Source organism: Budorcas taxicolor, chromosome 5, assembly GCF_023091745.1.
Source record: "Budorcas taxicolor isolate Tak-1 chromosome 5, Takin1.1, whole genome shotgun sequence".
Taxonomy (NCBI): Eukaryota; Metazoa; Chordata; class Mammalia; order Artiodactyla; family Bovidae; genus Budorcas; species Budorcas taxicolor.
This window is the reverse complement of record NC_068914.1, coordinates 88915922-88988010: the sequence shown is the minus strand read 5'-3', so window position 1 is coordinate 88988010 and position 72089 is coordinate 88915922. Positions and strand designations below refer to the sequence as shown.

Sequence of the window (72089 nt, the reverse complement as noted above, 5' to 3'; positions counted from 1 at the left end):
AGGTGAACACTGACAGATTAGGACCACCTCATCATCAGATCTATGCAGTTTTATCAATTGCCACACAACTTTTTCTTAACTAAAATGTCTAATTCAGAATCATGTGTGAAAATTGGTTGTTATGTTTTTCAGTTTCCTTCAATCTAGACCATTTCTTCACTTTTCCTTAACTTTTATGACTTTAACCCTTTTAAAAACCTCAACCAGTTGTGCTATAAATGGCCTAAGGTTTTTCTGATATTCTCTGGAGTAGATTAGGTTATGCATCTCTGGCAGGAATGCCACAGGCGTGATATTGTGCTTTTCCTGTTGCTTCCTTTCAGGTGACATGCAATTTTGGAATGTTCTATTACTGATGATGTTCTCATTGATCATTTGATTAAGATGATGTCTGCAAGTCACCTACATTGTGAAGTATATGGGAAAGGATGAGTTACTTTGAGAAATCTTCCTCATCAAAATGTCAATTTATGCTTTTATTTCTTGTGTCAGTATGGACCCTGGCTTTCTACTTTATTCCAATTATAATGAGTCATGAAAGTGAAGCCATTCAGTCGTGTCTGACTCTTTGCAACTCCATGGACTGTCGCCTACCAGGATCCTCAAGTGACAGTCCATGGGATTTTTCAGGCAAGAGTACTGGAGTGGGTTGCCATTTCCTTCTCCAGGGGATCTTCTCGACCTAGAGATGGAACCTGGGTCTCCTGCATCGCAGGCAGATGCTTTACCATCTGAGCCACAGGGAAGCTTCATTATCATTTACTTCGATGTTCACAATGTCCCTGATTTGGCCACAAGAGCCTCTGCAAGCTATCTTCTGTGTCATTTTGACACGTCCCTGTCATTCTCTGGGCACTTTTTTGTTTGCTGGCATAAAATGTTCTAATGCTTACTTTGTTCTTTTCTTGCTTCAGCCTGGAATTAGCCATTTCTCCAAAGAGCCCTTATTTTAAAAAACCAGCTCTGGGAAGTAAAGTCACTGTTCCCAGGCCCCATCAATGGTCAGAGCTGAAGGATGTAGTATTTAAGTAATTTTTCTCTACTTAAGTTGAATTCATTTATCTTCAACTCCAATCTCACATCACAAGGTTAATTCTAGCTTTTTCCTTTTTCATGTTGGCAACTCCCTTGTATGACAGTGAGAAACTGGGCACATATTGTCTTTAACATCCTTAAGATATATCCTGAGCACATGCATATATTTAATCAATTTGCCTGTTTGTAACCAATTTTGTGATCTCCCAACACTGCCACATCATGGAATAGAAGGTCTCCACTCAGGCTTTGATACCTCTCATCCGATCACTCCTTCTTCCACTCCTGGACACCTCCTTTACTGTGTTCCATCTCTGATACTATATGCAGGGCCTGTGTCCTTGCAGGAAAGAGGGCAGAAATCCTTCACTCTTCTTTACACACATGTTCCAAATATATAGAATAGTGTCAGTAGCATTGTACATGCAGTAGCAGTAGTATTGTACACGATCAATAAATATTGGTTGATTTAATGAATATCTCGATAATTTGGCACATTCCCCCACACTGGGCATTCTGAGTTTTCTTACTCTCTGATTGCACATGACGCCAGGACAGCAGCTTCTGGGGCTCCACGGGTCAGGTCTCAAGTCGATGTGACCAGACATGAGAAGACAGCTGGGGGTTCAAGATTCTGGTACCATTTTAATATGAATAAATGCCAAAGAATATGGGTTTATTCATATCAGGATATCCAGAGGTGTATGGAGAATGAGTCAAGATAGGGGAGAGAGACTTGAAGAGTGACAGCTCAGAGGCAGAGACAGGATATATCTAAGAAGCCCCAGAACTGATCCACGATAATGGCTGACTGACGAAACAACCAGAGATTAGCAAAAGTTGGCCTAAGAGAGATAGTGATTCTTGTTGAAGATTTTGCTTAGTGTTTTTGATAAATGTCATATCTTACTTATACCTGTTATTTTAATACCTTCAAGTTCCCAAACCAAATTTTGATCCTTGTTTTGAGACAGAAATAAAAATCAATATGAAAGTTTCATCATTTTTAAAAGACACTCAATTCTGATGTTGCTCAGTTTCACCTCAGGATATTATTTGAAATGCAGAGTGATATTCCAGATGATTACTGGGCTCTTCCTGTAGCACTAGTTATAACTGAGCCTTGAGCACATCTCTTAGCAGACTTATTTAAAGAATATTTTCTTAGAAGTTGCTAAAAGAGAATTACTAAAAATGCCTAAGCATGTGTGACTAATTAGATATGATGCTTTTATATACTTGTCTATTATGCAAAGCATACTTTAAATCATTTACAAATTTTTGTTGTTGCTGTTCAGTCACTAAGTCGTGTCAGACTCTGTCTCCTGCACAGTGTTAGGAATCTCCACCCATAGTTCTTTAGACACTGTCTACAAGATCTAATCCCTTGAATTTATTTGTCACCTCCACTGTATAACCATAAGGAATTTTATTTAGGTCATATCTGAATGGCCCAATGGTTATCCCTAATTCTACAATTTGAACCTAATTTTGCAATAAGGAGCTCATGATCTAAGCAACATTCATCTCCAGGTCTTGTTTTTTTGACTGTATTGAGCTTCTCCATCTTTTGCTGCAAAGAATATCGGTCTGATTTCAGTATTGACCATTTGGTGATGTCCATGGGTAGAGTCACTTCTTGTGTTGTTGGGAAAAGGTGTATGCTATGATCAGTGTATTCTCCTGAATACACTGTTAGCCTTCCCCCTGCTTCATTTTGTACTCCACGGCCAAATCTGCTTGTTACTCCAGGTATCTCTTGACTTCCTACTTTTGCATTCCAATCCTCTATGATGAAAAGGATGACATCTTTTGTTGGTGTTAGTTCTAGAAGATCTTCTAGGTCTTCATAGAATCAGTCAACTTCAGCTTCTTCAGCATTAGTTTTTGGGGACATACCTGAATTACTGTGATGTTGAATGGTTTGCTTTGGAAACAAACCAAGATCATTCTGTTGTTTTTGAGACTGCACCAAAGTACTATATTTTGGACATTTTTGTTGACTATCAGGGGTACTCCATTCCTTCTAAGGGATTCATGCCTGCAGTAGTAGATACAATGGTCATCTGAATTAAATTTGTCATTCTGATCCCTTTTAGTTCACTAATTTCTAAAATGTCAATGTTCACTCTTGCCATCTTCTGCTGATCATGTCCAATTTACCATGATTCATGGATCTAACATTCCGGGTTCCTATGTAATATTCTTCTTACAGCATTGGACTTTACTTTCACCACCAGACAAATCTACAACAGAACGTCATTTCCACTTTGGCCCAGCTCCTTCATTCCTTCTTGAGCCATTAGTAATTGCCTTCCACTCTTCCTCAGTATCATATTTGGACCCCTGTAACTTGGGGGGACTCATCTTCTGGTGTCATATCTTTTTGCCTTTTCATACTGTTCAAGAGATCCTCACAACAAGGATACTGGTGTGGTTTGCAATTTCCTCCTCCGGTGGACTACATTTTGTCAGAACTCTTCAAGGGGACCTGTCTAGATAAACCTCTAGTAGGCTAACTAAGTAAAAGAGAAGGCACAAATTACTAAATTCTGATACATGTGCTGATTAGTACAAGAACTGATACAGGATGAACTTTGAAAAATTATGCTAAGTGAAAGAAGTCAGTCACAAAGGACCACCTATAATATGATTCCATTCATATAAAATACCCAGCCCGGGGAAGTACATAGAGATAGAAAGTAGATTAGTGATTGCCTAGTGCTGAAATTAGGGGTCAGTGGGTGAAAGCCGAAGGATACCTAGTTTCTTTTTTTAACGTGGTTTCTTTTTGGTGTAATGAAAATGATCTGAAATCAACTTAGTTAATATCTATACCTATCTGTGAACAATTTTAATATATTCTTATATCCAGCAAACTTGCTGAACTTAGTTATTAGTTCTAACAGGTTTTTTTAATGGGTTCCTTAGGATATTCTATCAGGTTGGCCAAAAGGTTCCATAACATTTTATGGAAAAACCTGAACAACATTTTTGGCCAACCCAGTTCATGAAAGATCATGTCATCTGTGAAGAGAGACAGTGTTCCTTCTCCTTTCCAACCTGAGTGGCTTTTATTCCTTTTCAGTGTTGAACTGAGGTGGTGAGAGTGGGCTTCTTTGTTTTGTTCCTGGTCATAGAAGAAAAGTATCCTGTCTTTCTTCATCAAGTATAATCTTATCTGCAGGTTTTTTAATAGATGTCTTTTATCAGACTGAAAATGTTCCCTTCTAGTCCTAGTTTGCTGAGTAGTTTCATCATGAAACTGTGTTGGATTTTTTCAATGCTGTTTTCTATGTCTGCTGAGATGATCATTTTGTTTCTGTTTTTTTTTTCTTTTTATCCTATTGATGTGATGTGTTACACTGATTTTCAGGTGCTGAACCAACTAGTATTCCTGGGAAAAATCCATTAGGTTATAGGATATAATTCTTTTTATATGTTGCTACATTCAGTTTCATAGTATTTTGTCAAGGATTTTTACATCCATATTCATAAGAAATATTGATCTGTTAGCTTTCTGTCCTTGGGATGTCTTTCTTTAATTTTGGTATCAGGGTGATATTTGCCTCATAAAATGGGTTGGGTACCTTTTCTGGTTTTTGGTAGAGTTTATGAAGAATTGGTATTCATTCTTCTCTTATCCATTTACATTTAATATTATTATTGATATAGTTGGATTTATATCTGTGATTTTATATTTTATTTGTACATATCTCATGTCTCTTTTGTTCCGCTTTTCCTCCCTTACTGTGTTTTTTCATTAAACAAAATTTTCTAATGTAGTATTTCAATTTCTTAAATGATTTTTCACTACTTTTAGGGATTTTTTCACTTGTTCAAGGAAATGTGGATAGTTTACAGGTGTTGGCTATTTAAGAATAAAGTTGCTATGAATACTCATATAGAAGTTCTTAGGAGGAAAGAAGACATTTCTCTGGGGTAAATACCCAAGAGTGGATTGCTGGGTTGTATAATAAGTCCATTTTCAATTTTGACAGGAACTACCAAGTTATTTTCATACTTAATAGAGAAATGAAATCAGAATACTCTTCTGGAAAGAGAAAACTAAAATGGGAACATTTCCATCACTTTGTAAACAAGATTATGCTTTATGACGTGTTTGAAAAATAATTTCTCAGTGATGATAGCCCAATTGTTATGTAAATTTAGAAAGAATTTTTGTAACTTGATCTATGTGGAAAGGGAAATATTTGTTAATAAAGTGAAAAGAAGTAAGATCCAGCCTAAGTTCTAACTGTATTGACTGTGGACGTTTAAAGATAACAGAAATAATAGTACAAAGAAAGTATGCACAAAGAAATCCAAAGCTTTCCACAATTATCAGTTGTGCACATTAAGAATATTGATATTTAAATAGTCTCTAATTGTTCCTTGGCATTCCTGGTGTTAGATCAACCTCTTAGAGAAAACTCACACCTTAAACATAAATACATAAAATGGGTTTGCACAACTATATTGGGATCCAAAATCAGACACGTGATAGACAAAGAAGTTATAGCCTGTTGAGGGATGAGGATTACATTGCAACAGAATTCCTTCCCTTTCACTTCAACTTCAAGATAATGTGGTAAACATTAATAAATGTGAGAAGGCCATGGAATTGACCTGAATCTTAAATCCTAGCTCTCCCGCTCACTAGCTATATGTCTTTGGAAAGATGATTTATCTTCTCTAGGACACATTTTTTTCATCTGTAAGATGGACATAATTCCTACCTGTAAGACCCCTGTACAATTATGCTGTTGTTGTTGTTCAGTTGCTAAGCCGTGTTTCACTCCTTGCAACACTATACACTACAGCATGCCAGACTCCTCTGTCCTCCACAGTCTCTGAGAGTTTTCTCAGATTAATGCCATTAAGTGATAATGCTTTCTAACCATCTCATCATCTGCCACTCCCTTCTCCTTTTGCCCTCAGTCTTTCCCAGTATTATGGTCTTCTCCAATGAGTCGGCTCTTTACATCACATGGCCAAAGTATTGGAACTTCAGCTTCAGCATCAGTTCTTCCAATGAATATTCAGGGCTAATTTCCTTTAGGATTGATTGGTTTGATCTGATTCCAGTCCACGGGACTCTCAAGAGTCTTCTCCAGCATCACAGTTCGAAAGGATCAGTTCTTCAATGCTTATCCTTCTTTATGGTCCAACACTCACAACAAACATGACAACAGGAAAACCCGTAGCTCTGAGTGTACAGACCTTTGTTGGCAAAGTGACATCTTTGCTTTTGAATACACTGTCTGGTTTGTAGTCGCTTTTCTTCCTGGGAGGAAGCATCTTTTGATTTTATGGCTGCGCACACCATCTGCAGTGATTTTGGAGTCAGAAAGTAAAATCTGTCACTCCTTCCACTTTTTTCCCCTTCTATTTGTCATGAAGTGATGGAACTGGGGCCACGATCTTAGTTTCTTGAATGTTGAGTTTTAACCAGCTTTTTCACTCTCCTCTTTCATCCTAATCAAGAAGCTCTTTAGTTCCTCTTCACTTTCTGCGATTAGAGTGGTATCATCTGCATATCTAAGGTTGTTGATATTTCTTCTGGCAAGCTTGATTCTAGCTTGTGATTCATCCAGCCTGGCACTTCCCATGATGTATTCTGCATATAAGGTAAATAAACAAGGTAATAACACACAGCCTTGTTGTACTCCTTTCCCAATTTTGAATCAATCAATAATTGGTGTATTAATTCATTACCCAAAGTCTTGGCCAGATTAATGGAACTCCTTTCAATAAGTTCACACATTCTAGGCCATCTTCAGGATTTTCCCCAGGAAGTTCACAAGGACACTTTTCCCTTCATTTCAAAAATTTACCTTCTCCTTTCTTCTGTATTAGAACCCCATTTCCTAGACCCCTCATATTTGATCTTATTTGCTCTTTTAAATTTTTATTTATTTATATTTTTTTGGCTGAGCTGGGTGGCTTGCAGGATATTAGTTCACCAACCAAGGATTGAACCTGGTCCCTGGCAGTGTAAGTACCAATTCTTAACCACTAGACTACCAGGGAATCCCTAGAATATATCATTTGGTAATTTCTAGAGACATATGTCTTTTTATAGGATGTTTGTTTAGAGTGGCAAAAAGAGCATGTTATTAACAAACCCAAATATTCTTCATTTCTCTAATAAGAAGTCAAAAGCAGATAAACATATGTTTGGCAATTAATGTTTCAGTATTTTCTCTTTTTTTGGAAATGATGTACATATTCAGTGCTTGAGTTGCCATGAAAATTTCATGAGACACTAAAAATTAACCATCATTTAAAGCTGTTTTTCTTGTTGACAAATCCAGCAAGTAGCAAAAATCACAGAGGCACAGAACCTTAAAATTTACACGTCTTTTTTTCTTACCATATTGATGACATACATTAAAGAAATCACTTTTTAAAAATTCAGTTCTGAAGTTGAATTTATAATTTTATCACATCAAACATATAGTAGAGACAACATATTTGTTACCAAGCTTATTTGACGAAGCTTACTTATTTTTTTAAAAAATATTTATTCAGTTATTTGGCTATACCAGATCTTAGTTATGGCATGGGGGATCTAGCTCCCAGGCCAGGGACTGAACTTGGAACCCTTGCATTGGGAGCTCAGAATCTTAGCAATTGGACCACCAGGGAAATCCCATGATTAGTCTTAATTTATACAAGTGCTTCTATTTTCTTTAAGCCAGTTAAATAGAGCTCTTTCAGAAGTTTTTAGGGATATATCAAGAGGGAGAAAAATATCCCATATACATAACATACATACATAGATATAGATAGACATAGATAGATGCAAACGGGGATCTTATAGCTTTCATTTAAACATTTTAGCCACATTTTAGGTACAGTAGTACAAAACTCAATAGCTTACAAAAGAATGCTCAGTCATTTTAGTTCATGGGCTCTTTGAGACCTCATGAACCATATCCCACCAGGCTCTTCTGTCCATGGGATTTTCCCAGCAGCAATAATGGAGTGTGTTGCCATTTCCTACTCTTGGGGATCTTCCTGATGCAGGGATGAAACTCTGTGCCCCCTGCATTGCAGGGGTATGTATTACCCCTAAAGCCCTGTAGAGAAGCTTCAGGAAAGCCCTATAAAAGAATAATTGGATCGAAATGGTGTTTCTGGCAGATAGAACAAGTTAAATTTATACTGAGATGGCTGACCCCTTTTACCAAGATTTGTGGATAAGACTTTCAAGATTTTTATTTGCCTTTAAAAGATAATCCTACAGAGGCTGTGAACAAAATCTGGAGTAAGGGAGCTTATGGAAATGTCAAATAACAGTTTGTTTTAAAAATATCTCTCTCGCTATTTTTTTTCCAGTCCCATGTTTGCTTTAGGCAACAATTATTTCTTTAGATCTTAATGTTCAAAGATATGATAAGGTCGATATTTCCAAAGTACTGAGAAAGAATTGTAAGGTTTATCTAAGAAGGAACTCAGGGGCATGTTTGCCTATTATCACAAATCTAGGATAATTCCTATGACATTTTTGTTTTCTTTAACAGTACGATAGGCTAGTTCAATATCTTCATTTTAAAAAAAATTTTTTGTAGCACAGCCCCCAAATACAGGAAAGTCTGGAAATGGTCAGGTCTGCTATAGAGTAACAGGCAATACATCAAGCCCTCTTGTGCATTTCCTGGACCTTTGTCAAAGCTCTTTCCTGGCTATCGATATTAATGTAAATTTTACACTTGCTTGAGTGACTTCTGCAGTCCAGATGTTTATTCTCTGATCTTTTCCTAATCTTGTTAAGAATGTGTTGTTTTTTCCTCACACCAAAGTATTCTTCTATAGCTATCATTTTCCTTTCTTTCTTTTTTCGTTTCAATCTGATCTTCCCATTGGTAAAAAACTGAACATTTGTTTAAAATATGAGCTCCCTTAAAAGTCCTTTTAGATATAAAAGTTCAAATCTTCAATATACCTATTTCAATTGTGACTCCAAACCACTGAGTCTTTTTATGACTTAAAACCAATACTAGGGCTTACCCATGGACATGAGAGGAGTCCCTTAAGAAATGTAGCCCTCTTGAGATGTGGAGCCTCTCCAGAGAAAGCTGAAGAAAGCAAAGATCTTCCATGTCTCAGGTGGCAAAGAAACGTCTGTCTCACACAAAGTGAGATGTCTAAAACGACTGATCTCCTCACCCATATCACTAGAAAGGTGATACTGGGTTGAGAGTTTTTTGCTCAAACCAAGCCGAGAAGGTAGAGGCCATAAAGGCCCCTTATGCACGTGGACACTCTATTAAGACAGACTGCCCTGAGAGTCGGCATGGGTGGACAGAGAATGCTGCCTGTCACTTCATGTCTTAGGCTCTCTGCTGGCCAGCTGCTGATGCAAGCCTGACAGACAACCTGCACCCCACAAGCGGCAGAAGCCAGAGGGAGTATTCTCACTGGTGACAAAGCCAAATTCTCAGGATATAAAACAAGACAAACGGAGATTCTCATCTTATGGTTTTTCATCCTTATGACAAATGACAGAGACAAAGCAAAACATGACTCCTTCTGGGAGGCTAAGGATCAATACCCGCAGGTGCTGATTGCCAAAACCAAGCTCGCGAGTCATCATTTAAGATCTATTTTCCCAAATGTTTTTCTCCTTCCGCTGTGAATTTGGAAAGGAAGGGACAAGGAAAAGCTTTATCCTCCTCTCTTGACTGTGCACTCTAAACAGAGAACTGAAAGACCGACATGGTAAAAACTCTTACTTTCTGCTGGTCTGTTGTCAACTATCCCATATCTCAACAGCAGTCTCCAGGGAGAGTGAAGTGTTCCAGCCTTTCACTGTCCCATCCTCATCACTAGAAAGTGTACAGGAAGAATCCTGTGTTTCCCTTTACTCTTTACCATTTTTGGCTGGGGCTCTGTAACAAAGAGTTACAGAGTTCCCTGGTGGCTCAGAGGATAAATCATCTGCCTGCCATGTGGGAGACCCAGGTTCGATCCCTGGGTTGGGAAGATCCCCTGGAGAAGGAAATGGCAACCCACTCCAGTATTCTTGCCTGGAGAAGCCCTTGGACAGAGGAGCCTGGCAGGCTACAGTCCACGGGGTTGCAAAGAGTCGGACATGACTGAGCGAGTTCACTTTCACTGTAACAAAACAGAGATTAACAAGAGAAAAGGGAACAAGTTTATTAACATGTACATCTCATGTATACTTGGGCTTCCCTGATAGCTCAGATGGTAAAGAATCTGCCTGCAATGCTGGAGACTCGGGTTCCATCCATGGGTCAGAAAGATCTCCCAGAGAAGGAAATGGCAACCCACTCCAGTATTCTTGCCTGAAAAATCCCATGGACAGTCCATGCGGGCACAAAGAATTGGAAATGACTGAGCGAGTAACACTTTCACTTTCTCATGTATACTTATGAGAAATGAAGGGATAAGTAACTCAAAGAAGAGGCTAGAATTTAGATTTACAGATCATTTTAACCAAAGAACAGCATATATTTAGAGGGGCAACTAGAAAGAGGAAAAGAATACTAAGCTTGAACGATAAATACATTAGAAAGGGAAAAAAGATAATATCTAGTCAGATTGTTGTTTTGTAGAACCCTTTGGTGCTGCCTTGGGGCTGATAAGTGTCCAGGGTTTTTGGTGATTAATTTATGCACAAAGTTATGTTCAGCTTTCAGGAAGATAGGGGGAGGGCAGAGAACCTGTCTAGGATCTGCTTTTTCAGCTCAAAATAATCCTCATGCCAAAGGGGAAGATTTTGGAATGGCGTATTCTGTTATTCTTCTGTCGGTTTACTGTGCAGTTTCCTTGCTTTACAATGACCCTTTACGTTTAACATGGAAATGTGAAGAAGGCATAGTCAGAAAGGAGTTAGGAATGTTGTTCATGTGAGGCTTACTTATCATAGTAAAACATTGATTTATAAATTAAGAATTTACAACAGACACCGAAAAGAGTGAGCATAGGAATCTGTGAGCAACATGGTGCTGTGCTACGTACTGATCAGAACAACAGGCAGTGTGTCATGTTCTTGTGGAAAGTGTATATAAAATAATTTTAAGTGAAAAAGATAAAGACAATATGCTGCAGACATAGAAAACGACTTAATGTAAATACATGTTAATCAAAGATGGGAGCTCATTTTCAGTTGAGTAAAATGTTCATTCAGGTTTTTTTCCTTCATACTTGCTCAACTTCATAAACATAGGAGAAAGTTCCCGTTCGGGCAATAGGGCTAACTCTGAATCTACCTGAGCCATGTCTTCATGCAATGTCATTTCATTATTTTCTGCAGATTAATTCTTAGGATATCAGAATATCTCTCTTCAAACATAAGAAAGAAAACTGTTCAAGTATATGGACCAATAAACTTCTCCTGTTTTACACATGTCTCAGAGGGTGGAGCAAATCAGTGGTGTGGTTCACCACACCAAATCAGTGTGGTGAGAGCGAAGTGAAAAGATGTTAAATGGCAAGTCCAGCTCACCCTGGTCTGTCTGGACACTTGACTTCTCAGTCAACATGAAGACTCTCATTATTCTGGGGTTTCTCTGCCTTTCTGTTGCTGTCCAGGGCAAGGTCTTTGAGAGATGTGAGCTTGCCAGAACTCTGAAGAAACTTGGACTGGACGGCTATAAGGGAGTCAGCCTGGCAAACTGTAAGTTAACTCTTCTTCCTCCTTCCAGTTGACCACGTGTGGAACAGATACTAATAGAGCATGAATAATAGGAAAGGAACTTTGAGTGAATGGCTCTTTTCTTTCTTGGAGGGTTTGTACATTTACAGTGGTTAAAAACAGCAACTTGTTTCTTTAGAATCCGATACACCCAGGGAAGGAGTGAGGCATAGGAGGTTCAAATCTATATCATTTTAAGCATATTAGGTGCAACTGTACTTGTCTAGTGCCACTAAATTTGCCAGGTGGCACAAATAGGCTGGCAATAAAAATATTTCGGCACCTGTGATATATCTGTCAAATGTTTGACTCTAGCCATTTTCAGTTTGGAACTTGGGTTCTGCAAACATGAGTAAAGCAGTATTTTTCTCACTTTTAATCCCCTTACCATGATGTTGAATTTTTAAGAGCAAAGTTTTAAAAAATTACTCTGAACTCTCAAAACAAGGACAGTGGGAACCTATTTCCTCTCAATTAATATCTGCATAAGGATCTCTGAAATGCACCATGAAATGATATTTTACTATTCTGACTCTAGTCCATTAGTTAATTTTCATTTTCTTCCACAGAATTCAAGGTGCACACTAAAGAAAATTACTGTGTATTTTAGTCCATATTTGTCAATGTCATCACTGTATTTTTCAGATTGAATTCAGACATTTCCCCATCATAATTATTTTTGAATGAATGAGCCAATGGCTAGACAGATGGATGGATGACATAGTCTTTTCTATTCTATGATTCCTTTGGCCTGGATTCTAATTTGATACCCAAGTTTACCTTTAGGTATTATAAGAAATGTTATTTCTCCCAGAAATTCCTTATTTTTCCTAATAAATATTTTTTAAATAAAAGTATTTTTCCATTAGCTTATATATCTGCTGATAATGAACAAACTCATTCAACAACTCTGTTGACTTTTCTATTCTTGGCTGCATCTTACCTGAGGGATGGGAGCAGGGGAAGAGTAATAGGAATGGAAGAAATAGCTATTTTAATGTTTTAAAAAATATGTTGTCTTGTTTCATTAGTATTACATGATTTGCTAATAAAAGAATTCTCTTAAGGGAATTCTTAACATTAAGGTGTTAGAATATCTCACAAGTAAAATACATCTTGAAACTTATAAATTAAGTCATACTAAAATAGAATTAGTTAAATAGATGTCAAGTTATTTCATGTTAAGTCATGTCATGTTGCTGTTTATAATAAAAAAATACATTTTTTTTCAGGGTTGTGTTTGACCAAATGGGAAAGCAGTTATAACACAAAAACGACAAACTATAATCCTAACGGTGAAAGCACCAATTATGAGATATTTCAGATCAACAGCAAATAGTGGTGTAATGATGGCTAAACCCCTAACACAGTTGACGGCTGTATGTATTCTGCAGCGGTAAGACAAAATAATGTTGAGTGACGGCTCAGGTCCCATCTGATTATACCTATAAGAACAGAGATTCCATACAAATGAAAATGTCTTGAGGAGTTCATCAGGGACCTAGAAAAATTCCATCTGAATTTCTAGAACCTCTCTATTATTCTCCTCAAAATTTCTTAAGTAAAAAACTAACGAGCTGGTATCATAAAATGTTGCTGTTTGCTAACCTATGAGATTTTCTGGAATGACCTGTCATGTTATTGTACCTGGACTTGTTGATGCTTGTAAAGAACAATGCCATTCCTCTTACTTACCTGGTTTGGGGAGGAGAAGGTAATTTCATTATGTGGTATTTTTCTAATCTGCCCTGATTTATTGGAAAACAAAGGATTACTAACTAACCAAAGAGGAGGACTATGTGTGGTCCTTTTAAAAATTTTGTTTTTACTTTTTATGATTAAATGTTTTAAATATATGGAAAATTAGAAACATTAATATAATAACCTTCAATATGTTCATCATGTACTGTAACAGTTATTAACATTTGGTCATATTTTTTTATCCTATGTATATAAACTGCCACTGCTGCTGCTGCTAAGTCACTTCAGTCGTGTCCGACTCTGTGCGACCCCACAGATGGCAGCCTACCAGGCTCCCCCGTCCCTGGGATTCTCAAGGCAAGAACACTGGAGTGGGTTGCCATTTCCTTCTCCAATGAATGAAAGTGAAAAGTGAAAGTGAAGTCGCTTAGTCGTGTTCGATTCCCAGCGACCCCATGGACTGCAGCCTTCCAGGCTCCTCCGTCTATGGGGTTTGCCAGGCAAGAGTACTGGAGTGGGGTGCCATTGCCTTCTCCAGTATATAAACTATATATACAAAATTTTGGTTGTTCTTTCCTCAGCCTAAGAAAACAAAGCTGATTGAACTTAAACTTATAATGAAATTTCTATGAATGTTGTCTTCATTTCTTACCATCTCCTTTTCAGAATTAATGGAAAATGACATCGCCAAAGCTGTAGCATGTGCAAAGCAGATTGTCAGTGAGCAAGGCATTACAGCATGGTATGTTTTGGGTTTTTTTCTCCCCTATTCCAGTTCTACTGAGATGTAATTGACATACATCACTGTAGAAGTTTAAAGTGTACAGCAAAATGATTTGACTTACATCATGAAATTATTGTCACAGTAAGATTAGTGAACATCTATCATGTCATATAGATACAAACAAAGAAATCGAAGAAAAACTTTGTGTACGTGATGAAAAGTCTTAGGCTTTACTCTCTTAATGATCTTTATATACAACATATATCAGTGTTAATTGTATTTATCGCCACATACATTACATCCCCAGTATTCATTATCTTATACCTAGAAGTTTGTAAGAACTTTGACTGACTTCATCTAATTCCCCAGCCCCACCCCCTCCCACTACCCCTACCTATGATAACCGCACATTGACCTCTTTTCCTATGATTTTGTTTGGATGTTTGTGTTTGAAGTATAATGGACTTACAGTATGTATGTTCCTGTTACAGAGCATGGTATGTGTTAAGCATGAAAGAGGAGAGCTGGGGACTTGCCTGGCCATCCAGTTGATAAGACTTTGTGCTTCAGTGCAAGGGGTGCTGGACAGGGAACCACATGCCATTAGATGTAGCCAAAAAAATAAGGGGAGGATGGAGAACTGGGGTTTTTAGTAGTGCCTTTGGGCACCTAGGAGAAGGCAATGGCACCCCACTCTAGTACTTTTGCCTGGAAAATCCCATGGACGGAGGAGCCTGGTAGGCTGTAGTCCATGCTAAGGGTCGGACACAACTGAGTGACTTCACTTTCACTTTTCACTTTCATGCATTGGAGAAGGAAATGGCAACCCACTCCAGTGTTCTTGCCTGGAGAATCCCAGGGATGGGGGAGCCTGGTAGGTTTATAGCCTCCTACCTAACTACCAGGAATCTACCTCAATATTGAAGGGGTGGAGTCTTAACCACTGGACCTCCAGGGAAGTACCAGGTGAGAGCTGTTTTACCCTACTGTTATGAGAGAAGCAAAGGAATATATTCCCAAAGACCAAAATATGCTACCAAGGACTGAAAATCGCAGCTTTGTGTGTTCAGTCAGTAAGTCATATCTGACTCTTTGTGACGCCATGGACTGTAGCACACAGGCTTCCCTGTCCTTCATTATCTCCTGGAGTATGCTCAAATTCATGTCCATTGAGTTGGTGAAGCTATCTATGCATCTCATCCTCTGCCGTACCCTCCTTCTTTTGCCTTCAATCTTTCCCAGCATCAGGGTCCTTTCCAATGAGTCGGCTCTTCAGGAAACCTGGCCAAAGTATTGGAACTTCAGCTTCAGCATCAGTCCTTCCAATGAATATTCAGGATTGATTACCTTTAGGATTGACTGGTTTGATTTCCTTGCTGTCAAAGGGACTGTCAAGAGTCTTCTCCAGCACCACTATTCAAAAGCATCAATTCTCAGGCACTCAGCTTCTTTATGGTCCAGCTGTCACATCTGTACCTGACTACTGGAAAAACCATAGCTTTGACTATAGGAACCTTTGTCGTCAAAGTGATGTCTTTGGTTTTGAATACACTATCTAGGCTTGCCACAGCTTTCCTTGCAAAGAGCAAGTGTCTTAATTTCATGGCTGCAGTCACCAACCATAGTGATTTTGGAGTACAAGAAAATAAAATCTGTCACTGCTTCCACTTTTTCCCACTTCTATTTGCCATGAAGTGATAGGACCAGATGCCATGATCTTAGTTTTTTGAATGCTGAGTTTTAACCAGCTTTTCTACTCTCTTCTTTCACACTTATCAAGAGGCTCTTTAGCTCCTCTTCACTTTCTGCCTTTAGAGTGGTATCATTTGCACATCTGAGATTGTTGATATTTCTCTTGGCAATGTTGATTCCAGCCTGTGATTCATCCAGCCCAGCATTTTGCATAATATACTCTGCATATAAGTTAAATAAAACAGGATGACAATACATAGCCTTGTCATACTGATTTCCCAATTTTGAACCAATGAGTTGTTCCATGTAAGTTTCTGACTGTTGTTTCTTGACCCATATACATGTTTCTCAGCAGACAGGCAAGGTGATCTGGTATCCCCATCTCTTTAAGAATTTTCCACAGTTTGTTGTGGTCCATAGCACAGTTTGCTTGCATATCCATACAGGGCTTAAGTGTAGTCTATAAAGCAGAAGTAGATGTTTTCTAATAAATTCCCTTGCTTTTCCTATGATCCAATGGATGCTGGCAATTTGATCTCTGGTTCCTTTGCCTTTTCTAAATCCAACTTGTACATCTGGAAGTTTTCGGTTCATGTACTGCTGAAGCCTAGCTTGAAGGACTCTGAGCATAACCTTACTAGCATGGGAAATGTGCTATGTGAAATGTGGAAGGAGCACAATTGTATGATATTTTGAACATTCTTTGGCACTGTCCTACTTTGGAATTGGAATGAAAACTGATCTTTTTGAGTCCTGTGCCCACTGCTGAGTTTTCCAAATTTGCTGACATATTGAGTCAGCACTTTAAGAGCATTATTCTTTAGATTTATGCTGAACAATGTATTATATAGAAACAGTCTATTTTAACTGAATCAAAATCTTATTCTGTTATTCCTCAGTTTATTTTAGGGGATTTCTAGAGGTTTTAAAATTCTCTCTCTTCTATCAATTACTTGTCATATCTTGAAATTATTTTGGAATTAAGTAAATGTGGAATGCACTCTGCAGTTGTGTTGTGGACTACACAGGACTCAACATCTGTGTTCAGTATTCTGTGCTCTAGTGAAGGCTTGATGGAGATGTGAAGTCCTTGGTATACATATCTCCAGTTAATAAATAGTGATAGTTGGAACTGTCTATAGCCTCTATTTCATGTATTGATAAGCTATTTTGTTCTGCCAAAGAATTTGAATGTTTATTACAGTATCACTATGTTTAAGTCTTATTAACATATGTTTCATCTTTCTCCACAGGGTGGCATGGAAAAGTCACTGTCGAGACCATGACATCAGCAGTTATGCTGAGGGTTGCACCCTGTAACTGTGGAGTTATCATTCTTCAGCTCATTTTGTCTTTTTCACATTAAGGAAGTAATAGTTGAGTGAAAGGTTATACCACCAGTCCTTCAAACAAATAACATTTTTACAGAAACAGGAGCATATGGTCCTTCTTCTAAGAAGCTTAACATTTACCTGATGTGTTAACTGTTTGTTAATAAGCCTACAATATTATTCAGTGTGCTAACAGAACTAATGTTGGTAAGTATTTGTCTAAACTCTTAATTATCAAATATATCTCCAGTATATTCAGTTCTTAATCAAAGAAAGATCACTTATACATCTTGCTGATCAAGAAGGAATATAAAGAGGGATTAGGTGACCTCTTTCTTTTCCTTAATTTTATTATCATAGATTCATGCATTATGACTAAATTCAGATGAGACTGCCAGTATTGAAATAATTGCTAATTAACCATAGATATGAAATGACGCATCTGTAAAAAATACAGACATTTTCATTAAAAGCCTTGCAATTCATACCTTGTCTGTCTTTGTTTAGAGCTATTTAGTGTCTGTGAAGAATACATATGTATATATTTGGGAAAAAATGATACTTAATATTTACAACATCTTTATCTATACCCAAATAGATGGATATTGCTGGAGAAAAATCCATAAGCATGTTGACAGTTCTTATAATTATTTTTTTTGGCTGAGCTGACCAGCTTGTGGGATCTTAGTTCCCCAACCAGGGATTGAACCCATACCCTCAACAGTGAAAGATCAAAGTCCTAACCACAAGATTCCCAGGGAATTCCTTTCAGTTTTAATTTATAAACATAAACCTCAAATGGGCTCTCAAGACTGTCTGGTGCTCTTAGTCACTTCTCTGCAATCCTGTGTTGATGCGGCCACTCTCCAAAATGACTGTCACTATTTACTTGCCTCTTTTCAAATTCCCAGCACACACACCAGTTACTAGCCTTTCACACTCTGCTTTCAGTAGATGACCTGGCTTCTCACATTACACTGACAGAAGAGTAGCAACGCATACAAAACCCTCCCCTCTTCACCACCATAACAGAGCTCATGTCTCTCCCTGGGCCCACCCTCCCTTCCTTCCCCTTTATCACTGGGATGAAGGGCCTTCCTCCTGCCAACGGCAGTGTCTCCGCATGCAGTCTTCATCACAGCCCTCTCCCTACTCCAGTTTAGGCTGAGGATTTCCTGATCCTGAGTTTCTCCCTCATTGCTGGATCATCTCCATCACTGTACAAACTGCTCCGGTTATCTTCCATCTTAGAAAGAACTCTCCATGGACGCTATATAACCCTCCAACTACAACATCATTTTTGGCTCCCTTCTTTACAGCCACACTTCTGGGATGACATGGCTATATTCACCCACTCCACCTCCAACCTCCCTTTCTCTTTTCCTCTCTTCTTAATCTGACTGCTCTCCTCACTCAGCTGAAAATGGCTCCAACATGACTCCTCCCAGGATGCACTGGGGCCAGTTCTAGTGATCACCTGGTTTCTGTTCATCCTACTTGATCTCTCAGCAGCATCTGACAGACTGAACCAATTGCTACATCTAGAAACTTTTTCTTACTCAGCTTCTCCTCCTTTATATCCTCTCATTGATGGTTTCTTCTTAGCTCTTCTTGGCTGCCTGTTTCTCTGATGTTTACTTCTAATTGTGGGAGTATCCTAAGACTCAAGCCTGTAACCATTTAATAGACATGTTTTATTTAGTCATTGATTTGTCTCTTCCTGCTGAAATATAACTTTCAAAATAATAGAGTCCTTCCCCCTCTTCTAGACATTGAAATAATCTCAATTTCCCCCCTAATTTGCAAGTACAATACAGCCTTTTGAGAATACACTGACAACACGGTGTCCAGTCACTCTCAATCCATCAGTGTGTAATTCCTACATAACCTCAAAACATCATCCAAATCAGGAAGTAAACACTGACAAATTAGGACCACCTAAGCTATGGTTTTTCCAGTGGTTGTGTATGGATTTGAGAGTTGGATTGTGAAGAAAGCTGAGTGCCAAAGAATTGATGCTTTTGAACTGTGGTGTTGGAGAAGACTCTTGAGAGTCCCTTGGACTTCAAGGACATCCAACCAATCCATCCTAAAGGAGATCAGTCCTGGGTGTTCATTGGAAGGACTGATGCTGAAGCTGAAACTCCAATACTTTGGCCACCTGATGTGAAGAGCTGACTCATTGGAAAAGACTCTGATGCTGGGAGGGATTGGGGGCAGGAGGAGAAGGGGACAACAGAGGATGAGATGGCTGGATGGTATCACTGACTCAATGGACGTGAGTCTGAGTGAACTCCGGGAGATGGTGATGGACAGGGAGGCCTGGCGTGCTGCGATTCATGGGTCGCAAAGAGTTGGACACGACTGAACGACTAAACTGAAAGTGAATCATCAGATCCTATGCAATTTCATCAATTGTCCCATTAGTCCTTCTTAATTAAAATGTCTAATTCTGATTCACATGTTATATTTCTTTGTCATGTTTTTCAGTTTCCTGCAATTTAGATCACTTTTCACCCTTTCCTTGACTTTTATGGCTTTAACACTTTTGAAGACCTCAACCAGCTATGGCGTGAAATGGTCTAAGATTTTTTCTGATATTCTCTGGATTAGATTAGTTATGCATCTTTGGCAAAGATACCATAGAAGTAATGATGTGCTCATCTCATTGCACCCTTTCAGGTGACATTCAGTTTTGAAACATTTTATTACTGATGATGTTCTCATTAATCATTTGATTAAGGTGATGTCTGCAAATCACCTCCATTGTGAGGTATTTGGGAGAGAATGAGGTACTTTGAGAAATTTTCTTCCTTATCAAAATGTCAATTTACATTTTTACTTATCATATCAGTATGGACTCCTGGCTTCCTACATTACTCCAATTATTATGTATCATAATCCATGGCTATCATTTATTTTGATGTTCACATTGTCCCTGATTTGGCCAGGAGAGCCTCTGCAAGCTAGCTTCTACGTCACTTTGGCTTGTCCCCATCATTCTTTGGGGACTTTTTTGTTTTTTGGTGTAAGATGTTCTACACTTGATCTTAGCCAAAAGGCCGAGAAGCGATTGTTTTCTGGTGTAAGATGTTCTAATGCTCACCTTCTTTTCCTGCTTCAGCCTGAAATCCGTGATTTCTCTTGTGAACCCTTATTTTAAAAAACAGCTGTAGGCAGTAGAGTCACTGTTCCCAGGCTCCATCAATGGTCAGAGCTAGAGAATGTAGGTATTTACATTATTTTTATCTATTTAAATGGAATTCATATAGCATCTCCAATATCAATCTCACACCAGAAGGTCAATTCTAGTTTTTTCCTTTTTCAGGTTGTTAACTCCCTTGTATGACAGTGAGAAACCGGGCACCCATTGTCCTTAATTTCCTTAAGATGCACTGTGAGCACATACATGTATTTTATCTATTTGCCTGTTTGCAACCATTCTTCCAACACTGGCGCACCATGGAGTTGATGCTGTCCACTCAGGCTTTGATACCCCTCACTGTGTCACCCCTTCTTCCAAATCTGGACACCTTTTTCACTGTGTTACATCTCTGACACACCATCTGGGCCACTGTCCTTACAGGAAATAGGGCAGAACTCCTTTACACTTGTTTGCACCCATATCCCAAATATCTGGAACTGTGCCTATAACATGATGAACAATAAATATCAGTTGATTTAAAGAATCTCTGAAATTATTTGGCATATTCCCCCACCCAGGGAATTCTGAGAGTTTTCTTACTTTACAGTCCCACATGATTCCAGCATTGCAGCCTCTAGAGCTCCAAGGGTCAGGCTTCACGTCTACGTGACCAGCCATAGGGGAAAGCTGGGGGGAGAGGGGGGTCCAAGATTCTGGGATCATTTTGATATGAATCAACAGGAAAGAATATGGTTTTACTCATATAAAGATATCAAAAGGTGTATGGAGAATGAGTCAAGGTAGGGGAGAGAGACTTGAAGAGTGTCAGCTCAGATGCAGAGACAGGATATAGCTAAGAAGCACCAGGACTGATCCATAACAATGACTGACTGAGGAATCAACCAGAGAGTAGCAACAGTTGGCCTAAGAGGGAAAGCAATGATTATTGCAGATCTTCCTTGTTTTTTTTTTTTTTTTATGTCATATCTTACTTATTCCTGTTATTTTAATACAATCAAGCTCCCAAACCAAAAATTGACCCTTATTCTGAGAATGAAGTAAAAATCAATATCAAGTTTTCCTCATCTTTAGTTCAGTTCAGTTCAGTTGCTCAGTCATGTCCAACTCTTTGTGACCCCATGAATCCCAGCATGCCAGGCCTCCCTGTCCATCACCAACTCCTGGAGTTCACCCAAACCCGTGTCCATTGAGTCAGTGATGCCATCCAACCATCTCATCCTCTGTCGTCCCCTCCTCCTCCTACCCTCAAGTTTCCTAGCATCAGGGTCTTTTCAAATGAGTCAGCTCTTTGCATCAGGTGGCCAAAATATTGGAGTTTCAGCTTTAACATCAGTCCTACCAATGAATACTCAGGACTGATTTCCTCTAGGATGGACTGTTTGGACCTCCTTGCAGTCCAAGGGACTCTCAAGAGTCTTCTCCAACACCACAGTTCAAAAGCATCAATTCTTTGGTGCTCAGCTTTCTTCACAGTCCAACTCTCTCATCCGTACATGACCACTGGAAAACCCATAGCCTTAACTAGACGGACCTTTGTTGACAAAGTAATGTCTCTGCTTTTCAATATGCTATCTAGGTTGGTCGAAAATTTTGGAGCCCCCCAAAATAAAGTCTGACACTGTTTCCACTGTTTCCCCATCTATTTGCCATGAAGTGATGGGACCAGATGCCATGATCTTCGTTTTCTGAATGTTGAGCTTTAAGCCAACTTTTTCACTCTCCTCTTTCACTTTCTGAATGTTGAGCTTTAAGCCAACTTTTTCACTCTCCTCTTTCACTTTCTGAATGTTGAGCTTTAAGCCAACTTTTTCACTCTCCTCTTTCACTTTCATCAAGAGACTCTTTAGTTCTTCACTTTCTGCCATAAGGGTGGTGTCATCTATATATCTGAGGTTATTGATATTTCTCCCAGCAATCTTGATTCCAGCCTGTGCTTCCTCCAGCCCAGCGTTTCTCATGATGTACTCTGCATATAGGTTAAATAAGCAGGGTGACAATATACAGCCTTGACATACTCCTTTTCCTATTTAGAACCAGTCTGTTGTTCCATGTCCAGTTCTAACTGTTGTTTCCTGACCTGCATACAGGCTTCTCAAGAAGCAGGTCAGGTGGTCTGGCATTCCTATCTCTTTCAGAATTTTCCACAGTTTATTGTGATCCACACAGTCAAAGGCTTTAGCATAGTCAATAAAGCAGAAATAGATGTTTTTCTGGAACTCTCTTGGTTTTTCGATGATCCAGCATTTAAAAGAAACTCAATTCTAATGTTGCTTAGTTTCACCTCAGGATAGGATTTGAAATGCAGAGTGATATTCCAGATGGTAACTGGGCTCTTCCGTAGCACTAATTATAATTGATCCCTGAGCACATCTCTTGCACTTATAGTTAGCAGACTTGTTTTAAAAGTATTTTCCGAGAGGTTGCTGAAGGGAATTATGAAAAGTTATAATCATGAGTAACTAATGTCATTCACAGACACATTTTTTTAGTTATATGCATGTCTATTATGCAAATTATATCTTAAATCATTTTTAAAAAATTGTTGTTTTTCAGTCACTATGTCATATCTGACTCTTTGTGACCCCATGGTCTGAAACTAACCCAATTTTATAAATCTAAGTCTAAATATTATATTATATAAAATAAAAAATAATTTTTGAAACAAAACAGCTGCAACAACAGTAACAAATAAATAGACACTTGAATTCCATTATTTGAAGAGGGGAGAGGTTGGTTAGGAGAAAAATAGCTGAAGTATGGCAGACACCATCAGAATATTGTAAAGTAATTATTCTCCATTTAAATAAACTATTAAATTTAAAAAAAAGAAATGAGGCCCTGGAAACTTCATTCACCAAGAATTTTTCTTTTTTTTTGGCAATGCTTTGTTGCATTTCAGATCTTAGTTACCTGACCAGGGACCCAGGGCAGTGGAAGCACAAAGTCCTAATCACTGGGCAGCCAGACAATTCCCACACTAAGAATTTCTAATCATATAACATAGTTACTCTTGTTGTTTCTCAGGAATTCTTAATTGCTGACTTTCCCCCTCCCTATATTTATTTCTAGAAATAGAATGGAATCTTTAAAAATTGAAATTCCTCTATATTGTTGTAAATTTAAAGAAGTCACACTGTGATATGAATGCTTCACTTTTCTAAGTTAGGACCTTATAACTCCAGCCCAGATGCTTTTTTTTTTTTTTTTTAAGATGAAAGGACCCAGCTGGGCCACCAGACATATGGACTTGGGATTTCAAACACAACATATTAAAAGTTGGACTTATCATATCCTATGCTATCCTTCTCTAAGTTTATTCACTGTCCAATATTTCCCATAACTGCCTGCCAGCAACTCCAAAATTAAGCTTGCTTTCCCCCTCTGCCTTGTACCTCTCCATCAAAGCAATCAAAAAATGCTCCTGGTTCTGATCCTTTGATATCTGTCTTATCTATCCCCTTTTCTCTGTACATCCTGCCTGCTTCTATCTTGATCTTTCATTATTTCTCTTGTAGATTGTAACAGGAGTTTCTTAAAGAATTATTTGCAATCCACAGTCCTCCTAAGAGACCATGAATTGAACAAAATATTAAATATTTTTGTCCATTTTATGGACTGATGATGCACAATTCTATATATTTTCATTTGTAAATAAAACAAAGCATTATGTCATCTGCAAACAGTGAGAGTTTTACTTCTTCTTTTCCAATTTGGATTCCTTTTATTTCTTTTTCTGCTCTGATTGCTGTGGCCAAAACTTCCAGAACTATGTTGAATAGTAGTGGTGAAAGTGGGCACCCTTGTCTTGTTCCTGACTTTAGGGGAAATGCTTTCAATTTTTCAACATTGAGGATAATGTTTGCTGTGGGTTTGTCATATATAGCTTTTATTAAGTTGAGGTATGTTCCTTCTATTCCTGCTTTCTGGAAGTTCTTTTTTTTTTTTATCATAAATGGATGTTGAATTTTGTCAAAGGCTTTCTCTGCATCTATTGAGATAATCATATGGCTTTTATTTTTCAATTTGTTAATGTGGTGAATTACATTGATTGATTTGCAGATATTGAAGAACACTTGCATCCCTGGGATAAAGCCCACTTGGTCATGGTGTATGATCTTTTTAATGTGTTGTTGGATTCTGATTGCTAGAATTTTGTTAAGGATTTTTGCATCTATGTTCATCAGTGATATTGGCTGTAGTTTTCTTTTTTTGTGGCATATTTGGTATTAGGGTGATGGTGGCCTCATAGAATGACTTTGGAAGTTTACCTTCTTCTGCAATTTTCTGGAAGAGTTTGAGTAGGATAGGTGTTAGCTCTTCTCTGAATTTTTGGTAGAATTCAGCTGTGAACCGTCTGGACCTGGGCTTTTGTTTACTGGAAGATTTCTGATTACACTTTCAATTCCTGTACTTGTGATGGGTCTGTTAAGATTTTCTATTTCTTCCTGGTTCAGTTTTGGAAAGTTGTACTTTTCTAAGAATTTTTCCATTTCTTCCACGTTGTCCATTTTATTGGCATATAATTGCTCATAGTAGTCTCTTATGATCCTTTGTATTTCTGTGTTGTCTGTTATGATCTCTCCATCTTCATTTTTATTTTATTGATTTGATTTTTCTCCCTTTGTTTCTTGATGAATCTGGCTAATGGCTTGTCAACTTTATCCTTTCAAAGAACCAGCTTTTGGCTTCGTTGAGTTTTGCTATGGTCTCTTTTGTTTCTTTAGCATTTATTTCTGCCCTAATTTTTAAGATATCTTTGCTTCTACTAACCCTGGATCCTCTACATAGAAACCCTAAAGACTCCACCAGAAAATTACTAGAGCTCATCAATGAATATAGTAAAGTTGCAGGATATAAAATCAACACACAGAAATTGCTTGCATTCCTATACACTAATAAGGAGAAAGTAGAAAAAGAAATTAAGGAAACAATTTCATTCACCATTGCAACGAAAAGAATAAAATACTTAGGAATATATCTACCTAAAGAAACTAAAGACCTATATATAGAAAACTATAAAACACCGACGAAAGAAATCGAAGAGGACACTAATAGATGAAGAAATATACCATGTTCATGGATCAGAAGAATCAATATAGTGAAAATGAGTATACTACCCAAAGCAATCTACAAATTCAATGCACTCCCTATCAAGCTCCCAGCGGTATTTTTCACAGAGCTAGAACAAATAATTTCACAGTTTGTATGGAAATACAAAAAACCTCGAATAGCCAAAGCAATGTTGAGAAAGAATGGAACTGGAGGAATCAAACTGCCTGACTTCAGGCTCTATTACAAAGCCACAGTCACCAAGACAGTATGGTACTGGCACAAAGACAGAAATATAGATCAATGGAACAAAATAGAAAGCCCAGAGATAAATCCACACACCTATGGACACCTTATCTTTGACAAAGGAGGCAAGAATATACAATGGAGAAATGACAATCTCTTTACCAAGCGGTGCTGGGAAAACTGGTCAACCACTTGTAAAAGAATGAAACCAAAACACTTTCTAACACCACACACAAAAATAAACTCAAAATGGATTAAAGATCTAAATGTAAGACCGGAAACTATAAAACTCCTAGAGGAGAACATAGGCAAAACACTCTCTGACATAAATCACAGCAAGATCCTCTATGATCCACCTCCCAGAATACTGGAAATAAAAGCAAAAATAAACAAATGGAATATAATTAAACTTAAAAGCTTCTGCACAACAAAGGAAACTATAAGCAAGGTGAAAAGACAGCCTTCAGAATGGCAGAAAATAATAGCAAATGAAGGAATGGACAAACAACTAATCTCAAAAATATACAAGCAACTTATGCAGCTCAATTCCAGAAAAATAAACCACCCAATCAAAAAATGGGCCAAAGAACTAAATAGACATTTCTCCAAATAAGACATATGGATGGCTAACAAACACATGAAAAGATGCTCAACATCACTCATTATCAGAGAAATGCAAATCAAGACCACAACATGGGACCATTTCACACCAGTCAGAATGGCTGTGATCCAAAAGTCTGCAAGCAATAAATGCTGGAGAGGGTGTGGAGAAAAGGGAACCCTCTTAAACTGTTGGTGGGAATGCAAACTAGTACAGCCACTATGGAGAACAGTGTGGAGATTCCTTAAAAAATTGGAAATAGAACTGCCTTATGACCCAGAAATCTCACTGCTGGGCATACACACTGAGGAAACCAGAATTGAAAGAGACACGCGTACCCCAATGTTCACTGCAACACTGTTTATAATAGCCAGGACATGGAAATAACCTAGATGTCCATCAGCAGACCAATGGATAAGAAAGCTGTGGTACATATACACAATGGAGTATTACTCAGTCATTAAAAAGAATATATTTGAATCGGTTCTAATGAGGTGGATGAAACTGGAGCCTATTATACAGAGTGAAGTAAGCCAGAAAGAAAAATACCAATACAGTATACTAACATATATATATATATGGAATTTAGAAAGATGGTAATGATAACCCTATATGCAAGATAGCAAAAGAGACACAGATGTATAGAACAGACTTTTGGATTCTGTGGGAGAGGGAGAGGGTGGGATGATTTGGGAGGATGGCATTGAAACATGTATACTATCATGTAAGAAACGAATCGCCAGTCTAGGTTCGATGCAGGATACAGGATGCTTGGGTCTGGTGCACTGGGATGACCCAGAGAGATGATACAGGAAGGGTGGTGGGAGGGGGGGTTCAGGATTGGGAACTCATGTACATCTGTGGCAGATTCATGTCAATATATGGCAAAACCAATACAGTATTGTAAAGTAAAAAAATAAAATAAAATAAAAAACAAAGGATTAATTATTAATAACCAATTAAATGAGTTATTAAGGATTGCCAATATTTTGTATTAATAAAATAAAATGAGAACATTAATAGGATTTACTGATTAAAATACATCCCACAAAGAAGTCTGGTTGAATGTTATGCTATTGTACATCAATAGTTGAAATTACCCTTATTTTCAGAATAGAAGCCTTCATTCCAGTGTCATAGTTTTAAGTTCCTGCTTTTTTGCTTTTTAACTAAAATTTCCCATAAATGTAGCTTTCATCACAGTGCTTTAGGTTTACAGATACCTTTAAAGACATATATGCATTTTTATTCAAATACTAGCCATTCACAACCCTAATGATAAAGTAGGTATATATATATAATCCCATTAAGTCTTGGTTTACAAAAAATGACACTTCATTCTATGACTCAGAAATTTTTTTCTCAGGAAAGTGGCAACAGTGGGTAAAATATCTTATGGGGTCATTTCTTCCCCCTGCAAAGTAGACTACAATCAAAAGAATCTGAAGGTCATGGTCTTTATTATCATCCTGGCTTTAACTTCTGCCTTCTTTCTCCAAACACATACACATTATCACTGTAGTCTGGACTATCAAGAAGAGATCTTTTTTTCACACAAAATAGAATTGTTTCATATCTCTTGCTCAGGATATTTCAGTTTCAACATTACCTTCAACAATGATTATTAGCATATTTTAGATGCTTTTCCCTTTAAGAATAAGTGAAAAATAATTAAAGCTTCTTTCTTCTGAGGAAAATGTACATATACACATACACACGATATAATCTTATACAGCTCAAGAGGTTTTGCAACACCCCTGAAGCCCATCCACAGATCTTCTAGGAATCCCTCTTCCAGCCTATACAATTTGCAAATTGAGTCTCCTTTGAATAGTATAAAAGATCTTTTGCCTACCTAACCAAACTCTTAACTTTCTCTCCCCACTTCAAAAGGAATTTTCAGAGCATATTATATTCTCTCTTATACCTCTTTTTTAAAATAAACTTTTAATTTTAGAATAGTTTGAGATTTACATTAAAGTTCCTATGATAGTGCATATTGCTTCTGTATTCACCAAACCCACTTTCTCCTATTATTACAGGAGGTAATAATAAAATAAAACATTTTACCTCAGTGTAGTACATTTATTACAATTAATGAAAAAATGTGGTGGTTTAGTAGTTATATCATGTCTGACCCTTGTGACCCCATGGTCTGTAGCCCACCAGGCTCCTTTATCCATGAGATTTCTCAAGAAAGAATACTGGAGTGGATTGCCATTTCCTTCTCCAGGGGATCTTCCTGAGCCAGGGATTGAACCCTGGTCTCCTGCAGGCAATCTCTTGCATTGCAGGCGGATTCTTTACTGGCTGAGCCACCAGGGAAGCCCCAATGAACCAATATCAGAGTGTTATTACTAAATAAAGTTCATACATTTTTTCAGACTTCCTTAGGTTTTATGAAATTACCTCTTTCTAAGATCCTCTCCAGAGCACCACATTACGTTTAGTTGCTATGTTCTTTTGGCTCCTCTTAGCTCTAATAGTCTCTCAAACTTTCCTTGTTTTTTGATGACCATGACAGTGTGAGGGACACAGATCAGATATTTGGTAAAATGATGGTTACCTGGGATTTGTCTGACATTTTTTTCTCATGATTAGTCAAGGATTATGTGTTTGGAGAAGGAAGACCACAAATATCATTTTCATCATATGGTATCTAGGATACCTCCCATCAAAATAACCTATTACTGTTGATATTAACTTGGATCCACTGCTGAAGTAGTGTTTGTCAGGTTTCTCTGCTGTAAAATTACTCTTTTATCCTCCTTTCCATAGTGTATTCTTGGGAAGGTATTCACTATGCACAGCCCACACTAAAGAGCAGGGAGTTATACTCTATTTTCTTGAGGGCAGAATATCCTTGTAAGTTTCTTGGAATACTTTTGCATGGGAGATTTGTCCATTCTTCTTTCCCTTTGTTTTTAAAATTGTTTTATCTCCATCAAAATGATGAAATAACAAAATGTTCCCCAAATTTCTATGAGTAAACACACAATGTACTTCTCATTCATCTCTCAATGTCCAGCATGGTTCCACATGTGGCTCTGCTCCAGACAGTCACACAGGCACTCAAGCTGACAAGAGGTTTTACCAACAGGTGACTATACCTTCTGACACACACAACTTCATCAGTTGCCAAGGTAGGTAGAAAGCACTGGAGTGTTTTCACTAGCAATTAAATGTTTTCACTTTTAAAGTGACCTGTATTATTTCTACCCATAGCTCATTGGCCAGAATTACATAGCTCTCTGTAAATTCAAGGGAATAAGGAAGTATAATCGTTCCCTGTGCCTGGAAGGAGAGAGAACCAGACCTGGAAGGTTCCTATCACAAATCTGCTACCCCAACTATCCACCTAACAAAATCCTCTTCTTCCTCCAGTTCTCATTTATCTTAAATTCTGTGAAGCCTTCATTGTCTCATCCGTGCAGATTTCAGATTCCCCTCTTTGCTCCATCAGTCCTTTGAGCAGACCAACAGTAAACAGCTATTGTGAGTGAGTGTTAGTTGCCCAGTCATGTCTGAGCCTTTGCAACCTCATGGTCTTAGCCCACCAGATTCTGCTGTCCATGGGATTATCCCAGTAAGAATACTGGAGTGGGTTGCCATCGTAATTGTTGATTTGCAGGGAAAAACAATTATGCCTTTTCACCTTAGTATCCTCAGCTTTAATACAGTACCTCTTACCTAGAAAATATTCAATCAACTTCTATTATTTATCGAATTAACAACTGGAGGAAATCCTAAATTCATAACCAAATGTTACATAGGAACTTTTTCCCTAATAAAATTATTCATGCATAAATTCTTGACAATTGAAGCATAAAATTATTTTCCTTTACTAACTTTAACGTTGAATCATACCTTCAAAGATTTTACATATATTGGCCTGAGTAATCCTGTATCTCAAACATATGGTCTTGTTTCTAATTTATTTCAAACCTAAGTTAACTCTTTATTTAAAAAATGATTATGTCTTTAAAATTTTAGGTTTGTTGGTGCACTTAATCGCTCAGTCATGTTTGACTCTTTGCAATCCCATGGACTGCAGCCCACCAGGCTCCTCTTGTCCATGGAATTTTTCAGCAAGAATATCAGAGTGGGTTGCCATTTTCCTCCTCCAGGGGATCTGCCAGACCCAGGGATTGAACCCAAGGTCTCTTGCATTAGCTGGCAGAGCCTTTACCAATAGCACCATCTGAGAAGCCCCCAAAGTAAATGGTCTCATTCTTAACTTCTTTCAGAAGTCTGAGTTAACTTTATCTAAAAAGTGATTCTATCTTTAAAATTCTAGGTTATCTTTTGTAATTGCTTTCCCATGTTGGAGAAGCACATCCTTCTGTAGTTTATGTGCTATGCGTGTGCTTAGTTGCTCAGTCATGTCTGACTCTTTGCGACCCTATGGGCTACAGCCTACCAGGCTCCTCTGTCCAAGGGATTCTCCAGGCCAGAATACTGGAGTGGGTTGCCATGCCCTCCTCCAGGAGATCTTCCCAACCCAGGGATCGAATCAAGGTCTCCCAATTTGCAGGCAGATTCTTTACCATCTGAGCCACCAGGGAAGCTGTGGAAGCTGTGGCTGTAGTTTGTGGTTGATATTTGTTTGTAAGCTTGCATTACTTCCCTGCATCATTTGTAATATCAAAACACTATTTTAACACAGGTGGTCAAGAGAGGAGTGTAACACCCTAATTGTAGGTGGAGTATATTTATATACAGGGAATTTACCAATTTTGTTGAATGTCTACACTATACATATGAGTGTCCTTCTTTCTGAGAAAGCAGAGGAGAAGCCTTAAGGGAGCATAAGACCTCAAGTAGCTCATCATGATGAGTATAAGGACATGACAGCAAACCTCAGGATAGACAATAAAGTCATAGGTGACATGTGATTGACATATGTGTTATAAAGGCCGAGTCCTCTGAGTTCAAGGTTGGCATGCTCTGGATGAAGAGTGGGTTGGAGGGTAGAGAAACCAGAGGGAAGAAGACTGCTTAGAAAGCCAAGTCAGTAGTCCCATCATGAAATTCAAATCCTAACCAGATTTCACACGCTGACTACGCAGAGGATATTTAAATTGCCGTGGATTTAACTTTTACATAAGGAAGATATTTTAAGTGCATTCACTCAGTCGTGTCCAACTTTTTGTGACCCCATGGGTTGTAGCCCTTCAAGCTCGTCTATCCATGGAATCCTCCAGGCAAGAATACTGGCGTGGGTTGCCATTTCCTTCTCTAGGTTTCTATACTTAGGCTTATTTTATTCCCATTATTTTTCAGAAAAATTAGTAGTCATGCATGTATGTATAAATGAGTTTGTGTAAACTTTCCTATTAGAAGATAGTATACTTATGAGGAAACTTAAAAGTACCTTAACTTCCCAGATGTTGAAACATCCATTTATATTTTTTAAGCAGGTTTAAGTTTACCATTTTATATACACATGATATTTCTGATTTACTTAATTGCTCTTTAACTGAAAATCCTTTTGCAGTGGGAGGGAAGCTCAAGAGGGAGGGGATTTATGTAAACTTATAGCTGATTTACACTGTTATACAGCAGAAACCAATGCAATATTGTTAAGCAATTATCCTCCAATTAAAAACAAATCTTAATATAGAAAATCGTATTGAATCAGTAGTCAAGGAAACTATTTTCCAAAATAAATCAGTAAGGCACTGATACTAGCCCTCATCATCTTTGGGGTCAAATCATGTTAGACTCTGTGAAAATGGTGCCATGTTTGTGAGTTCAGCTTCTATTTGACTGAGTTGGAAATAGACCACTCCCATGCCAGCAACCAGCTACCTCACGGAGGTATGATATTGGCTTGAGGTGAGGGGTTGGGGTGAGAAAATGAATTTTAAAAAATCTTAAACAATCTGGAGTGTTTCATCTTCCATTCAATGTGTACAGATAAATTGTTGTTAATAAGAAGCTGAGCACATTATCTTATTTGGTTCCTAAGGGTAGCAATAAAAGGTTTGTTGAGAGAGAGAAAAAATATAAATAACCCAAGTACATGACCTTATTTGCAACAATTTCTTCTCTCTTATCCCAACATTTTGTGATGTTGCTGCTGCTACTGCTGCTGCCAAGTCGCTTCAGTTGTGTCCAACTCTGTGCGACCCCATAGACGGCAGCCACCAGGCTGCCCTGTCCCTGGGATTCTCCAGGCAAGATCACTGGAGTGGGTAGCCATTTTCTTCTTCAGTTTTTTTGTGATGTTACTAGAGCTAAATTACAGATTGAAACCATAGCTTTCTAGTTCAAGAAAGAAACTGAATGACTATGCAGCAAATAAAAAGATCAAACTTAATCTTAAATCAAAAGGTAATGCTTAACAGAGAAACAAAATCAGAATTCTCTTCTAGAAAGAGGAAACTAAAATGGGAACATTTTGTTCTTTTTGTAAACAAGATTATGCTTTATCACCTGTTTGAAAAATTACTTTTCAGTGATGAATGCCCAATTGTTATGTGAATTGAGAAAGGATTTTTGAACCTGACCTGTATGGGAAGGGAAATATTTGCTCATAATGTGAAAAGGAGAAGTGAGATCCAGCCTAAGTTCTAATTGTATTGACCATGAACCTTTAAAGATAATAGAAATAATAGGACAAAGAAAGTATGTACAAAGAAATCAAGATTTCCTCAGTTATCAGTTGTGTACACTTTAAGAATTTTGTTATTGTAATAGTCTCTAATTGTTTTGTGGCATTCCTGATGTGGGATCAATCTCTTAAAGAAAAGTCACACTTTAAAAATAAATACATAAAATGGGTTTGTACAACTGTATCAGGAACTAAACGTGGTAGATCAAGGAGTTACAGCATGTTAGGGGGTGAGCATTGCATAGCGATAGAATTCCTTCCCCTTCACTTCAACTTCAAAGTAATGTGGTGAACTGAAGAGACCATTGAGATGATCTGAATCTAAATCCCAGCTCTACCACTATCTATGTCTTTGGGCAGGTGACTTTTCTTCTCTGGGACACATATATTTTAATTTGTAAAGTGGACATAATACTTACATTTAAGACACTGGTATGAATTATGTTGTTGTTGTTCATTCAATAAGTCATGTATCCTCTGTGGCCCCTAGGACTATAGAACACTAGGCTCCTCCGTCCTCCACTATATCCCCGAGTTTTTTCAGATTAATTCCATTCAGTGGTAATACTATCTAACCATCTCATCCTCCACCACCCCTTTCTCCTTTTGCCTTCAATCTTTCCCAGCATCAGGGTCTTTTCCAATGAGTTTGCTCTTTGCATCAGGTGGCCAAAGTATTGGAGCTTCAACTTCAGCATCAGTCCTTCCAGTGAATATTCAGATTTTATTTCCTTTAGGATTGACTGGTTTGATCTTCTTGCAGTCCAAGGGACTCTCAAAGTCTTCTACAGCACCATAATTAAAAAACTTCTGTTCTTCAGCGCTCAGTCTTCATTATGATTCAACTTTCACATCCATACATGACTTCTGGAAAAACCATAGCTTTGACTAGACAGACCTTTGTCAGCAAATGATGTCTCTGCTTTTAAATACACTGTCTAGGTTTGTCATAGTTTTCCTTCCAAGGAGCAAGCATCTTTTAATTTCATGGCTCCACTCACCGTCCACAGTGATTTTGGAGCCCAAGAAAATAAAATATCTCACTGTTTCCACTTTTCCTTCTTCTATTTGCCATAAAGTAATGGGATCAGATGCCATGATCTTAGTTCTTTGAATGTTGAGTTTTAAGTCAGCTTTTTCACTCTCCTCTTTCACCTTCAAGAGGCTCTTTAGTTCTTCTTTGCTTTCTGCTATTAGGGTGGTGTCATCTGCATATCTGATGTTATTGATATTTCTCTGAGCAATCTTGATTCCAGCTTGTGCTTCATCAAGCCTGGCATTTCCCGTGATGCACTCTGCATATAAGTTAAATAAGCAGGGTGACAATATACAGCCTTGTACTCCTTTCCCAATTTTGAACTAGTCAGTAATTTGTGTATTAATTCATTATCCAAAGTCTCAGCCAAAGTTGTCAAACTCCTTTCAACAGGTTCACACATTCCAGAACATCTTTAAGTTTTTCCCCAGGGAATTCACAGGGCCTCTTCTCCCTTCATCTCAATAATTTACCTTCTTATCCCTCCTGTATTAGAACCCTGTGCTTAGAATCCCCATATTCTAACTTATTTGCTCTTTTTATTTTTTATGTATGCATTTTATGGCCAAGCAGGGTGACTTGCAGGACCTTAGTTTTCCAACCAAGGATTGAACTTGGGCCCTGGCAGTGAAAGCACCAATTCCTAACCACTAGACCAGAGAATTCACAGGAATACATAATTTTGGAATTTCTAGAGCCACATGCATTTTAATGTACATATTTTTAAAGTGACAAAAAGAGCATGTTATTAACAGACCCAGATATCTTCATTTCTTTAATATGAAGTTAAAAGCAGATAATCTTAAATGAATGTTTGGCAATTAATGTTTCAGTATTTTCTCTTTTCTGGAAAAGATCTACATATCCAGTGAATATTCTTCTTAAATTTAAGGTTAACAAAATGATTTTGAAAGCAATTTTTAAGTAGATATACTTTATAAAATATAATGATGGTTGCAGAATTCATTTATAAACCTTGTTCCCACTTAGTAGTAGAAGTAGTAGTAGTTAGTCACTCAGTCATGTCCAGCTCTTTGCAACCCCATGGACTGTAGTCCACCAGGCTTCTCTGTCCATGGGATTCTCCAGGCAAGAATAATGGAGTGGATTTCCATGTCCTTCTTCAGGGGATCTGCCCAATCCAGGGATCAAACCTGCATTGCAGGCAGATTCTTTACTATCTAAGCCACCAGGGAAGACCCTTTTGCCCACTTCTATCCATTTAATTCATGTGTTCTTAACAATTATGCTTGAGTTGCCATGAAACTTTCATGAGATATTAAAAATTAACCATCATTTTGAGTTACTTTTCTTGTTGAAAAACCAGGCAAGTAGCAAAAATCACAAAAGGAAAGAAACTTAAAATTTACACATGGCTTTTTTCTCTACCGTATTGACATACATCAAGAAAATCATTTTTATTGTAAACTGAGTTCTTAGATTGAATTTATAATTTTATCATCTCAAGCATCTAGTAGAGACAACATAAAATTTGACAAAGCTGATTCATTTTATTTGAAAAGAATATTTACTTAGTTATTTGGCTGCACCAGGTCTTAGTTGTGGCAAGCAGGATCTCTATTTGCAGTATGTGGGATCTAGTTCCCAGACCAGGGACTGAACCTGGGCCACCGGCATTGGGAGCTTAGAATTTTAGTCACTGGACTGTCAGGAAAATCTCATGACTAGTCTTAATTTATACAAATGATTCTATTTTCTTTAAGCCAATTAAATAGAGCACAAGTTTTTAGGAATGCTATCCAGAGGGAGAAAAATATCACATATATACAACATAAAAACATAGATATATGTAGACATATAGACAGATGCAAACACAGATCTCATAGCTTTCATTTCAATTTAGTCACATTTCAGGTACAGTAGTACAAAACTCAAGAGCTTATAAAAGAGTAGTTGGATCTAAATGGTGTTTCTGGCAGATGGAACAAGTTTTCCCCTCAGGTGACTGGTGTCTTTTACCAAGATTTGTGGAAAAGACCATTAAGATTTTTACTTGTCTTTAAAAGATAATCTTATGGAGGCTGTCAACAAAATCTGGATCAAGGGAGCTTATGAAAATATGAAATAACAGTTTGTTTTTCAAATCTCTCTTTTTGTTCCAGTCTCATGCTTGCTTTAGGCAACAATTTTCTCTTTGCATGTTTACATTTCAAAGATATGGTAAAGGCAATATTTCCAAAGTACTGAGAAAGAATTGTAGGGTTTAATCTAAGAAGGAACTCAGGGGCATATTTGCCTGTTATCAGAAATCTAAGCTATTCCTATAACATTTTTCTTTTCTTTTATAATAGGATAGTTCAATGATATTTTAAATTTCTTTTTATTATTTTCTTTTTGTAGCCCTATCCAGACTATAGGACATTCTAGACATGGTGGGATCCTCCTACAGAGTAACAGACAATACATCAAGACTTCTTGTACATTTTCTGGACCTTGTCAAAACTGTTTCCTGGCTATCAATATTTATATAAATTATAAACCTCCTTGAGTGATGTCTGCAGGTTTTGACATTTATTCTCTGATCTTCTTCTTTTAATCTTGTTAACAAAGTGTTTTGTTTCACTTTGTTTTCTCAAGTAACCAAGATATTTTTTTGTAGCTATCTTTGTCTTTCTTTTTCTTTTCTTTTCAATAGAATCTTACCATAAGTAAAAATAGGACCTCTGTTTAAAATGCAAGCTCTCTTAAAAATACTTTTTAGATATAAAAGTTCAGATCTTCAATATACCTCTTTCAACTCTGACTCCAAACCAGTGAGTCTTTTTATGGCTTAAAACCAATATTAGGGTGGCACAGATGGTAAAACGTCTGACTGCAATGCGGAAGACCTGGGTTCAATCCCTGGGTTGGGAAGATCCCCTGGAGAAGGAAATGGCTACTCACTCCAGTACTCTTGCCTGGAAAATTCCATGGATGAAGGAGCCTCACTGGCTTCAGCCCATGAGGTTGCAAAGAGTCGGACATGACTGAGTGACTTCACTATGGACACGAAAGGTGTCCTCTAAGAAATGTAGGCCTCTCAAGATGCAGAACCTCTCCAGAGAAAGCCTAAGAAACAAAGACCTTCCTTGACTCAGGTGACAAAGAAAGCTCTATCTCCCACAAACTGGGACACCTTAAATGATGGACCTCCTAACCTATGCTACCAGAAAGGTGATACTGGGATGAGAGTTTTCCCTTCCAAACCAGACAATGAAAGTAGAGGCTATAAAGTCCCCTTATGAACTTGAGACCCTTTATTAAGACAAACTCCCCTGAAAGCCAGCATGTTTGGACAAAGAGAATGTTGCCTGTCACTTCATGTCTTCAGCTCCTAGCTGGCTGACTAGCTGCTGATGCAAGCCTGACAGACAACCTGTGTTCCCAAGCAGCAGAAACCAGAGGGAATATTCTCACCAGTTACAAAGCCACATTCTTAGGATATAAAACAAAACAACTGGAGATTCTCATCTGATGATTTTTCATCGTTATGACAAATGAAAGGGACAAAGGAAAACATGACTCCTTCTGGGAGGCTAAGGATCAGTAACCATAGGTGTTTATTACCAAAACCATGTTCACAAGAGTCACAGTTCAAGATCTATTTTCACAAATGTTTTTCTCCTACCACTGTGAATTTGGAAAGGGAGGGACAAGGAGAAATATTTCTCCTCCTCTGTTGACTGTGCACTACAGACAGAGAGCTGGGAGACCGACATGGTAAGAATTCTTACCTTCTGCTGGTCTGTTGTTAGCTATCCCATATCTCAGCTGCAGTCTCCAGGGAGAGTGGAGTGTCCTGGGTTTTCACTGTCCCATCAACAATACTAGAAACTGTACAGGAGGAAACATGTGTTTCATTTTACTCTTTTTGGTTTTTGGCTGGAGCTCTGCAATAAAATACAGATTAACAAGAGAAAAGGGAACAAGTATACTAACATGTACATCTCATGTATACTTATGAGAAATGCGGGGATAAATAACTCACAGAGGTGGCTGGAATTTGGACTTACAGACCATCTGAACCAAAGAACAGTATATAATCAGAGGAGCGACTACAGAGAGGAAAAGGGTAGTAGGCTTCCAAGTGTATCAAATTTGGGGGTGATAAATACATTTGAAACTAATGGCAGATGGTAACTAGTACTAATGTTTGTTCTGTAGAGTCCTCTGGGGCTGTATTGGGGCTGATAAGTGTTCAGGGTTGTTGGTGATTAATTTATGCACAAATTTATGTTCTGCTTTCCAGAAAATAAGGGGAGGACAGAGAACTTGTCTTTGATCTGCTTTTCCTCCATTGCCTTCAGCTCAAAATAATATTTGTGTCAAAGTGGAAGATTTTGGAGTGACATATTCTGTTAATCTTCTGTCAGTCTGTCAGTTCAGCCACTCAGTTGTGTCTGACTCTTTGCAACCCCATGAACCACAGCACGCCAGGCCTCCCTGTCCATCACCAACTCCCGGAGTTTACCCAAACTCATGTCCACTGAGTCAGTGATGCCATCCAACCATCTCATCCTCTGTTGTCCCCTTCTCCTGCCCTCAATCTTTCCCAACATCAGGGTCTTTTCAAATGAGTCAGCTCTTCACATCAGGTGGCCAAAATATTGGAGTTTCAGCTTTAACATCAGTCTTTCCAATGAACACCCAGGACTGATCTCCTTTATGATGGACTGGTTGGATCTCCTTGCAGTCCAAGGGACCCTCAAGAGTCTTCTCCAAAACCACAGTTCAGAAGCATCAATTCTTTGGCTGTCAGCTTTCTTTATAGTCCAACTCTCACATACATCACTATTGGAAAAACCATAGCCTTGACTAGACGGACATTTGTAGACAAAGTAATGTCTCTGCTTTTTAATATGCTGTCTAGGTAGGTCATAACTTTCCTTCCAAGGAGTAAGCATCTTTTAATTTCATGGCTGCAATCACCATCTGCAGTGATTTTGGAGTCCCCTAAAATAAAGTCAACCACTGTTTCCACTGTTACCCCATCTATTACCCATGAAGTGATGGTACTGGAGGCCATGATCTTCGTTTTCTGAATGTTGAGCTTTAAGCCAACTTTTTCACTGTCCTTTTTCACTTTCATCAAGAGGCTTTTTAGTTGTTCTTCACTTTCTGCCATAAGGGTGGTGTCATCTGCATATCTGAGGTTATTGATATTTCTCCTGGCAATCTTGATTCCAGCTTGTTGTAGGTTTTACTATAAAGTTCCCTTGCTTTACAATGACCCATTATGTTCTAATATGGAAATGTGAAGTAAGGCTTTGTGAGAAAGGAGTTAGGAATATTGTTCACATGAGGTTTACTGATCATAGTAAAATACTGGCTTATAAATTAAGAATTTACAATAGACACCAGAAGAGTGAGTATAGGAATCTGTGATCAACATGGTGCTGGGCTATATACCAATCAGAACAACAGGAGTGTGTCATGTTCTTTGTGAAAAGTGTATATAAAATAATTTTAAGTGAAAAAGATAAGGACAATATGCAAAACATCTTAATGTAAATGAATGTTAATCAAAATGGGAGCTCATTTTCAGTTGAGTAACATGTTCATTCAGGTTTTTTTCTTTATACTTGTTCAACTTCATAATAAAATAAGAGGAAGTTCCTCTTTTGGCAATAATGCTAACTCCAATTCTTCCTGAGAAATGTCTTTAAGCAATGTCATTTCATTATTTTCTACAGACTAATTCTTATGATATCAGAATATATCTCTTCAAAGATAAGAAGGAAAACTTTACAAGTGTGTGGACCAATAAACTTTCTGTTTTCCACATGTCTAAGAGGGTGGAGCCACCAAACCAATGAGATAAGAGGGGAGTGAAAAGATGTTAAATAGCAAGTCCAGCTCACCCTGGTCAGTCTGGACACTTGACTTCTCAGTCAACATGAAGACTGTCGTTATTCTGGGGCTTCTCTTCCTTTCTGTTGCTGTCCAGGGCAAGGTCTTTGAGAGATGTGAGCTTGCCAGAACTCTGAAGAAACTCGGACTGGATGACTATAAGGGAGTCAGCCTGGCAAACTGTAAGTTAACTCTTCTTTCTCCTTCCAAACAGTTGACCAGGTGTGGAACTAACAGAGGATGAATAATGAGCAAGGGACTTTGAGTGAATGGGTTTTTCTTTGTTGGAGGGTTTGTACACTTACCATGGTTAAAAACATCAACTTGCTCCTTTAGAATCAAATGTACCAGGTGAAGGATTGAAGAATGGGAGAGTCAAATTCTATATCATTCTAAACATGCCAGGTCCCCCTGTACTCCTCTAGTGCCACTAAATCTGCCAGCTGGCACTTGTAGGCTGGTGATAAAATGTTTCAACACCTGGGATATCTCTTTCAAGCTCTTGGTGTCTGACTCTAGCCATTTCTAGTTTGGAACTTGGGTTCTACAAGCCTGAGTAAGGCATTATTTTTCTCATTTTTATACTCCTACCAAGATGTTGGGCTTTTAACAACAATGCTTTTTCAAAAAATTACATTGAATTCATAAAACAAGAACAAGGACAGTAGGAACCTATTTCCCTTTAGTCAATATCCATATATAGATCCCTGAAATGCACCAAGAAATGACATTTTATTATTTTCACTCAAGTTGATTAATATTCATTTTCTTCCTCAGAATTCAAGATGTGCCTTAAGTAAAAATTTTAGTATTGTAGTCCATATTTGTCAAGGTCACCACTGTATTTTTCAAATTGAACTCAGACATTTCCCCTCTATAACTATTTTTGAAATAATGAGCAAATGGCTAGATGGATAGATGCATGATATAGTCTTTCCTAGTTTATGATTCTTGTTGTTCAGATTCTAATTTGATACCCAAATCCACCTTTAGATATGCTAAAAATTTTTCTTTCTCCCAGAAACATATTTTTCTTAATAAAAAGCATTATTCCAATTGTATATACATCTACTGATAAAGACCAAACCCATTCAACAACCCTGTTGATTTTTTTCTTCTATGGTCAGTCTTACCTGAGGGATGGGAACAGGGGAAGAGCTTTTTAATGTTTTTTAAAATGCATTATCTTGTTTCATTAGAATTACCAAGACTTACTAATAGAAGAATTCTCTTAAGGACGCTTTAACATGAAAGTGTTAAAATATCTTGCAAGGAAAATATTTCTTTATATTAATACTTATAAAAGTCATTAGTAAAATATTATTATTTAAAAGAACTGATTTGTCTATGAAGTATAAGTCAGGTCCAGTTGTTGTTTTTCAACTAAAAATACATTTTTTTCAGGGTTGTGTTTGACCAAATGGGAAAGCAGTTATAACACAAAAGCTACAAACTACAATCCTGGCAGTGAAAGCACTGATTATGGGATATTTCAGATCAACAGCAAGTGGTGTTGTAATGATGGCAAAACCCCTGACGCAGTTGATGGCTGTCATGTGTCCTGCAGCGGTAAGGCAAGTTGAACATTGAGTGATGACACAGGGCCCATCTGGTTTTATCTATAAGAATAGAGATTCAATACAAATGAAAATGTCTCAAAGAGCTCATCAGGGACCTAGAAAAGCTCCATATTAATTTCCAGAAGCTCTCTATTATCCTCCTTGTAATTTCTTAAGTAAGAAATTAAAGGAGAGCATAAAGATGGCGGAGGAATAGGACGGGAAGACCACTTTCTCCCTCACAAATTCCTCAAAAGAACATTTCAACGCTGAGCAAACACCACAAAACAACTTCTGTAGGCTGGCAGAGGACATCAGGCAAGCAGAAAAGCAGACCATTGTCTTCAAAAACAGGTAGGAAAAAATATAAAAGACGAAAAAGGAGACAAAGGAGGTGGGGAGGGAGCTCCGTCCCGGGAAGGGAAGCCCGTCCCGGGAAGGGAATTTTAACAAGAGAGGTTTCCAAACACCAGGAAACACTCTCCCTGCCGAGTCTGTGGCGAGCCTTGGAAACACAGAGGGCAACATAACAGGAAGGAAAAATAAAGAAACAATTAAAACCAAGAGATTACAAGCCCAACAGTAACTCCCCCAGCGGAAAAGCAGCACAGACGCCTGCATCCGCCATTGGGAAGTGGGGGCAGGGCAGGGACGCGCGGGAGGCGCAGGCTGCAGTGCTTTGTAAGAATCGGGCAGGAACGCCCCACGCGCAACCAGAACGATCTAACTTGGGCTAGCAAACCAGACTGTGGGATAGCTACCGCACGAAAAGCTCGAACATAAGACACTGCCAGGACCGAGCACAGAACAAAGGACGGAACAGAAAAAGCCGGCTGCAGACCATCCCCCGCCGGGGACAGGCAGCCAGAGCCGTAAGGGCTGGAAAGGGGCAATTGCAGACCCGGAGAGACTTTACTTACCTAACTGCAAGCAGGCTTCTTTGCTAAGACTTCTGGGGGTGCTGGACACTCACAATCTGCCTCACGGGGGACGCCAGCGGTCCACCCAGAAAGCTGAGCAGCAGCGGCAGAAAAGGTGACATGCCGCAGCGATCGCGCTCGCCAAACTCCTGAGCTACTCGGACCTGGGAAGGGCACAAAGCGCAGTCCCAGCCGAATCTGTGCCTCTGAGGGCGGCCTGAGCGCCGAACCTGAGCGGCTTGGACCGGGGAAGTGCACGCAGCCTAGGGCCGGCCCCAGACGGTTCCCGGCTGAGCATCGTAGAGCCGGAGCGGTTTGTGCGCCGCGAGAAGGGACAGGTCAAGTGGGGCTGAGACACTGTGTGCACACGACAGTGCTATTTGTTTGCAGCATCCCCCATCCCCACAGCGCGACTGAACTAGTGAGCCTAAAAAACCAGCAAACGGAAGAAGTTAAACAGAGGGAACCACCTTGGAAGTGATCCCACACAGCCCAAAACATCAGAGAAGGGCCAGATATATTTTTACTATTTTTAAAATCATTCCTTTTTTTTTTTTCTTTTTTCTTTTTTTTTTCTCTAACTTTTTTTAAAATTGTTAAGTCTTCTATTTCTCCTCTAATTTTTATTACTATAACCTATTATTACTATTTTTAAAAAAAAAAGACTTTTTTTTTCTTTTTAAGGCAAACACCATATATAGCCTTTGGATGGTTGTTGGTGGTTTTTTGTTTTTGTTTGTTTTGGTTTTTTTTGGTTTGTTTTTTTAATAATTCTTGTTTTTTCTTTCTTTCTTTCTTTCCTCCTTTTTCCTTCTGCTTCTTTTCTTTAATATTGTATTTTTGAAAATCCAACCTCTACTCTAGATTTTTAACCTTTGCTCTTAGGTTTTTGTTGTCAATTTTGTACATTTAAAAACCCAAACTTCACTACCCAAGTTTACCTGAGAGCGAGATTACTGGCTTGACCACTCTCTTCTCCTTTGGATTCTCCTTTTTCTCCACCAGGTGGCCTCTGTCTCTTTTCACCCCCATCTCTTCTCTATCCAACTCTATGAATCTCTGTGTGTTCCAGACGGTGGAGAACACCTAAGGAACTGGTTACTGGCAGGATTTGTCTCTCTCCTTCTCATTCCTCTCTCTTATCCTCCTGGTCACCTCTGTCTACTTCCTCCCTCTCCTCTTCCCTGTATAACTCCATAAATACCTCTGAGTGGTCCAGACTATAGAGCGCACATAAGGAAGTGACTACTGGCTAGCTTGCTCTCTCCTCTTTTGATCTCTCCGCATCTCATTCCAGTTACCTCTAACTACCCCCTCCATCTTCTCTTCTCCTTGTAACTCAGTGAACCTCTCTGAGTGTCCCTCAATGTGGAGAAACTTTTCATCTTTAACCTAGATGTTTTATCATCGGTGCTGTATAGATGGAGAAGTCTAGAGGCTACTGTAAAAATAAAACTGAAGACCAGAAGCAGGAGGCTTAAATCCAAAGCCTGAAAACATTAGAGAACTCTTGAATTCAGGGAACAGTAAGCAATAGGAGCTCATCAAATGCCTTCATACCTACACTGAAACCAAGCTCCACCCAAGGGCCAACAAGTTCCAAAACAAGACATACCACTCAAATTCTCCAGCAACACAGGAACACTCCCCTGAGCTTCAATATACAGGCAGATAAAAATTACTCCAAAACTTTTAATGTCTCATAACCCATTACTGGTCACTCCACTGCACTCCAGAGAGAAGAAACCCAGCTCCACCCACCAGAACTCCAACACAAGCCTCCCTAACCAGGAAACCTTGACAAGCCACTGATAGAACCCCACCCACAGTGAGGAAGCTCCATAATAAAGAGAACTCCACAAATTACCAGAATATAAAAAGACCACCCCAAACGCAGCAATATAACCAAGATGAAGAGACAGAGGAATACTCAGCAGGTAAAGGAACAGGAGAGTTGCCCACCAAACCAAACAAAAGAGGAAGAAGTAGGGAATCTTCCTGAGAAGGAATTCCAAATATTGATAGTGAAAATGATCCAAAATCTTGAAATCAAAATGGAATCACAGATTAATAGCCTAGAGACAAGAATTGAGAAGATGCAAGAAAGGTTTAACAAGGACCTAGAAGAAATAAAAAAGAGTCAAAATATAATGAATAACACAATAAATGAGACCAGAAACACTCTGGAGGCAACAAATAGTAGAATAACGGAGGCAGAAGATAGGATTAGTGAAATAGAAGATAGAATGGAAGAAATATATGAATCAGAGAGGAAACAAGAAAAACGAATTAAAAGAAACGAGGACAATCTCAGAGACCTCCAGGACAATATGAAATGCTCCAACATTCGAATTATAGGAGTCCCAGAAGAAGAAGACAGAAAGAAAGATCATGAGAAAATCCTTGAGAAGATAATAGTTGAAAACTTCCCTAAAATGGGGAAGGAAATAATCACCCAAGTCCAAGAAACACAGAGAGTTCCTAATAGGATAAACCCAAGGTGAAACACCCCAAGACACATATTAATTAAATTAACAAAGATCAAACACAAAGAACAAATATTAAAAGCAGCAAGGGAAAAACAACAAATAACACACAAGGGGATTCCCATAAGGATAACAGCTGATCTTTCCATAGAAACTCTTCAGGCCAGGAGGGAATGGCAAGACATACTTAAAGTGATGAAAGACAATAACCTACAGCCCAGATTACTGTACCCAGCAAGGATCTCATTCAAATACGAAGGAGAAATCAAAAGCTTTACAGACAAGCAAAAGCTGAGAGAATTCAGCACCACCAAACCAGCTCTCCAACAAATTCTAAAGGATATTCTCTAGACAGGAAACATGAAAAGGGTGTATAAACCCAAACCCAAAACAATAAAGTAAATGGTAACTGGATCATACTTATCAATAATTACCTGAAACGTAAATGGGTTGAACGCCCCAACCAAAAGGCAAAGACTGGCCGAATGGATACAAAAACAAGACCCCTCTATATGCTGCTTACAAGAGACCCACCTCAAAACAAGAGGCACATACAGACTGAAAGTGAAGGGCTGGAAAAAGATATACCACGCAAATAGAGACCAAAAGAAAGCAGGAGTGGCAATACTCATATCTGATAAAATAGACTTTAAAACAAAGACTGTGAAAAGAGACAAAGAAGGCCACTACATAATGATCAAAGGATCAATCCAAGAAGAAGATATAACAATTATAAATATATATGCACTCAATATAGGAGCACCGCAATATGTAAGACAAATGCTAACAAGTATGAAAGGGGAAATCAACAATAACACAATAATAGTGGGAGACTTTAATACCCCACTCACACCTATGGACAGATCAACTAAACAGAAAATTAACAAAGAAATGCAAACTTTAAATGATACATTAGATCAATTAGACCTAATTGATATCTATAGGACAATTCACCCCAAAACAATGAATTTCACCTTTTTTTCAAGTGCTCATGGAATTTTCTCCAGGATAGATCACATCCTGGGCCATAAATCTAAACTTGATAATTCAAAAAAATCGAAATCATTCCAAGCATCTTTTCTGACCATAATGCATTAAGATTAGATCTCAATTACAGGAGAAAAACTATTAAAAATTCCAACATATGGAGGCTGAACAACACACTTCTGAATAACCAACAAATCACAGAAGAAATCAAAAAAGAAATCAAAATATGCATAGAAACTAATGAAAATGAAAACACAACAACCCAAAACCTGTGGGACACTATAAAAGCAGTGCTAAGAGGAAAGTTCATAGCAATACAGGCATACCTCAAGAAACAAGAAAAAAGTCAAATAAATAACCTAACTCTACAACTAAAGCAACTAGAAAAGGAAGAATTGGAGAACCCCAGAGTTAGTAGAAGGAAAGAAATCTTAAATATTAGGGCAGAAATAAATGCTAAAGAAACAAAAGAGACCATAGCAAAAATCAACAAGGCCAAAAGCTGGTTCTTTGAAAGGATAAATAAAATTGACAAACCACTAGCCAGACTCAACAAGAAGCAAAGAGAGAAAAATCAAATCAATAAAATTAGAAATGAAAATGGAGAGATCACAACAGACAACACAGAAATACAAAGGATCATAAGAGACTACTATCAGCAGTTGTATGCCAATAAAATGGACAACGTGGAAGAAATGGACATATTCTTAGAAAAGTACAATTTTCCAAAACTGAACCAGGAAGAAATAGAAAATCTTAACAGACCCATCACAAACACGGAAATTGAAACTGTAATCAGAAATCTTCCAGCAAACAAAAGCCCAGGTCCAGACGGCTTCACAGCTGAATTCTACCAAAAATTTCGAAAAGAGCTAACACCTATCCTACTCAAACTCTTCCAGAAAATTGCAGAGGAAGGTAAACTTCCAAACTCATTCTATGAGGCCAGCATCACCCTAATACCAAAACCTGACAAAGATGTCACAAAAAAAGAAAACTACAGGCCAATATCACTGATGAACATAGATGCAAAAATCCTCAACAAAATTCTAGCAATCAGAATCCAACAACACATTAAAAAGATCATACACCATGACCAAGTGGGCTTTATCCCAGGGATGCAAGGATTCTTCAATATCCGCAAATCAATCAATGTAATTCACCACATTAACAAATTGAAAAATAAAAACCATATGATTATCTCAATAGATGCAGAGAAGGCCTTTGACCAAATTCAACATCCATTTATGATAAAAACTCTCCAGAAAGCAGGAATAGAAGGAACATACCTCAACATAATAAAAGCTATATATGACAAACCCACAGCAAACATTATCCTCAATGGTGAAAAATTGAAAGCATTTCCCCTAAAGTCAGGAACAAGACAAGGGTGTCCACTTTCACCGCTACTATTCAACATAGTTCTGGAAGTTTTGGCCACAGCAATCAGAGCAGAAACAGAAATAAAAGGAATCAAAATTGGAAAAGAAGTAAAACTCTCACTGTTTGCAGATGACATGATCCTCTACATGGAAAACCCTAAAGACTCCACCAGAAAATTACTAGAGCTCATCAATGAATATAGTAAATTTGCAGGATATAAAATCAACACACAGAAATCCCTTGCATTCCTATACACTAATAATGAGAAAGTAGAAAAAGAAATTAAGGAAACAATTCCATTCACCATTGCAACGAAAAGAATAAAATACTTGGGAGTATATCTACCCAAAGAAACTAAAGACCTATATACAGAAAACTATAAAACACTGATGAAAGAAATCAAAGAGGACACTAATAGATGGAGAAATATACCATGTTCATGGATCAGAAGAATCAATATAGTGAAAATGAGTATACTACCCAAAGCAATTTACAAATTCAATGCAATCCCTATCAAGCTACCAGCCATATTTTTCACAGAACTAGAACAAATAATTTCAAGATTTGTATGGAAATACAAAAAACCTCGAATTGCCAAAGCAATCTTGAGAAAGAAGAATGGAACTGGAGGAATCAACTTGCCTGACTTCAGACTCTACTACAAAGCCACAGTCATCAAAACAGTATGGTACTGGCACAAAGACAGACATATAGATCAATGGAACAAAATAGAAAGCCCAGAGATAAATCCACACACCTATGGACACCTTATCTTTGACAAAGGAGGCAAGAATATACAATGGAGTAAAAACAATCTCTTTAACAAGTGGTGCTGGGAAAACTGGTCAACCACTTGTAAAAGAATGAAACTAGATCACTTTCTAACACCACACACAAAAATAAACTCAAAATGGATTAAAGATCTAAATGTAAGACCAGAAACTATAAAACTCCTAGAGGAGAACATAGGCAAAACACTCTCAGACATAAATCACAGCAGGATCCTCTATGATCCACCTCCCAGAATTCTGGAAATAAAAGCAAAAATAAACAAATGGGATCTAATTAAAATTAAAAGCTTCTGCACAACAAAGGAAAATATAAGCAAGGTAAAAAGACAGCCTTCAGAATGGGAGAAAACAATAGCAAATGAAGCAACTGACAAACAACTAATCTCAAAAATATACAAGCAACTTATGCAGCTCAATTCCAGAAAAATAAACCACCCAATCAAAAAATGGGCCAAAGAACTAAATAGACATTTCTCCAAAGAAGACATACAGATGGCTAACAAACACATGAAAAGATGCTCAACATCACTCATTATTAGAGAAATGCAAATCAAAACCACAACGAGGTACCACTTCACACCAGTCAGAATGGCTACGATCCAAAAATCTGCAAGCAATAAATGCTGGAGAGGGTGTGGAGAAAAGGGAACCCTCCTACACTGTTGGTGGGAATGCAAACTAGTACAGCCACTATGGAGAACAGTGTGGAGATTCCTTAAAAAATTGCAAATAGAACTACCTTATGACCCAGCAATCCCACTGCTGGGCATACACACTGAGGAAACCAGAATTGAAAGAGACACATGTACCCCAATGTTCATCGCAGCACTGTTTATAATAGCCAGGACATGGAAACAACCTAGATGTCCATCAGCAGATGAATGGATAAGAAAGCTGTGGTACATATACACAATGGAGTATTACTCAGCCGTTAAAAAGAATTCATTTGATTCAGTTCTGATGAGATGGATGAAACTGGAGCCGATTATACAGAGTGAAGTAAGCCAGAAAGAAAAACACCAATACAGTATACTAACACATATATATGGAATTTAGAAAGATGGCAATGACGACCCTGTATGCAAGACAGGAAAAAAGACACAGTTGTGTATAACGGACTTTTGGACTCAGAGGGAGAGGGAGAGGGTGGGATGATTTGGGAGAATGGCATTCTATCATGTATACTATCATGTAAGAAATGAATCGCCAGTCTATGTCTGACGCAGGATACAGCATGCTTGGGGCTGGTGCATGGGGATGACCCACAGAGATGTTATGGGGAGGGAGGTGGGAGGGGGGTTCATGTTTGGGAACACATGTAAGAATTAAAGATTTTAAAATTAAAAAAAATAAAATAAATAAAATAAAAGCCAGAAGGCACAAAGTAAATAAAAATAAATAAATAAATTAAAAAAAGAAAAAGAAAAGAAATTAAAGAGCTGGTACGATAAAAGGTTACTTGCTCTTGCTACCATCAAGAGTTTCTGGAATGACTTATGACTTTATTATAACTAGACTTGTTGATGCTCTGTAGAGAACAATACCATTCCTCTTTCTTCTCTTGTTTGGGGAGATTTAGGGATAATTTGGTTGTGTGGTCTTTTTTTTTTTTTTTAATCTACTCTCCTTTATTGGAAAATAAAGAATTACTAGTTAAACAAAGAGGAGGAATACATGTGGTCATTAAAAAAAATTATTTTTACTTTTAATGATGAAATGTTTTTAAAAATAGTAAATTAGAAACATTAATAGACATCAATATGTTCATTATGTACTTTAACAGTTTTTAATATTTTTTCATATTTACTTCTCTTATGTATATAAATTATATGTGAAAGTGAAAGTTGCTCAGTCATGTCCAACTCTTTGCAATCCCATGGACTCTACAGTCTGTGGAATTCTCCAGGCCAGAATACTGGAGAGGGTAGTCTTTCCCTTCTCCAGGGGATCTTCCCTACAAATTATATATATGGTTTTTTTTTTTCTTGCTTAGTGATTTAAAGAGAATTAGAAACATTATGATATTTCATTTCTAAATTCTTTAGCTTGCATCTCCTTAAGTTATAGTTCCTATATAAATATTGCCATTTGAACAAGTTAATTTACACAACTGTTTAATTGCAGTGAAAAAAATATTCTATTGAGTTCCTTTTAAAATAGAGATATGGAATCTTTAGTACATAAAATATTGGAGAACTATTACAAAATTTATACTGTTAAATTTTTAAATATTAAAATTCTTAATGAGAAGATTAGTCTAAGAATAATCCTTTGTATCCAGATAATTTTCTTTAAAAATATTTTGTATTATGCAATAATATGTGGTCATTGAGTAAATATTCTTACTACCATGAGATGTGTGACCACTGGCAAATTTTGGTACCCACAGTTTCTTTCAGAATATACATCACCCTCAGACATGAATATAAAGCCAAATTACATATATCTGTACTCAGATACGAACATGTAAGCAATGTGTTTCAACAAAACAGAAATTGTACTAAACTAACTACTTTACAATATGCTGTTTTTTGTACAAAATTATTTTTATCAACAAATACCAATCTTTATTATATTTCAAGATGAATAAATTCCACTGATAAAATGTTCTATAGTTTATCAATCCAAATCACACTGTTAAGCACTCAAGCTGTATTTTCCCCTTTTATTAATTGCTATGGAATATCTGGTACACACATCTTGGGTGCATCTCTTAGTACTTCTTTAGGATAAACTTCCAGTAACAGAGTTGGTGAGCAAAAAACTGCTAGACTGGTTTCTGCATGTCTGCTTGTTTTATTTTGATTTTATAATCCAGAGTAAAAGAGAACATTCTATCACATTAGTTAATAATTCCCAGAGCTTCCATTGACTTTGGCAAATGAGACACAAAATGCTTCTTTTCATGTCAAATAGGATGGAAAAGAATTTTCCCATGATATTCACAGACATATGGACTCTTAAAACATACTTTTAATTGTTCTCTCCTCAGAGAGAACTCTCTCCTCAGAGTTGTTCTCTATTCCTAAGAGAATAAAGCTGGCCAAACCTAAACTTAAAAAGGAATTTCTATGAATGTTAATTTCATTTTTCACCATCTCCTTTTCAGAATTAATGGAAAATGACATCGAAAAAGCTGTAGCATGTGCAAAGCACATTGTCAGTGAGCAAGGCATTACAGCATGGTATGTTGTTCTTGTTTGTGTGTGTGTGTGTTTTTCCTCCTTCTAGTTCTATTGAGATGTAATCAACACACGGCACTGTAGAAGTTTAAGATGAACAGCAGAATGATTTGACTTACATACATCATGAAATTATTATCACAATAACTTTGGTGAACATCCATTATATCATATGGATATAAATTAAAGAATTAGGAGAAAAAATGTATGTGTGATGAAAAGTCTTAGGCTTTAATCTGTTAGCAATTTTCATACATAACATTAGCATGATAATTGCATTTATCATGCTGTACATTCGATTCCTAGTATTTATCTTATACCTAGAATGTTGCAGTACCTTTAACTGCCTTCACTCACTTTCCCACCCCTCACTTCACCCACTACACCCTCCACTGGTAACCATAAGTTCAGTTCAGTTGCTCAGTCATTTTGGACTCTTTGCAACCTCATGGACTGCAGCACACCAGGCTTCCCTATCCCTCACCAACTCCGGGAGCTTGCTCAAACTCATGCCCATCTAGTCGGTGATGCCATCCAACCATTTTATCCTCTGTCATCCCCTTCTGCTAATCTGACCTCTTTTACTGTGAGTTGTTCCTATATTTGTTTGTTTGAAATATAATCGACCTACAACACTATGTAAGTTCCTGTTACAGAGCATGGTTTGTGTTAAGCATTAAAAAGGAGAACTGGGGATTTCCCTGGTGGTCCTTTGATAAGACTTGTGCTTCTAACACAGGGGGTGTTGGACAGGGAACCACATGCCATTAGGTGCTGCTAAAAAAAGGTGGGACTCAGGAAGAATTGGGGGTTTTTTTTGGCAGCACTCCAGGGCATGTGGGATTCTAGCCTCCCATCCCACCATCAGAAATCAAAACCACTCCCTCAGCATTGGAAGGTCCAGTGGTCCTTAACGCTGGACCACTGGGGAAGTCCCAGGTGAGAGCTGTTTTACCCTACTCTTCTGAGAGAAGGGAGGGAATATTCTCAAAGACAAAAGTATGCTACTGACAACTGAAAATGGCAGCTTTAGATTTATGCTAAACAATGTATTACATAGAAACAATCTACTTTAACTGATGCAGAATCTACTTCTTTTACTCTTCAATTTATTTTAGGCGATTCTGGAGTTTTTAAGATTCTACAAATAATACCAATTCCTTGTCATATCTTGAAATAATTTTTGGAATTAAGTAAATGTGGAATGCACTCTGCAGTCGTGTTGTGAACAACACAGGACTCCACATTTGTGTTCAGCATTCTGTGCTCTAGTGAAGGCTGGTGGAGATGTATGTATCTCCAGTTAACAAATAACAATACTTGCATTTGTCTATAGCTTGTGTCTCATGTACTGATGAACTATTTTGTTCTCCCAAAGGATTTGAAGTATGTACTTTACAAGGAAGGTATGTTTTAGCCTTATTACAATTTGTTTCATCTTTCTCTACAGGGTGGCATGGAAAAGTCATTGTCGAGACCATGACGTCAGCAGTTATGTTGAGGGTTGCACGCTGTAACTGTGGAGTTATCGTTCTTCAGCTCATTTTGTCTCTTTTTCATGTTAAGAAAGTAATAGTTGAATGAAAGCTTATACCACCATTCCTTGAAGCAAACAATGGTTTTACAGAAGCAGGAGCATATGGTCTTCTAAGAAGCTTGGTGTTTATCTAATGTGTTAATTGTTTGACACTAGGCCTATAATATTTTTCAGTTTGCCAGTAAAACTAATGCTGGTGAATATTTGTCTAAACTCTTAATTATCTAATATATCTCCAGTACATTCAGTTCTTAATTAAAGCAAGATCATTTATGCATCCTGCTGATCATGAAGGAATATAAAGAGGGATTAGATGAACTGTTGCTTTTTCTTAATTTCATTAGCATTATGACAAATTCAGAGACAGATGAGTCTGCAATTATTGAAATAATTGCTAGTTAACCACAGATATGAAATGATGCATGCTGTAAAAATACAAACATTTTCATTAAAAACTTTGCAGTTCAAACCTTGTCTTTGTTTGTTTAGAGCCATCTAGTGTCTCTGAAGAAATACCTATGTACATTTTGAACAACAACAAAAAAGGGATTCCCTGGTGGCTTAGAGGGTAAAGTGCCTGCCTGCAATGTGGGAGACCCGGGTTTGATCCCTGGGTTGAGAAGAACCCCTGAAGAAGGAAATGGCAACCCACTCCAGTACTCTTGCTTGGAAAATCCCATGGACAGAGGAGCCTAGTTGGACACGACTAAGCGACTTCACTTTCCTTTCCTTCCCTTTTGAAAAAAATGACATTTAGCATTTCCAACATCCTCTTCTATACCCAGACAGATATGCTGGAGAAAAACCATAAGCATGATGAAAGATCTTACTTAACTTTTTAAATTTTTTTGGTAAGTTGCACAGTTTGTGGGATCTTAGTTCTCCATCTAGGGACTGAATCTTTGCCCTCAACAGTGAAAGTAGGGAGTCCTAACCACCAGACTACCAGGGAATTCCCCTCAGTTTAAATTCATAACCACAAATCTCAAATGGGCCCTCAAGACTACCTGGTCATCTTAGTCACTTCTCTGTATTGGTGTTCCCACTCTTCAAAATGTCTGTCATTATTTACTTCTCTCATTTCAAAGTCCCAGCACACATGCCAACCACTGGTCTTCCATGCTCTCAGATCTCAGTAGATGACCTGGCCTCACGTTACACTGGCAGAACAGAAGCAACCTCGTAAAAATTCTCCCCTCCTCACTACCATAACCGAGCTCATGTCTCTCTGGGCCCATCCTCCCTTCTTTCCCCTTTATCACTAGGATAAAGAGCCTATGTTTTTGCCAACTGCAGTGTCTCAATAGGTAGTCTTCATCACAGCCCTCTCACTACCCCAATTTAGGCTAAGTTTTTCCTGCATTCTGAGTTTTTCCTCTTCACTGGATCATCCCTATCACTGTATTAACTGCCCTGGTAACATTGTCAGGAGGTAAACACTGACAAATTAGGATCACCTAATCATCAGATTCTATGCATTTCATCAATTGTCCCATAAGTCCTTCTTAATTAAAAAGTCTAATTCAGAATTGTGTTATATTTAGTTGTTATGTTTCCCAGTTTTTAATTTAGATCACCTCACATTTTTCCTGACATTTATGACTTTAATCCTTTTGAAGACCTCAAGCAGCTGTGGTGAAAATGGCCTAAGTTTTTTTATATATATATATTCTCTGAAATAGGTTAGGTTATGCATCTTTGCAGTGGAATCTTAACCAATGGACCTCCAGGAAAGTCCCTGAAAGTGAGGTCTTTTTTAATGAAATATAGGTGGATTTTGCTTTTTTTATCCAGTCTGACTTCTCATTTCAGTATCAAGCCATCCTAAGTGCTTTTTCTTTTGATTATCAATACTTGCACTCTTCTGCTATTTACTTTTAGCCCACTTTTTCCATAAAATTTGATTATAGTTACTTTAAATAGCTTGTTGTTGTTCAGTCGCTCAGTTGTGTATGACTCTTTGCAACCCCATGGACTGCAGCACATCAGGCTTCTCTGTCCACCACTAACTCCTGGAGTTTGCTTAATCTCATTTCCATTGAGTCCATAATGCCATTCAACATCTCATCTTCTATCTCCCCTTCTCCTCCTGCCCTCAATCTTTCCCAGCATGAAGATCTTTTCCAGTGGCTGTTCATATGGCTTTTCCCAGCATCAGGATCTTTTCCAATGGCTCTTCATATCAGGTTTCCAAAGTATTGGAGCTTCAGCTTCAGCATCAGTCCTTCCAAGGAATATTCAGGGTTAATATCCTTTAGGATTGACTGGTTTGATCTTGCTGTCCAACGGACTTTCAAGAGGATTCTCCAGTACCACAGTTTGAAAACATGAATTCTGTGATGCTCAGCCTTCTTTATGGTCCAACTCTCACAGCCATACATGACTACTGGAAAAACCATCAGTTCAGTTCAGTTCAGTCGCTCAGTCGTGTCCAACTCTTTGTGACCTCATGAATCACACCATGCCAGGCCTCCCTGTCCATCACCAACTCCCGGAGTTAACTCAGACTCACGTCCATCGAGTCCGTGATGCCACATCCTCTGTCGTCCCCTTCTCCTCCTGCCCCCAATCCCTCCCAGCATCAGAGTCTTTTCCAATGAGTCAATTCTTCGCATGAGGTGGCCAAAGTACTGGAGTTTCAGCTTTAGCATCAGTCCTTCCAAAGAAATCCCAGGACTGATCTCTTTTAGAATGGACTGGTTGGATCTCCTTGTAGTCCAAGGGACTCTCAAGAGTCTTCTCCAACACCACAGTTCAAAAACAGCAATTCTGTGGTACTCAGCCTTCTTCACAGTCCAACTCTCACATCCATACAGGACCACAAGAAAAACCATAGCCTTGACTAGACAGACCTTTGTTGGCAAACTAATGTCTGCTTTTGAATATGCTATCTAGGTTGGTCATAACTTTTCTTCCAAGGAGTAAACGTCTTTTAATTTCATGGCTGCAGTCACCATCTGCAGTGATTTTGGAGCCCTAAAAAATAGCGTCTGACACTGTTTCCACTGTTTCACCATCTATTTCCCATGAAGTGATGGGACCAGATGCCATGATCTTCATTTTCTGAATGTTGAGCTTTAAGCCTACTTTTTCACTCTCCTCTTTCACTTTTATCAAGAGGCTTTTTAGTTCCTCTTCACTTTCTGCCATAAGGGTGGTGTCATCTGCATATCTAAGGTTATTGATATTTCTCCCGGCAGTCTTGATTCCAGCTTGTGTTTCTTCCAGTCCAGCATTTCTCATGATGTACTCTGCATATAAATTAAATAAGCAGGGTGACAATATACAGCCTTGACGTACTCCTTTTCCTATTTGGAGCCAGTCTGTTGTTCCATGTCCAGGTCTAACTGTTGCTTCCTGACCCACATACAGATTTCTCAAGAGGCAGGTCAGGTGGTCTGGTATTCCCATCTCTTTCAGAATTCTCCACAATTTATTGTGATCCACACAGTCAAAGGCTTTGGCATAGTCAATAAAGGAGAAATAGATATTTTTCTGGAACTCTCTTGCTTTTTCCATGATCCAGCAGATGTTGGCAATTTGATCTCTGGTTCCTCTGTCTTTTCTAAAACCAGCTTGAACATATGGAAATTCACAGTTCACATATTGCTGAAGCCTGGCTTGGAGAATTTTGAGCATTACTTTACTAGCATATGAGATGAGTGCAATTGTGCGGTAGTTTGAGCATTCTTTGGCACTGCCTTTCCTTGGGATTGGAATGAAAACTGACCTTTTCCAGTCCTGTGGCCACTGCTGAGTTTTCCAAATTTGCTGGCTTATTGAGTGTAGCACTTTCACAGCATCATCTTTCGGGAGTTGAAATAGCTCCACTGGAATTCCATCACCTCCACTAGCTTTGTTTGTAGTGATGCTTTCTAAGGCCCACTTGACTTCACATTCCAGGATGTCTGGCTCTAGATGAGTGATCACGCCATCGTGATTATCTTGGTCGTGAAGATCTTTTTTGTACAGTTCTTCCATGTATTCTTGCCACCTCTTCTTATTATCTTCTGCTTCACTATATGAACCTTTTTAAAAAAATCATTTAAAATTTTTTTGTTGCTGTTGTTCAGTCACTAAGTCATATCCAACTCTTTGGGACCCCATGGACTGCAGCACACCAGTCTCCACTGTCCTTTACTAACTCCTGGAATTTGCTCAAATTCATGTACATTGAGTTGGTGACGCCATCTAACCATCTCATCCACTGCCTTCCCCTTCTCCTTTTGCTTTCCAGCATTATGGTCTTCTCAATGAGTCATTCTTTATATCAAGTGACCAAAGTATTGGAACTTCATCAGTCTTTCCAATGAATATTCAGGATTGATTTCCTTTAAAAATGACTGGTTTGATCTCCTTGCAGTCCAAGGAACTCTCTTTTATTCCAGTATTAGATATAATGGTCATCTGAATTAAATTCACCCAATCTTGTCCATTTTAGTTCACTGATTTCTAAAATGTCAATGTTTTCTCTTGCCATCCTCTGCTTGACCACGTTGACTTTATCTTGATTCATGGACCTAACATTCCAGCTGCTACTGCTAAGTCACTTCAGTCATGTCTGACTCTGTGTGACCCCATAGACGGCAGCTCACCAGGCTCCCTCGTCCCTGGGATTCTCCAGGCAAGAACACTGGAGTGGGTTGCCATTTCCTTCTCCAATGCATGAAAGTGAAAAGTGAAAGTGAAGTCGCTCAGTCGTGTCCGACCTTCAGCGACCCCATGGAGTACAGCCTTCCAGGCTCCTCCGTCCATGGGATTCTCCAGGCAAGAACACTGGAGTGAGTTGCCATTTCCTTCTCCAATGCATGAAAGTGAAAAGTGAAAGTGAAGTCGCTCAGTCGTGTCCGACCTTCAGCGACCCCATGGAGTGCAGCCTTCCAGGCTCCTCTGTCCATGGGATTTTCCAGGCAAGAGTAGTGGAGTGGGGTGCCATTGCCTTCTCCGAACATCCAGGTCCCTGTGCAATGTTTTTCTTTACAGCGTTGGAGTTTACTTTCACCACTAGGCACATTTACAACTGACTATTTTTTTCTACTTTGGCCCAGCCACTTCATTCTTTCTGGAACTATTTCTCTGCTCTTCCCCAGTAGCATACTAGACACCTACCGACCTGGGGGACTCATCTTCTTGTGCCATATCTATTTGCCATTTCATACTGTTCATGGGGTTCTTGAGGCAAGAATACTGCAGTGGTTTGCCATTCCCTTTTCCAATGGACCATGTTCTGTCAGAACTCTCCACCATGATCCTTCCTTCCAGAGTGGTCCTGCAAAGCATGACTCATGTCTCTATTGAGTCACACAAGACTGTGATCCATGTGATCATTTGTTTAGCTTTCTGTGATTGTGGTTTTAGTTCTGGAGGATGTGAGATTATGCTTCTTACTTCTGTCTACCCTCTGATGGATGAGGATAAGAGACTTATGTAAGCTTCCTGATGGGAGTGACTGGCTATGGGGAAAACTGAATCTTGCTTTGGTGGGCTCAGACAGTAAAGAATCTACCCGTGATATGGGAGATCTGTGTTCAGTCCCTGGAGAAGGGAATGGTTACCCACTCCAGTATTCTTGCCTGGAAAATCCCATGGACAAAGAAGCCTGGTGGCCTACAGTCCTTGGGGGTCACAAAGAGTCAAACACAACTGAGTGACTAACACTTTTGGCGGGCAGGGCCATGCTTAGTAAATCTTAATCCAATCATCTGCTGATGGGTGGGTCTGTTCTCACTCTCCATTAGTTGTTTGGCCTGAGGTAACTCTTTGGCCACCTGATGGGAAAAGTTGACTCATTGGAAAAGACCCTGATGCTGGGAAAGATTGAAGGCAGGTGGAAAAGGGGATGACAGAAGATGAAATGGTTGGATGGCAACACCGACTTTATGGACATAAGTTTGAGTAAGCTCTGGGAGTTGGTGATGGACAGGGAAGCCTGGCGTGCTGTAGTTCATGGGGTCACAAGAGTCAGACATGACTGAGTGACTGAACTGAACTGAACTGAGGCAACTCAGTCCTGGAGTGTACAAGCTCTATGGTGGGGCTACTGTTTTTGTTCAGTAGCTAAGTCGTCTCTGACTTTCTGTGACCCCCATGGACTGCAGCACCACAGGCTCCTCTGTCTTCCACTAGCCCCTGGAGTTTGCTCAAACTCAAACATGTCCATTGAGTCAGTGATGCCATCCAATCATTTCATTCTCTTACCCTTTCTCTTCCTGCCCTCAATCTTTCCCAGCATCAGGGTCTTTCCCAGTGAATCAGCTCTTTGTATCAAGTAGCCAAAGTATTGGAGCTTCAACTGCAGCATCAGTCCTTCCAATGAATATTCAAGGTTGATTTCCTTTAGGATTGACTGATTTTATCTCCTTGCTGTTCAAGGGACTCTCAAGATGATGCTCCAGCACCACATTTGGAAAACATAAATTTTTTGATGCCCAGCCTTCTTTGTGGTCCAACTCTCACAGCCATACATGACTACTAGAAAAATCATTGTTTTGACTATAAGGAACTTTGTCAGCAAAGTCATGTCTCTGTTTTTTAATATGTTGTCTAGGTTGCTCATAGCTTTCCTTCCAAGGAGCAAGCATCTTTTAATTTCAAGGCTGCACTCACCATCCACAGTGATTTTGGAGCCCAAGAAAATAAAATCTCTCACTGCTTCAACTTTTTTCCTATTCTTTTTGCCATGAAGTGATGGGGCCAGATGCCATGATCTTAGTGTTTTTGGAATGTTGAGTTTTAAGCCAGCTTTTTCACTCCCCTCTTTCACCTTCATCAAGAGGCTCTTTAGTTCCTCTTTGCTTTCTACCATTAGAAGTGGCAGTGGCATCATCTGCATATCTGAGGAGGGCTACTGGCCACCTCCACAAAGGACTGGTGCCAACAGATGCCTCCTAGGACTGCTGCTACCTGCGCTCTTGTTCCCATGGCAGGCTACTTCCAACCCTTGCCTCCATAGGAGAAAATCTTTTCATCCCTGTCAGACTGGCTTCTGCTCAGGATTTTAAAGCTGCCATATTTCTGAGTCATTCTCTGCTCTGCTCCTCTCCATTCATTCTGGAAAATTGTTCAGGAGGTCAAAAGTCCATCACTGGTCTTAGGCGATAATCAAAGCACTGGCAGGCCTGTATTCCATTCTAAAGGTTCAGGGACAATCCATTTTCTTGTGTTTTCCAGTTTCTGGAGGCCATCGGTCTTCCTAAAGCTGAGACGCCTGCAGCAGCAACTTCTTCCAGCCTCTACTTAGTTAGGTTTATCAAACCTCTACTAAACTTTTCAAAGAGCCAGATTTTCATTTGCTGATTTTCTCTATTGTTTTTCTGTTTTCAGTTTCACTGATTGCTGCTCTAATTTGTATTATTTCTTTTCCTCTGCTCTAGGTTTGAGTTGTTCTTCTTTTAGGTTCTAAGTTAGAAGCTCAGGGTTGGTTTTTTTTTTAATTTCACAGTTTATTCTCTACTAATAAATGTCTTTAATGCTATACATTTCTCTGTAAGCACTGTTTTTATGGCATCCCATACATTTGTATGAGTTTATTTTTATTTTCATTTCATTTCAGTTCAGTTCAGTCACTCAGTTGTGTCTGACTCTTTGTGACCCCATGAATCGCAGCATGCCAGGCCTCCCTGTCCATTACTTCTCTTGAGAGACCCAGTGTTATTTAGAAGTGTGATGCTTCACCTTTATTTTTAAAATATTTTTTCTGTGTATAAAATACTAGGTTGACTATTTTTGCCTTTCAGTACTTTAAAGATGTTACTCCAATGATTTCATTGTTTTTATTGTTTCTGATAAGAATTCTAATCTCACTCTTTTTTTCTCTATATGTAATTAGTCTTTGTTTTCTGGATCCTTAAAAAACAGAAACAGCTTAATTGAGATAAAATTATTTTCATCACCCATTTGTAGTCACTTCTCATTTCTCCCCAATGCTCATAGCACTAGCCAGCCACTAATCTCCTTTCTGTCTCTACAGGATTGCCTAACTAGACAACTCATGTGTATAGTATGTGGTCTTCTATAATTGACATTTTTCACTTAGCATCATGTTTTCAAAATTTATCCATGTCATAACATGTATCAGTACTTTACTTCTTTTTATGGTGAAATAATATTCAGTTATATGCATCCTGTTAAATGTATGTACCACATTTTATTTATATGCTTATTAGTTGATGGGTATTTGAATTGTTTTCATTTTTAGCTGTTATGAATAATGCTGCTATGAACATTTGTTTACAAGATCTGCATGAACATGTGTTTTCATTTCTTTTAAAATGAAACCTAGGAGTTGAAGTGCTGGATCATAAGGTAACTATGTGTTTAACATTTTGAAGAACTGCTAGACAATTTTCCAAATGACTGCACCATTTACATTCCTGCCAGAAGTGTATGAGATTTCTAGTTTCTTTGCATCCTAACCAATATATGTTATTATCTGTATTTATGAATCTAGCCCTTCTAGCCCGTACCACACTGTCTTGATTACCATTGTTTTGTAGTAAGTTTTGAAATTGGGGAGTGCAAATTCTACTTTATTCTTTTTCAGGATTTTTTTTTGCTATTCTGGGTCCCTTGAATTCCATATGAATTTTAGGATCAGCTTGTCAGTTTCTACAGAGAAGTTACTGGGATTCTGATAAGGATTTTGTTGAATCTATAGATTAGTTTGGAGAATATTGCTATCTTAACAATGGTAAGTCTGCTGGTCCTTGAACATGAAATTTTTCCCAATTATTTAGATCTTAACTTCTCTGAACAATGGCTAGTGCTTTCCAGTGTGTATGTTTTGCACTTTTTTGGTTAAAGTTATTCCTGAGTATCTTATTCTTTTTTATAAAGGATAAATAATCTTATTTTTAAATAAGAATAAATAATAATTCCATTTGTAAAAGGAATTATTTTATTTCATCTTTGGATGGTTCATTAAAAGTGCACAGAAATGCAGTTGACTTTTGTAACTAGATCCTGTATCCTGCAACCTTGCTGAACTTGTTTATTAGGTTTTTGTTTGTTTGTTTGTTTTTAACAGATGCTTTAAGATATTCTATCAGGTTGGCCAAAAAATTCAGGTTTTTCCATAATGTTTTATGGAAAAATCCAAATGACATTTTTGGCCCACCCAGTACATACAAGATCATGTCTATTGTGAATAAAGATGGTTTTACTTCTCGTTTCTGATCTGGATGACTCTTATCCTTTTTGTAACTAATTGGTTTGGCTAGGGCCTTCTGTACAATGTTGAATAGAAGTGGTAAACAAAGAAGGGCTTCTTTGTTTTGTTCCTGATCTTCGGGGGGAAGCTAAGCAGTTTATCAAAATTAACTATACAGGTTTTTTTTTATAGACATCCTTTATCAGACTGAAAATGTTCCCTTCTGTTCTTAGTTTGTTGAGTAGTTCCATCAGGAAATAGTGCAGGATCTTTTTCAATGTTTTTTCTATATCTACTGAGATGATAATGTCATTTTTGTTTTTTATCTTGTTGATGGGATGTATTGCATTGTATTCAGGTGTTAAGCCAATTAGTATTGCTGGGATAAAATCCACTAGATCATGGTGCATAATTCGTTTTATGTGTTGCTGCATTCAATTAGCTGTTATTTTTTGAGGAGCTTTACATCCATCTTCATAAGAAATACTGATCTGTAGTTTTCTGTTTTTGTGATGTCTTTCTTTAATTTTGGTATGAGGGTAATAATTGCTTCCTAAAATCGGTTGAGTACTGTTTCTTATTCTGATTTTGGTAGAGTTTGTGAAGAATCAGTATTCATCTCGTATCCATTCAAATTTAATGTTATTATTGATAGTTAGATTTACATCTGCAATTTTATTTTTTTACATGTCTCATGTTTTTTGTTCCACTCTTCTTCCTTTACTGCATTTTCTCATTAAACAAACTTTTCTAATGTAGCACTTTAATTGAATGATTTTTCACTATTTTTAGGGTTTTTTAGTAGTTGCTCTAGGTTTTACCATCTTTATCCTAATTTATCAAAATCAGCTTCAGGTTTTTACCACCAAAAAATAAAACTATTCTTCTTGGTATTCAGTAGGAGGGGCTGTCCTGATGGCTCAAATGGTGAAGAATCTGTCTGCAATGTAGAAGACCCAGATTCAATCTCTGAGTTGGGAAGATCCCCTGTTGATGGGAATGGCAACCCACTCCAGTATTCTAGCCTGGAGAATTCCATGGATAGAGGAGTCTGCAGGGAACAGTCACGTGGTCACAGAGAGTCAAATACAACTGAGCGACTAACAACACAATAACAGCTTTATTAGTATGTATTTTGATTTGTAGGAAGGGGAATTCATTATCTTTTAAAAACAATTTTATATTATTTACAATTTTGCAACAACTGTGTTTTTTATAGTCACACAAAAAATAAAAATAAGAAATACAAATAAATAAATAAAAAGAAAAACAATGTTGAGGTTCAAGTAACCTGCAACACATCTAGGAAAAAATTTAAAGATAAAGGGTATACTTTCATGCCAGCTTATTTTCTGTCGGGGGCCAGCGTGAGGAATCCCACCCGTGACAAGGTCATGCGGAAGGAAGCCTGACAAAATGCAAGGACATGATCAGACTTCAGGGGTTCCCCCTGGAATTTCCTGAGCATCCACCCCCCAAGACCAGAGTCTGCCTACTTTACTGTGTTATGCTTTCCACCTACTCTTCTGTCATTAACAGGGGGCTGTCCCCCCACCACCATTTTCTGGAAAAAAATTAGAGTTTTTAGATAATAAATCTCCTGGGCATAATACGAGTGTTTCAGTCCAAAAACCCCTCTGATGGCTTTCTAGCCCGCCTGCAGGACTGCTACAGCTGCGCATGTGATTGAGGCCTCGTGACTGCGGGAGGCACAGGAAGCTTAAAACATCCTAGGAATGTAGGGGCTTCCGGGGAGTCAAAATCATTAGAATAGGACTGATTAAAGGTTTCATTTGTTGAGCCAATACTTGCTGCCAAATTTTCATATCCTTTATTTTTAGATATAGTTGGTATATAGAAAAACAAGTAGTAGACCTGGTATTAGCAACATTAGATCTTTGAGTTAAGTACCTTCTTTGTTATAACCCACTGTGCCTTTGTTCTGTAGAGACGTAACTTTAGTGCTTTAAGGAGATGCAGATTAAAGAAAAACACTTCAGGGGAAACGAGATTAACATTCATTAAGAAAGAGAGCCAAAAACTGTTAGCAAGCCTCTGGGCCAGAAGATAATGTGAATCACTGAGACCTTTTGTATACAAAAAGACATACAGAAAGGGTCAGGACTGCTGCTCCTGCATGACTCTGTATCTTCCATTATGTAAAATTTAGGGTATATAAACACCTTTTGAACAATAAAGTTGGAGGGGGTTTTTGCACAAACCTGGCCTCCCTGAGTCGATTCTTTCTCTTGCTCCCTCCCTCTCCTTTTCAGGCTGATCCCTTGGAACGTGGAGGCTCACCGAGTCTACTTACTTGCCCAGGCTTCTGAGACCCACATGAGAGGGAGCTCAAGGCGGGGCACCCTCCGATATTCAAGTGGGCGCCTGTGGCCCAACGTAGACGGTGCAAGTTCCTTGTCTGGAACTTTATTGGTTTTCCATGTAAACCAAGTTAATCAGCCTCTTTTCTCCACTAAATTTTCCTACTACACTATTTCTTCCTAATTTAATCTTATATTAATAAATAAATAAGTTTTTTCCCTTGCTAATGCCATCCCCGCTTTGAATTCCCTGGATCCACCGGGGCTGGACCCTGGCAATTTTCTTTATCCTAAAATGACAGAATATCCAGATCATTTGTGAACACCTGCAATTACATATTTCTCACTGGTCTTTTTTGTTGTATCAGCTTCTAAGCGTCAAAATAATTCTATTCAAATGTTTTCAATGAAAGGTAAGAGAAGATAGTAGGTTTAGAATCAGTAAAGTTCAACAAAAGTAAAATTTTTTTCTGTGTAACTGACAAAATTATTAATTATAAGTAAATCATATTCTTAAAATGTTCATGGCTGCCTTAAAACATTCTTATTTTGAAATAATTATAAATTCATAGAAGTTACAAAAAATGTAAAGAAGAATCCTATGCACTCTCCCTCCAGCCTCCTCCAGTGTTAACATTTTGCACAACTTGTAGTACAGTACCAAAGTAAAAAACTGACATTGATACAATCTAGAGGCTTATTTAAATTCACCACTTATACATGTACTTATTTGCGGGGGTGTGTGTGTGTGTGTGTGTGTGTGTGTGTGTGTGTATGTGGCTTTATGGTGCTTTATCACATGTGGAGTCTTGGATAATTACAATCAAGACACTTGATCATACACATCAGCCCAAGACTCCTCTCTTCCACTACTTTATAGTCATAACTCTCTACTCCCTCCCATCCCTAACACCTATAACTGCTTCTCTATTCTCCGTCTCTTTTACTGTTATTTCGTGAATGTTAAATAAGTGGAATCTTTCAGTGTGTATCCTTTTGAAATCTGTTTTTTTTTTTTTATTCAGTATAATTTTCTTGATGTTCCTTCAAGATGTTGCATGTATTAATAGTTTGTTTCTTTATCATCACTGGGTAGTCAACAAGTGGACATACCAGTTTGTTAAACCATTCACTTGTTCAAGGAAATTTGGATAGTTCACTGTTATTGGCTATTTAAGAATAAAGTTGCTATGAATATACTTACACAGAATATCTTATGAAGAAAGAAGACATTTCTCTGGGGTAAATACCCAAGAGTGGATTGCTGGGTTGTATCATAAGTCCATTTTAACTTTTGCATGATTTGCCAGGCTATTTCATACTTAATAGAGAAACAAATCTGAATACTCTTCTGGAAAAAAAACCAACTAAAATGGAAAAATTTCCATCACTTTTTAAACAAGATTCTGCTTCATGATGTGTTTAAAAAATAATTTCTCAGTGATGAATGCCCAACTGTTATGTAAATTAATAAAGGATATTTTCATCTGACTTATGTGGGAAGGGAAATATTTGTTCATAATGTGAAAAGGAGAGTGAGATCAAGCCAAAGTTCTAATTGAACTGACCATGGAAATTTAAAGATAACAGAAATAATTGTATGAAGAAAGTATACACAAAGAAATCCAAAGCTTTCCACAATTATCAGTTGTACACACATTAAGAACTAATGTTTAAATAGTCTCTAATTGTTTCACAGCATTCCTGGCACTAGATCAATCTCTTAAAGAAAAATCACACTTCAAAAATAAATACATAAATTGGTTTTGCACAACTATATCAGTAAGTAAAATCAGACACTTGGTAAATAAAGAAGTTACAGTGTGTTAAGGGGTGAGAATTGTGTTGCAATAGAATTCCTTCCCTTTCACTTCAACTTCAAAGTAACGTGGTAAATTGAAAAGGCCAGGGAACTGACCTGAATCTAAATCCCAGCTCTCCCACTCCCTATCTATATGTCTTTGGGCAGATGAATTTTCTTTCCAGGACACATATTTTTTGATTTGTAAAATGGACACAATACCTGTATTTAAGACGCCTGTTTGAATTATGTCATTGTTGTTTTTCAGTTGCTAAGTCGTGTCCAATTCTTTGTGACCCCATGGAGTACAGCATGCCAGTCTCCTCTGTCCTTCACTATCTTCCAGAGTTTTCTCAGATTAATTCCATCCAGTGATAATACTATCCAAGCGTCTTGTCCTTACTACTTCCTTCTCCTTTTGCCTTCAGTCTTTCCCAGCATCAGGGTCTTCTCCAATGAGTTGGCTCTTTGTATCAGGTGGCCAAAGTGTTGGAGCTTCAACTTCAGCATCAGTCCTTCAAGTGAATATCAGGATTGATTTCCTTTATGATTGACTGGTTTGAACTTCTTGCAGTTCAAGGGACTCTCAAGTGACTTCTCCAGCACCACAATTTGAAAGCATCAATTGTTCAGCACTCAGCCTTCTTTATGTCCAATGCTCACAAATGTACACGTCTACTGGAAAAACCATAGTTTTGACTATATGGACCTTTGTCAGCAAAGTGATGTCTCCGCTTTTTAATATGCTGTCTAGGTTTGTCATAGCCTTCCTTTCAGGGAACAAGCATCTTTTTTTTTTTTTCTTTTCTCTTGACAACAACATCCTTTTATGTCTTATATATTGATGTGCTCCTATGTTAGACGTATGTATACTTACAATTGTTATATCTTCTTCTTAGGTTGAGTTTTTCATCATTATGTAGTTAGTGTCCTTCTTTGTCTCTTGTAACAGTGTTTATTTTAAAGTTTATTTCATCTGATATAAGTGTTGTAACTGACTTTCTTTTGATTTCCATGTGCATGGAATACCTTTTACCATGCCCTCACTTTCAGACTGTATGAGTCTCTTCATCTGAAGCGAGTCTCTTGTAAGCAGCAAATATATGGGTCTTATTTTGTATTCATTTGGTCAGTCTTTGTGGTTTGGCTGGCGCATTTAGTCCATTTGCATTTAAGGTAAAAATGGATATGTCTGTCTTATGGCCATTTTGTTAATTGTTTTGGATTTGGTTTTGTAATGTTTTTTCTTTATTCTTCTTCTCTTCTCTTCTCTTGTGATGTGATGACTATCTTCAGTTTCATTTTTAGGTTCCTTTTGGTATGTGTTATCTATTATAGATTTTTGTTTAGGAGTCTATATTTATACATGCTTGTTTTAAGTTGCTAATCTCTTGATTCCAAGCAAGCAGTCTTTTAATTTCATGGCTACAATCACTGTCCACAGTGATTTTGGAGCCCAAGAAAATAAAACCGGTCACTACTTCCATTGTTTCCCATTCTACTGGCCATGAAGTGATGACACTGGATGCCATGATCTTAGTTTTTTGAACATATAATTTCAAGCCAGCTTTTTCACTCTCCTCTTTCACCCTCATCAAGAGGCTCTTTAGATCCTCTTCACTTTCTGCCATTAGAGTAGTATCATCTGCATATCTGAGGTTGTTGATATTTCTCTCAGCAATCTTGATTCTAGCTTATGATTCATCCAGCCTAGCATTTTGCATGATATAGTCTGCATATAAATTAAATAAGCAGGGTGACAATATACACCCTGTTATACTCTTTCCCCAATTTTGAATTAGTCAGTAATTGATGTATTAATTCATTACCCAAAATAGTCAAACTCCTTTCAATAGGTTTTCACATTCCAGGTCATCTTTTAAGTTTTTCCCCAGGGAGTTTGCAGGAACTCTTCTCCCTTCATCTCAATAATTTACCTTTTCCTCTCTCCTGTATTAGAACTCTGTCTCCTAGAACCCATATATTCTATCTTATTTGCTCTTTTAAATATTTATTTATTTGTTTTTTGGCCAAGCTGCGTGGCTTATGGGATCTTAGTTTTGCAGCTAAGGATTGAACTTGGGCCCTGGCAGTGAATGCACAAAGTCCTAACCACTAGTCAGCCAAGGAATTCCCAGGAATACATCATTTTGTAATTTTTAGAGACATATGCCTTTTTAAAGTACATTTTTTTTTAAGTGGACAAAAGAACATTTTATTAACAGATCTAAATATCTTTTGTTTCTATAAGAAGTCAAAAGCAGATAAACTTAAACATGTTTAGCAATTAATGTTTCAGTATTTTCTCTTTTTTGGAAATGATTTACATATTCAATGAAGGTACTTCATTTAAAGTTAATGTTACAAAAAGATTTTGGAAACTTTCTAAGTAGACATATTTTATAAAGCATAATGATGGCTGCAACATTCATTTATAAACTTTTCTCCCACTTATATCCATTTAATTCATATGTTCTTAAAAATTATGCTTGAGTTGCCATGAAAATTTCATGAGATATTAAAAATTAATCATCAGTTTATTTTTCTTATTGAAAAACCAGGCAAGTAGCAAAAGTCACAGAAGCAAAGAACCTTAAAATTTACATATGGTTTTTTATCCTTACCATATTGACATGCATTAAAGAAATAATTTTTATTGTAAGTTTAGTTCTTAGACTGAATTTATAATTTTATCATCTCAAGCATCTAGTGGAGGTAACATAAATATATTTGACAAGGCTTAATTTATTTTATTTTTAAAAATTTATTTATTTGGCTACATCAGGTGTTAGTTGTGGCATTCGGGATCTTTATTTGCGCACATGGGATCTAAACCAGGGACTGAACCTGGGCCCCCAGAATGGGGAGCATAGAATCTTAGCCACTGAACCAACAGGGAGATCAAATGACCGGTCTTAATGTAAAAATTGCTTCTATTTTCTTTAAAGCAATTAAATAGAGCTCTTTCACAAGTTTTTAGGAAAACTATCCAGAGGGAGAAAAATATCACACACACATAGCGTACATACATAGACATATGTAAACATATAGATGAATGCAAAGACACATCTTATAGCTTTCATTTAAACATCATAGCCACATAGCAAGTGCATGTGTAACTCAGTTGCTCAATTGTGCCCAACTCTTTGCAACCCTGTGGACTGTAGCCCTCCAAGCTCCTCTGCCTATGAATTTCTCCAGGCAAGAACACTGGAGTGGGTGGCCACAACCTCCTCAGAGGATCTTCCTGACCCAGGGAGCCAACCCGTATCTCTTGCATTTCCTACTATTGGCAGGCAGGCTCATTACCACTTGTGCCATCTGGGAAGCCCCTAGAAAAGAATAGTGATAGTGAAGTTGCTCAGTTGTGTCCGACTCTTTGCGACCCCATGAACTGTAGCCTACCTGGCTTCTCTGTCCATGGGATTTTCCAGGCAATAGTACTGGAGTGGATAGTCATTTCCTTCTCCAGGGGATCTTCCTGACCCAGGGATCGAACCCAGGTTTCCCGAATTGTAGACGGATGCTTTACCATCTGAGCCACCAGGGAATAGTCGCATGTAAATGGCTATGGTTTTTCCAGTAGTCATGTATGGATATGAGAGTTGGACTGTGAAGAAGGCTGAGCGCCAAAGAATTGATGCTTTTGAACTGTGGTGTTGGAGAAGACTCTTGAGAGTTCCTTGGACTGCAAGGAGATCCAACCAGTACATTCTGAAGGAGCTCAGCCCTGGGATTTTTTTGGAAGGAATGATGCTAAAGCTGAAACTCCAGTACTTTGGCCACCTCATGAGAAGAGTTGACTCATTGGAAAAGACTCTGATGCTGGGAGGGATTGGGGGCAGGAGGAGAAGGGGACGACCGAGGATGAGATGGCTGGATGGCATCACTGACTCGATGGACGTGAGTCTGAGTGAACTCCAGGAGTTGGTGATGGGCAGGGAGGCCTGGCATGCTGCGATTCATGGGGTCGCAAAGAGTCGGACATGACTGAGCGACTGAACTGAAGTGAACTGAACTGAACTGAAATGGTTTCTGCCAGGTGGAACAAGTTAAGCTCACCCACTAAAATGGCTGAAATATTTACCAACATTTGTGGATAAGACTTTTAGATTTTTACTTGTCTTTAAAAGATAATCTTATGGAGGCTTTTGGCAAAATCTGGAAATATCAAATAAAGTTTGTTTTTAAAATCTCTCTCGGTTATCATTTTTTCCAGTCCCAAGTTTGCCTTAAGCAACACTTATCTCTTTGGATGCTTACATTTCAAAGATATGGTAAGGTCAATATTTCCAAAGTACTGAGAAAGAACTGTAAGGTTTATTGGAGAAGGAATTCAGGGGCATATTTGCTTTTTATCAGAAATCTAAGATAATTAATTACTATAACATTTTTCTTTCCATTAGCTGTAGGATAGGATAGTTCAATGATATTTTAAATTTTTAAATTTTTTTTATAGGGGAGCCCCAAAATACAAGAAGGTCTGGACATGGGGGGGCTAGCTTACAGAGTAATAGACAATAAATCCAGACTTCCTGTGCATTTTCTGAACCTTTGTCAAAGCTATTTGTGGCTATCAATATTTATGTAAACATCACAACTGCTTGAATGACGTCAGCAGCTCTTAATGTTTATTTTCTGAACTTACCCTCCTAATCTTGTTAAGAAAATGTTTTGTTTTTTCTTACACTAACCAAGGTATTCTTCTATAGCTATCTTTTCTTTCTTTTTTTTTCTTTTCAATCTCATCTTCCCATAGGTACCAATAGGACCTTTGTTCAAAATGCAAGCTCTCTCAAAAACCCTTTTAAGGTGTAAAAGTTCAAATCTTCAATATACCTCTTTCAACTGTGACTCCAAACCAGTGAGTCTTTTTATGGCTTAAAACCAGTATTAGGGCTTACTCATGGACACAACGGGGCTTCCTGGGTAGTTCAGTTGGTGAAGAATCTGCCTCCAATGCAGAAGACCCCAGTTTGATCCCTGGGTCAGGAAGTTCCCCTGGAGAAGGGATAGACTGCTGCTGCTGCTGCTGAGTCATTGTGTCCGACTCTGTGCGACCCCATAGACAGCAGCCCACCAGGCTCCCCCATCCTTGGGATTCTCCAGGCAAGAACACTTGAGTGGGTTGCCATTTCCTTCTCCAGGGATAGACTACTCACTCCAATATTTTTGGTTTTCCCTCATGGTTCAGACAGTAAAGAATCCATCAGCAATGGGGAAGACCTGGGTTTGATCCCTCGGTTGGGAAGATCCCCCGGAGGAGTGCATGACAACCCACTCCAGTATTCTTGCCCGGAGAATCCCCATGGACAGAGGAGCCAGGTGGGCTACAGTCCACGGAGTTGCAAAGAGTCGAACATGACTGAGCGACTAAACACACACGTGGACACAAGGGCTGTCCCTAAGAAATGCGGCCCTCTCAAGATGCAGAGCCCCCCCAGAGAAAGCCTAAGGAAACAAACACCTTCCGTGTCTCAGGCGGCAATGAAACCTCTCTCTGTCACAAAGTGAGACACCTTAAGTCTCTCATCTCCTCACCTCCGATACCAGAAAGGTGGTACTGGGATGAGAGTCTTCCCTTCACAAATCAGGCAACAAAGGTAGAGCCTGTTCATAGAGGCCCCTTATGAACTGAGACTCTTTATTAAAACAAACTCCCCTGAGTGTTCACATGGCTGAATAAAGAGAATGCTGCCTGTTACTTCATGTCTTAGGCTCCCTGCTGGCTAGCTGCTGATGCAAGCCTGACAGATAACCTGTACCCCTAAAGTGGCAGAAGCCAGAGGGAGTATTCTCACTGGTGACAAAGCCAAGTTCTCAGGATATAAAACAAAACAAATGGAGATTCTTATGTTTTTTTCATGCTCATGACAAACGGCAGAGACAAACGAAAACATGACTCTTTCTGGGAGGCTAAGAATCAATAACCATAGGTGTTGATTACCAAAACCAAATTCATAAGAGTCACAATTAAAAATCTATTTTCAATTTTTTTTTTCTCCTGCCAGTGTGCATTTGGAAAGGAAGGGACAAGGAGAAATTGTTATCCTTTTTCGTCTGTGCACTCTAGACAGAAAGCTAGGAGACTGACATGGTAAGAATTCTTACCTTCTACTGGTCTGTTTTCAATTAAACCATATCTCAACTATAGTCTCTATGAACAGTAAAGTGTTCTGGCCTTTCACTGTCCCATCCTCATCACTAGAAGCTGTACAGGAGACAACATGTGTAACAAAAGACAGTTTAACAAGAGAAAAG

At 38.2% G+C, this 72089-nt stretch overlaps 2 protein-coding genes across 2 annotated transcripts; both read left to right on the top strand.

Annotated features, from left to right (window-relative positions):
- Positions 1-11484: 11484 nt before the first annotated feature.
- LOC128047851 (lysozyme C-1-like) lies at positions 11485-17138 on the top strand. The gene is given in 4 exon segments (XM_052640240.1): positions 11485-11683; positions 12934-13081; positions 14052-14144; positions 17072-17138. Coding segments are annotated over 4 exon segments (504 nt in total). The 5' UTR covers positions 11485-11487.
- A 22537-nt stretch (positions 17139-39675) lies between these two features.
- LOC128047876 (lysozyme C-1) lies at positions 39676-52538 on the top strand. Its single transcript, XM_052640267.1, has 4 exons — positions 39676-39895; positions 41118-41282; positions 50949-51024; positions 52472-52538. Exons 1-4 carry the CDS (start codon positions 39700-39702, stop codon positions 52536-52538), a joined length of 504 nt encoding a protein of 167 aa, XP_052496227.1. The 5' UTR covers positions 39676-39699.
- The last annotated feature ends 19551 nt before the right edge of the window (positions 52539-72089 follow it).

Excerpts from the sequence above, each read along its gene's own strand:
- LOC128047876 (XM_052640267.1), top strand. The coding sequence starts at position 39,700 with ATGTTAAATAGCAAGTCCAGCTCACCCTGGTCAGTCTGGACACTTGAC. Across the intron at positions 39,896-41,117 it reads GGGAGTCAGCCTGGCAAACT|GGTTGTGTTTGACCAAATGG; the intron begins GTAAGTTAACTC and ends CATTTTTTTCAG. Across the intron at positions 51,025-52,471 it reads GAGCAAGGCATTACAGCATG|GGTGGCATGGAAAAGTCATT; the intron begins GTATGTTGTTCT and ends CTTTCTCTACAG.